General features: G+C 52.3%; 3 protein-coding genes and 1 non-coding gene across 12 annotated transcripts in view; 3 read left to right on the forward strand and 1 right to left on the reverse strand.

Moving 5' to 3' along the window:
• Nucleotides 1-10235, forward strand: part of BSX (brain specific homeobox) — a 36458-nt gene extending 26223 nt beyond the window's left edge. The window contains exons 2-3 of the mRNA XM_078870159.1: nucleotides 6808-6998; nucleotides 8982-10235. Coding sequence (XP_078726285.1) covers nucleotides 6808-6998; nucleotides 8982-9305 — 515 coding nt within the window. The 3' untranslated portion in view covers nucleotides 9306-10235. The remainder of the gene's footprint in view (nucleotides 1-6807; nucleotides 6999-8981) is intronic.
• A 12249-nt stretch (nucleotides 10236-22484) lies between these two features.
• On the forward strand, nucleotides 22485-39105 carry JHY (junctional cadherin complex regulator). 7 transcript variants are annotated; one of them, XM_078870160.1, is made up of 8 exons: nucleotides 22485-22607; nucleotides 26729-26842; nucleotides 27502-29112; nucleotides 30556-30683; nucleotides 32371-33025; nucleotides 34410-34496; nucleotides 38355-38495; nucleotides 38905-39105. In XM_078870160.1, exons 2-8 carry the CDS (start codon nucleotides 26831-26833, stop codon nucleotides 39103-39105), a joined length of 2835 nt encoding a protein of 944 aa, XP_078726286.1. In that variant the 5' UTR covers nucleotides 22485-22607; nucleotides 26729-26830. The 7 variants fall into 7 exon arrangements, with proteins under 7 accessions (XP_078726286.1, XP_078726291.1, XP_078726288.1 ...); XM_078870165.1 differs by having other exon boundaries at nucleotides 26762-26842; XM_078870162.1 differs by having other exon boundaries at nucleotides 22485-22578.
• VPS26C (VPS26 endosomal protein sorting factor C) lies at nucleotides 37701-60628 on the reverse strand. 3 transcript variants are annotated; one of them, XM_078870169.1, is made up of 9 exons: nucleotides 60480-60627; nucleotides 57333-57412; nucleotides 56901-57044; nucleotides 55567-55719; nucleotides 53039-53119; nucleotides 52523-52597; nucleotides 51544-51694; nucleotides 51228-51380; nucleotides 39136-42348 (listed from the first exon to the last, which is right to left on the reverse strand). In XM_078870169.1, the coding sequence occupies exons 2-9, from the start codon at nucleotides 57387-57389 to the stop codon at nucleotides 42260-42262; spliced, it is 903 nt and encodes a 300-aa protein (XP_078726295.1). In that variant the 5' UTR covers nucleotides 57390-57412; nucleotides 60480-60627; the 3' UTR covers nucleotides 39136-42259. The 3 variants fall into 3 exon arrangements, with proteins under 3 accessions (XP_078726296.1, XP_078726295.1, XP_078726294.1); XM_078870168.1 differs by having other exon boundaries at nucleotides 56901-57047; XM_078870170.1 differs by lacking the exon at nucleotides 56901-57044 and having other exon boundaries at nucleotides 37701-42348; nucleotides 60480-60628.
• On the forward strand, nucleotides 53996-54077 carry TRNAS-GCU (transfer RNA serine (anticodon GCU)). The gene has a single exon. It is a non-coding gene; the product is annotated as a tRNA-Ser (tRNA).
• Nucleotides 60629-65877: the final 5249 nt, after the last annotated feature.

A 65877-nucleotide genomic window follows, 5' to 3' on the forward strand; every position in this document is an offset into this window, starting at 1 on the left:
TGCACAGTGTGAGCAGTGTGCACAGTGTGTGCAGTGTGTGCAGTGTGGGCAGTGTGTGTGTGCAGTGTGTGTGCAGTGTGCACAGAGTGTGTAGTGTGTGCAGTGTGTGCAGTGTGTGTAGTGTGCACAGTGTGTGCAGTGTGTGTAGTTGGTGCAGTGTGTGTAGTGAGTGCAGTGTGTGCAGTGTGCACAGTGTGTGTTTGCAGTGTGCACAGTGTGCACAGTGTGGACAGTGTGTGCACAGTGTGTGCAGTGTGTGCAGTGTGTGCACAGTATGTGCAGTGTGCACAGTGTGTGCAGTGTGTGCAGTGTGTGCAGTGTGTGTGTGCAGTGTGTGTGCAGTGTGCACAGAGTGTGTAGTGTGTGCAGTGTGTGCAGTGTGTGTAGTATGCGCAGTGTGTGCAGTGTGTGTAGTGTTTGCAGTGTGTGTAGTGTGTGCAGTGTGTGCAGTGTGCACAGTGTGTGTGAAGTGTGCACAGTGTGCACAGTGTGTACACTGTGCACAGTGTGTGCACAGTGTGTGCAGTGTGTGCAGTGTGCAGTGTGTGCACAGTATGTACAGTGTGCACCGTGTGTGCAGTGTGTGCAGTGTGTGCAGTGTGTGTGTGCAGTGTGTGTGCAGTGTGCACAGAGTGTGTAGTGTGTGCAGTGTGTGCAGTGTGTGTAGTGTGCACAGTGTGTGCAGTGTGTGTAGTGTGTGCAGTGTGTGTAGTTTGTGTAGTGTGTGCAGTGTGTGCAGTGTGCACAGTGTGTGTGTGCAGTGTGCACAGTGTGCACAGTGTGTACAATGTGCACAGTGTGTGCACAGTGCGTGCAGTGTGTGCAGTGTGCACAGTGTGTGTAGTGTGTGCAGTGTGTGCAGTGTGTGTAGTGTGCACAGTGTGTGCAGTGTGCACAGTGTGCGCAGTGTGTGCAGTGGGCGCAGTGTGTGCAGTGGGTGCGGTGTGCAGTGTGTGCACAGTGCGCAGTAGGTGCAGTGTGCGCAGTGTGCACAGTGTGCACAGTGTGCAGTGTGTGCAGAAGTGCAGTGTGTGCACAGTGTGTGCACAGTGTGTGCAGTGTGTGCACAGTGTGTGTGTGCAGTGTGCGCAGTGTGTGCATTGTGCGCAGTGTGCGCAGTGTGCACAGTGTGTGTAGTGTGCGCAGTGTGTGCAGTGTGTGCAGTGTGCACAGTGTGCACAGTGTGTGTAGTGTGCGCAGTGTGCGCCGTGTGCACAGTGTGTGTAGTGTGTGCAGTGTGTGCACAGTGTGTGCAGTGTGTGCAGTGTGCGCAGTGTGCACAGTGTGCACAGTGTGTGTGGTGTGCAGTGTGTGCAGTGTGCAGTGTGTGCACAGTGTGTGCACAGTGTGTGCAGTGTGTGCACAGTGTGTGCAGTGTGTGCAGTGTGTGCACAGTGTGTTCAGTGAGCACAGTGTGTGCACAGTGTGTGCAGTGTGCACAGTGTGTGCAGTGTGCAATGTGCACAGTGTGTGCAAGTGAGTGCAGTGTGCACAAGGACGAGCAATTCTCAAGAAGAGGAGTTGTCAATCTTCGCTGGCGGCCTCGTGCACTCTGAGCCAGCCGTGCACCAGCGTGCTCCCAGCAGCAGGCGCACGCCACGCGTCGGTGTCCGCCTAAAAACCGCAGCAGCAGCGCGGGGCATCGCCGCCGTCCTCGAGTGGTGCCCAGCACCGCGGCTGCCCGCGCCGTCACACACCCCCCCCCCCGCCACCCGTCCGCTGCAGCGCCGCAACCCTCAGGGAAGTCGCGCGAATGTGGGAGGAAACAACCAAAGTCGCCCCCTTCCCATTCACCGGGAGCTCAGTAGCGTCCCTCGCCATCGCTCGAAGTTACTCCAAGCCCTTCTGGACGCATGCGCGCGACCTTCGACCATGCGAGTTCAACCCCCGATGAAGGTCGGAGAGCTGCATGGAGTTCAACAGAACTCGCAGCCACCGCCTCGTTGTGACTCAACGCAGAAGATCCCGGGGTTTCACCTCCCACGAAGCTCACGGTCCACCCCCAACCGCATCCACTGCTGCACAAACCATGGCCGTAGATGCGGATTCCTGATGCACAAATGGAAAATGGAAAAAAAAACTCTCCAGTAGAAGCAGCAGTGCGCGACTGTGGTGGCCATCCAGAACAGACAGTGCCGCGTGTAACGACGCAATGCACAAATACGAAGGAGACATCACAGCGATGATGTTACTCCAACTCAGCGACTCCTGATGCGGTGATCTGCTGGCTCGACTGCCTGCACGTGAGATCGTGGTGGCGTGGCTCTGCATCGACACCAGCAGCCGCACGGAAGAAGAAAACCGTGCTACCGTTTTGCCATGTTTACCTAGTTACCATGTTTACCACGTTACCACGGTTACCATGTTTAACGTATTTACCGTGTTACCACGTTACTATGTTTACCTAGTTACCGTGTTTACCACGTTACCACGGTTACCATGTTACCATATATTACCGTGTTTAGCAAGTTACCTTGTTTACCATGTTACCATGAATTACCATGTTTACCTAGTTACCATATTTACCACGTTACCATGTTTACCGTCTTACCACGTTGCCATGGTTACCATGTTTATCACGTTACCATGTTTTACGGTGTTAACCACGTTACCATGTTCACCATGTTACCGTGTTTACCGTGTTACCATGTTTACCGTGTTGCCATGTTTACCGGACCCGGTGACCATTTGAGGCTGAGTCGACCTAGGGAAGGCCCGGGACCGGTTCTTGTATTCGTCGCCGGTGGTGGTCTCCGTGAGTGGGAGTCGAACCCGGGCTGCCGGGTCCGTGGTGCAGCGCGGTGCTGAACCGCCACACTCCGCACGGCAGCTGTACATGGAGCTGATTCCACTGCTCTCATTACGCGCGGAGTGCTCGCCGCAAATGAACCCCCATCACGCAGCACAAACCTCCATCACGCAGCACAAACCACCATCACGCAGCACAAACCCTCATCACGCAGCACAAACCCCCATCACGCAGCACAAACCCCCATCACGCAGCACAAACCACCATCACGCAGCACAAACCCCCATCACGCAGCACAAACCCCCATAACGCAGCACAAACCCCCATCACGCAGCACAAACCCCCATCACGCAGCACAAACCCCCATCACGCAGCACAAACCCCCATCACGCAGTACAAACCCCCATCACGCAGCACAAACCCCCATCACGCAGCACAAACCACCATCACGCGAACTCCATTCATCCTCACAGCAGCAGCCTTTTGGCGAAACATCGAACAGAGTCGGCGGTCACCGCATCGCGCGCTTTCAGATGCGCTTCTGCGGCCGTCTGGAACGCTCCCCCTTCCGATGTTGGGAAGCCACTGGAGCTGTGCACTTTTAAATAATCGTCGAGATTGAAAACTCACTTCTTTAGAATGTATATTTGTGTTTAGTTAGTTGTCCTTCCCCCGGACCTCATATTAGCACGGTTGGCTACGTACGGTGCAAAAGAGGCTCAGCATACACACATACAGTACATACCTGCTTGGAACAACTATCACCCTGCGCTCTAACACCCCCACGCTCTAACACTCACGCGCACTTGTGCCATATTGTGTTTGATGCATGTACATTGTGTGTGTGTGCTGCATGCGTGATGTGTGTGTGATGCATGTACGTTGTGTGTGTACAATGCATGCGTGATGTGTGTGTGATGCTTCATGTTGTGTGTACGATGCGTGTGTTTAGCTGACACTGTAGTATACCCGCGGCTCTGCCCGCGGTTACCGCTGGGCTCCTTGGTTGCACTCTTAGCTTCAAGTTCATTCCCCGGGGTAACAGCGGCAGCAGAAATCGCACACCATGAAGCACGCGCGTGTTCGTGAACGCGCGTTGTTCGCGAGGACGTGCGAACGAGTCCCAACGCTGACCGTGTCAACCATTATCCGCTACTGCTCAGAGGAATTAGCGCCGCTCTCCTCCGGGTCCTCCCCGCGCTGCGCCAGGCCCATTATAACGGCACGCGGTGGCTTGGTGTCACCAGGGCTCTCTCTCTCACGCGCACACGAAACACAAAATCCCCTCCCCGTGTAGCCCACGCCATGATGTTAGGGCAAAAGCTGTTAGCGCAGCACTTGAAGCGGTGGGTGGCGCGCACCACGCCCGGCCCCCTTTGTCTCCCTAGTGGCGATGATTACGCACCGCACCAGATACTCATTTGAGGCTGAGTCGACCTAGGGGAGGGCCAGATAATCGTCACTGGTGTTGGCCGTGAGCGGAAATTGAACTCGGGTTTGTAGCGCAATAGCTGCTACACTTACCGCTCCCTCCATGCACCTCCTTTGTCTGCCACTCTGGTACCAGCCTCGCCCGGCCGCCATCGTCCCATCTAGCCATGACGTCTCCTCCTGCCCGAGCGCACTTTCCCGAACGACGCCTGTGATTTGCGTTTCCACGCTAATCCACGCGTTCCTCTTGTAAGCGGCTCAGCTATTCATAGCACGTGACTCTCCGCGCTTCTTAGCGCACTCTCCAACCATGGACCGTATGACCGGCCACGTCTCTGATCCTTCTCTTCCATTAGCTGGTCGTAGAGCCATGGCAAGGAGTCGGTTAAGTCGCGGGCACACTCCGTGCTCTGGGATTTAAGAGGGCGCCTCTCAATCGCCACCGTTACAACACCCGCTGCGGAATGTTTCTAGCGTGTATATGTGCAAACCATTAGACGAATTCTTTCACTCAGCGCGCGTGTTACCTCATTAGCGTTGCACGGGCCAAGAATGCGCTCGATCTCGTCCGAACTGGGAAGCTAAGCAGTTTGAGCCTGCCTAGCGCTCTCCAGATTATTGCCATGGCTTAGCTCAAGCAGCCCGCTCCGATCGCTTCTCTTCTCCTGAGATGTTAACTACCTCGCCTGGTATACACGGGGTCGTGGGTTCGAGCCGGACCCTGACGCCTGCTGCTGTATATTTGTAGTGTGAATGTCTCTCTCTCTCTCTTTCCCCGTGGTCGCGTGGATCGTTTTGTCTGCGGGTCCTCCGGTTTTTTTCGCTCCACATTGAGAATCAACTTCACGCGTTTCGGGTATTTGGCTGCCAGAATTTTACAAAAGATGATAAGCCACTTCGTTGAGCCATTATTTGTGACCATGTCGTTTCTGAAAAAGAGCGATACAGCTCTAAACAAAAACTAAACACATGTTTTTATTTTAAGAGCTAAGCCCTACGACGCTGCGTAGCTCTTTGCCAGAAGCGACCTGGTTATCACAAATGATGGCATATCACGTGGAGATTTATAGCAGCAGCCAAACACTCCAAACGCGTGACGTTCATTCTAAATGTGGAGGGGGAAAACAGGAGGACCCGGAGAAAAATCCACGCGACCACGGAGAGAGAGAGAAAAAAAGATACCGTAAACTCCAAGTATACAGCGGGACTTACCTGGTCAAATAAAACAAAATGCAGCCTGGGCACTGGACTCGAGTCGCGCTCGGCCCCCTCCCCCGTTCGTGCGTCTGTCACCGCCGGCTGCGACTCGTTGCGCAGCCGTCGTGAGCGGGGAGCGTCGGAGCGGTTCACACGACGCCGCACTGCTAACCCGGCGACCCGAGTTCGATTCCCGCTTAAAGGCCAACACCAGAGGCGATGATCTGAACCGGTTCTGTGCCTCCCCCTAGGTCGGCGCAGCCTCAAATGAGTACCTGGTGCAGTGTGTAAACATCGCCACTGGGAAGACAAATGCGGCCGGGCGTGGTGCTGGCCACCCACCCCCTCGGTGTGCCATGCCGGCCTTCATCGGTGCTTGCTAACAAAACGTGCCCCAACAGTCTTCTAAGGCTACAAGGGGGGTCTTTGTGTTTTCTCACAGCGCGATATTTACACGGGGACATCTAATCATCCATGTGCGTATCATCTTCTTCCTGTAGTTGGACTTCACGTGCAAATAGAGAAGTTGCTTCAAACTCGTACGGCTGCAGATTGTTCAACACGAACAATCCTGGCACACGAGTCCCAGTGGCGTAGCGAGCGTGGGGGCAGGGAAGGCAGGGGGTGCCTTCCCCATCCCCCCCCGTGGCCAAAGCTACGAATTTGGGCCCCCATGACCACCACCATGAGATTTGTTTTCAAACTGCTGTGGCAGAAAAGCAACAACTTATTTAAGACGCCGTCTAAATTATATTGTTTTTACGAATGCTTTCACATAGAACTCTGTTTCTGGGATAGTTATTCCATTAGATACGCGTCAATTATATTGCAAAAGAGGTAACGACGGAACTGGAGTGGCTGCATTTTGCGAAGTCGGAGCGCCCCTACAGCGTTACATGTTCGAGACCTCAATGTGTGACCGTGCGAGACAAATCAAATATTGGGGCCGCACCTAACCAATCTCCGCATCCCCTGAGCTGATAGTGCAGCCACTGAGCCACTGCACGAGTCACCTAAGTGTGGCGGACTCTTCTTCTGCGGAAGGATCTCATTTAGAAGGCAGTGATTCTCCTTTCCGCGTCGCCTCGACCAAGAGTCCGTGACTCGGTCGGGTGGAGCGAGCGGCTCGCAGACGGAAGGGTTGCGAGTTCCAACCCGAGATGGGGCTTCACTAAGCACATCATCTCTCCGGAGTCGATACAAAAAAAAGAAGTGCCGCTTTGTCGATAAATCTAACGAATATGCTCGCCCCCGTCGTAAGAATGTGGAAGTTCCATCACTGGCTCCGGGCTGTAAACGAGCGATGTGCGCTGACTCACTGCTCGCTTGAGCCGGGCGGCGCCAAGCTACGAGTGCGTAGCTTGGCGCCGCGGACGATGCCGCCGCAGCCGCCGACGCCGCTGACGCCGCGTGCTTTGACCCTGGCGCAGGGCTCCCGCTGCCGGGGCTGTTCGCGCACCCGGGGGAGCTGCCAGGGCGGCAGTGCCGGCGCCGGAAAGCCCGCACCGTCTTCTCCGACTCGCAGCTCTCGGGCCTGGAGAAGCGATTCGAGGTGCAGCGCTACCTCTCCACGCCCGAGCGCGTCGAGCTCGCGGCCGCCCTCAGCCTCTCCGAGACCCAGGTGGGCGCCGCCGCCGCCGCTCCCCGCTCACCATCGCGATTCATCACCGTCGTCATCATCGCCACCGTCATCATCATCGTCACCGTCATCATCATCACCGTCAAGATAATCGTCACCATCATCTTCATCATCACCGTCATCACCATCAACGTCACCATCATCATCGCCGTTATAATCTTCATCGCCACCGTCATCGCTACCGTCATCATCATCATCATCGTCACCATCATCATTATCACCGTCATAATTAGCGTCATCGTTATCAACGTCATCATCACCACCATCATCATCATCACCTTCATCATCACCGTCATTATTACCGTCATCATCATTATCATCACCGTCATCACCATCAGCAGCAGCCGTGGTCAATCCACTGCTGGATGAAGGCGTCCCCCCAAGCCGGAGACGTCTCTCACACCGCGGGGTGCAATGCTGTGTAATACATTTTTGTCCGTGCTCCGATCCGCGTGTAATGCGATTCCAAGCGATACCCAGCCAGGGGAGGCAGAGCCTCACCTGGCAAACTCCAATGAAAATAGCTGTTACGAAAAGTAAAAAAAAAGTTTTACAAATATCATTTTTACACTGATCTGTGTTATAAATGTCATTTATGTACGATTCCAATAATTTTTATAGTAAAAATCGCCAAATTTGCGGAGCTCCGCTGCAGATACAGGAAAATACGAGAGGTGAGGCAGCGACGAGCTCAGCCTCCCCTCTGATTGCGCAACCCCTCAGTAACTGGATGGAGCGCGGGCAATAAGCGCGTGCCTGTTATTATCTCAGTATGTCACCAATGTAGTGTTTTTAGACCCCTTCATTTCATGTCCTCGCCTTCCATACTCCAGGTAACCTATTTCACGTATGTGTATACAGATATTTAGGCTCGCTGGTCCCGTCATGAAACTGCAATGAAAAAGCACCAGGGGAGGCAGCTATCACATCTGCTTCACCGAGGGGGTGTGTCTAACACGCCCGCTCCGTGAGGCCACGCCCCCCGTGAGGCCACGCCCCACTCCGTGTGGGAATCTGGCTCTGACACGAGCCAGTGCCTCCCCAGCCATTGACCTCACCGCACGTCGCTGTACCCAGCAAAGCGTCTCCCTCTCCCACAGCCAGGGGGTCGCCACCCTGCGGCTCCGGAGCCGCATATGGCTCTTTAAGGACTGACTCGTGACGTTATTCACGTGCATTGCGGCTCTTGGAATATTGAAATACATTCGAAAAGAAGTTACTCTTCTTGCTTTTGTGATTGCCTACCCCTGCCCATAGCGATTTGTCTCACACTTTGGTTTTTGTTCAAATTTATTTGTTCGTTAATGAGCCACTTCCAGCGATCCAGGATGGAACAATCCACCTGCGCACGAGCTGGATTGTATCGCTCCGTCTCCTCTGCCCGACGACATCCACACGACCCAAACAGCAGGCGTGCCGCGGAGCTGCGATTATACAACGCGTGTTGCACAATTCATCTGTGTGTAGGTCGGCCCCACAGCAGGAAGGACCTGAGTTCCATTCCCGATTCGGGTGCCTCTCTGCATTGATGTATTGTCTCCCCCTGTTCTGCATGGGTTTCCTCTGGGTTCTCCAGTTTCCTCCCATAGCAAAAAAAAACCATTGGCAAAATATCAACGAAGTGGCTTATCATTACGTTGAAATGTAAAGCAGCCAAATACTAAATGCGTGATTTTGATTCTAAATGTGGAGGGAAAAACTGGAGGAAGACCCGGAGAAAAATCCACGACACCACTGGGAGAGAGAAAGAGAGAACACGAAAATTCCCAAAATACAGCAGGCGTCAGGGTCGGGATTGAACTGACAACCTCCTGCATACCAGGCGAGGTAGTTAACATCTCGCCACGGGGAGTGAGACATTCACACTCCAAATTATTAACAGGCGTCAGCGTCGGGCTGTAACCCACGACTTCGTGTATGCCAGGCGAGACTGGGTGGAATGCTGTAACCGTCGTTCTCCGGCAGGTGAAGACCTGGTTCCAAAATCGGCGCATGAAGCACAAGAAGCAGATGAGGAAAGGCTCCGACGAGAAGGGCAGCAAGGAGGAGGAGGCGGCGGCCGAAGGCAGCAGCCCCGAGCCGAGCGGCAGAGACGGCGCTGCCCCAGGCAGGGCCGAGGACGACGGCTCGCGGCTCGCGTCGGGAGCCGCGCAGAGCGAGAGGGGACCTCGGAAAGAACAGGGGGCGGAGGATGATGATGACGAGGAGGAGGATGAGGAGATCGAGATCGTCGAAGATGGAGAGTTCTATTCGCTACAGCATCATCCGCCCGTCCAGGGCAGTCACTAGCGCTGCTGACCGCTTGACTGCCCCGTGCAGGGGAGCCCCGCAGCCGCGTGTATCTGCCCCGTTCCACACAGCCACGGGCAAGCGGTTCGTTGTAGCAGAGATTGTCTTGACACTTCGGCTTTCGCGACCAATATCATCCATAATAGAGGTTTACAATCTAAGGTTGTAAAAGTTGTTGCTTGGCTCTCCAACACACCGGTGTGCTGTACTAATAACGAATTGGCACGTTCTCTTTTCTTGACAAACCTTACTAATTGGCTGTGTCGGGTGGTGGCGGGTTTAACGACACATTTATATATTTACGTGACCTAACCCAAAAAAAACTGTATTATAGAGATTGTTTTGCTTCAGTTCTAATATATTTTAACGTTATAGTTCTGCTTTGTATAACCATTGTAGTATATGGAGGCATTGTTAGTATTTATATTCTATGTGCGCGCGTGTGTGTGTGTTGTACGTTAAAGGGAGCGGTGGCACAGCGATTAGCGCACTGCGCCTACGAACCTGGCGACTCGAGTTCGATTCCCGCTCACAGCCAGCATCACTGGCGATTATTTGAACGAATCCTGGGTCTCCCCTAGGTCGACTCGGCCTCAAATAAGTACCTGGTCCGGTGTGTAAAAGTCAGCACTGGGAAAATAAAGGCGGCCGTGCGTGTTACTGACCACCCACCCCCTCGTGCGCCGTGCCGGCCTTCATAGGTGCTCGCTAACAACACTTGCTCCAACAGTCTCTTAAGGCTACACGGAGGACCTTTGTCTTTATACATGGATCGATCTACCCGCTCCGTGTGTGGGGCGCTCGGTGGCACTTGCAGCTGAGTTTCTTGAGCGCTTGGAATGGTGGCTGGGAGAGCTTCGTGAGTCTGTGAGCATTCCTTCCACCCACACGACACCATCATCACCAGTCATCAGCAGTCATCATTATTAACCTGTGAGTTTCATCGTGGTAACAATAGTTATGATAATTAAGCGTATTTGCTATTTTGCCGCTGTTGTTATTCTAGCGCACGGCGATCATCACGCAGCAAGGGCGCTGCTGTGTCTCACAAACACAGCCTGTGGCAGTTCCACAGTAGGGGGCGATGTTTATGCTGTGTGGTCTTGTCTAGGGCACCCCCAGTGACAGCTGTCCCTGCGTGGCACAATGCTATCATCATGCAGCATGGGTCCTGCTGTGTCTCACAGACACAGACTGCCGTAGTTTGACAAAAGGGGGCGATGTAGTTCCTGTGTGTAATCCCAATTGAGTAATTTGCGGTGTACTTTTTTTTTGACCGGCACACAACGACCTGCTGGTTTTGAATGACGTGAGGGGGAAGGGGGGGTGTAAAACGTCTATTGTGAAGCAGACGCCGCGTATTGGTATCTTTAACACGCCCGCAGTATTAACCAGGGCGCCCTGCTAGATTCAAGCCACGAAACCTCGGCAAACAAGCGGTGAACGCGCAGCAGCCGTGGGCCGAGCCTCCGCTCAGATATCCATTCCCGCCGTCACGTGGCAGGGGGGCCCGGGTGGCCAGTGGGTGGTCACGTGGCACACCAGTTGCCCCCCACCACCACCCACCTCGTCACGGCGAAGAGGAGTCCTCTCTTCCTCCCCTGGTGCGCTTGTTCGGGTTGGACCACCACGTGTCGTTCGATCAGTTCCTGAAGAAGGTCGCAGACACTTGGAGCGCAACGTCGGACAGCGTGCGGAAAAAAAGACACGGCAGCACAGCCTGGAATTCCCGTGAGTGAGAGATCGAGAGAGAGAGCGAGAGAGAGCAAGAGAGAGAGCGAGCAAGAGAGCGAGAGAGAGCAAGAGAAAGCGAGCGAGCTGTGCGGCATAACCGCGATAACCGACCGAGTCCACTCCCCTGCACTGTGGCGCCAGCAACTTCGGCCGCGATGACCTCTTGACCTTTGCGCTGCCACCACTGCGGATTCTGCGCTCCTCCTGACTCCCATCTCAGGCACGGAGCCGGCTGTTGTTGCGCTGCCACATAACGGACCGGCTCCCATGATCGACGTCGCGCGACTTTGTTGTTGGACTGGGACTCACGCGGACTCACGCGATGTTGTGGGCGTCTGGACACCCACGGTGGACTGCGCCCAGCCATGCCACGTGGCCGGGCCGAGTCGGAGGTCACCACCTCCACGGGGATTCCAGCGTACCACGTCCTATCAGATGTCGGAAACTAAGCAGACTTGAATCTGGATAGTGATTGGATGGGCGACCGCCACAATGCGTGCCAGGGTGTCAAAGGCTGCCTGCGGGCTACGTGCGGGGGCTGCGGGGGGCCGTGCAGTTAAATCCACGGCTGTGTTCTGTACTTTTACGCTCTCGAATATGCTGCCCGCCTTCACCAACTCGCACTGACCGGCGCGGGGAAGTATGGTCGAATAACCACCATGACCGCACGGTGTGGGCCAGGCCCCTCATCCAGCAGTGGATGTGGCTAAGCGGCAGTGACGGGAAATTATTATCGAGGATGATTCTTCAAAATTAGTTTTTTCTAACCCACACACACACACAGTGACCCCCCCCCCCCCCCACACACACACAGTGACCCCCCCCCCCCCACACACAGTGACCCCCCCCCACAGACAGTGACCCCCCCCCCACCCACAGTGACCACCCCCACAGTGACCACCCCCCCCACAGTGACCACCCCCACAGTGACCACCCCTCCCCACAGTGACCCCCCCCCCCACACACAGTGACCCCCCCCCCCACAGACAGTGACCCCCCCACCCACAGTGACCACCCCCACAGTGACCACCCCTCCCCACAGTGACCACCCCCCCCACAGTGACCACCCCCCCCAGTGACCACCCCCCCCCACAGTGACCACCCCCACAGTGACCACCCCCCCCAGTGACCACCCCCCCCCCCCACAGTGACCACCCCCACAGTGACCACCCCCCCCCCACAGTGACCCCCCCCCAAAGTGACCCCCCCCCCCACAGTGACCACCCCCACAGTGACCACCCCCACAGTGACCACCCCCCCCCCACAGTGACCACCCCCACAGTGACCACCCCCCCCCCCACAGTGACCCCCCCCCACAGTGACCACCCCCACAGTGACCACCCCCACAGTGACCCCCCCCCCCACAGTGACCAGCCCCACAGTGACCACCCCCACAGTGACCACCCCCCCCCCCACAGTGACTTCCCCCCTCCACAGTGACCACCCCCCACAGTGACCACCCCCACAGTGACCACCCCCACAGTGACCACCCCCACAGTGACCACCCCCCACAGTGACTCCCCCCCCACAGTGACCCCCCCCCACAGTGACCACCCCCACAGTGACCACCCCCACAGTGACCACCCCCCCCCACAGTGACCACCCCCACAGTGACCACCCCCCCCCCCACAGTGACCCCCCCCCCCCATAGTGACCCCCCCGCAGTGACCACCCCCACAGTGACCACCCCCACAGTGACCACCCCCCCCCACAGTGACCACCCCCCCCCCACAGTGACCCCCCCCCCCCACAGTGACCACCCCCACAGTGACCCCCCCCCCACAGTGACCACCCCCACAGTGACCACCCCCACAGTGACCACCCCCACAGTGACCACCCCCCCCCCCACAGTGACCACCCCCACAGTGACCACCCCCCCCCCCACAGTGACCCCCCCCCCACAGTGACCCCCCCCCCCACAGTGACCACCCCCACAGTGACCACCCCCACAGTGGGCAGCTGTCCCCCGTGAGCGTCAAAACCAGGCCTGAGTCTGCTAGGAGGGGGACGTGGGGCTGCTGCTCCGTGTTCATCCCCGATTGAGTCATTCGCGCGGTACGTGTCGAGTTGCGGCACGGACGCAGCAAAGGCCTGCACCATTCTAATGACGTCACTGGATCTTTACCGTCCATCGTGCAGCCTACGGCGCGTATTCTACCGTCAATACCCCCGCGGTAGTGACCAGGGCGGCCGCCGGGATATAATTACGTTGACCGTTGAAAACAAAACAAAAATCTCTGCCACTGCCGAGTGAACCGCGTTCTACCCGCGTGGCGTGGCTCCGCCTGGCGTGGCTCCGCTTGGTGAGGCTCCGCCTGGCGTATGTTTGTTCAACTTCTTTCGCACCTTACGTAGCCAACCGTGCTAATCAGAGGTGCGGGAGGACAACAAACTAAACACTAAAAGCAGTTCTAAAGAAATGAGTTTTCAATCGAGATTATTAAAAGTGCAAAGTTCCCAGTGGTGCTGCTCTCTATCCACCCACGTGGTCGTCGTGCGTGGTGACGGGCTGCTGACGTCACAGTCCGCGTGTCCGTGTTTATGCAATGGTACGAACACAACCGCGTCGCTCCACCGCTCTCCGCTGCACTTTCGGGTCTCACCGCGTGTTGTTATTGTTCGACGTTCCGCTCCACGCAGGACTCAAACCCAGAAGAAGCTCCTGGCTCGTAGAACGAAACGTCGTGGACACCATCGACGAACAGCACGCGGTGCGATGCGAAAACACGGCGGAGAACAATTTTTTTAAAGTGCTGTCGGTGATCTCGCGCTCTGGCTGACTTCCCATATGATCGCGTTCTTGACGTTCTCCGCTACTGACGACGCAATGTCCCCCATGCACGCTCGACACACGGCCGTGTCCGGCACTCGCCATGCCTTCTCATGAGCGCCAAGACGCCGGCCGCCACGATGTCTCCACGCGAGGAGGACGACTCAATAAATCCGCGAGCTGGCTGCGAGTCAACGACGCCTCTGACGATGTCTCTGGCGATGTCTGTGTATTTCAAGGGTCACGAGTGGCGGTGAGTGCCAGATGAGCCTCAGCGTTTAACGAGAGCACTCGCCCTGCCCGTAGGGCGGGCTTGCCCTGGGTTACGGATGGAGCTCGTGGCATTCATTTAAACAAAGACAAAGATCCTCCGTGTAGCCTTAACAGACTGTTGAGGCAAGTGCTGTTAGCGAGCACATATGAAGGCCGGCACGGCACACGAGGGGGTGGGTGGCCAGCACCACGCCCGGCCGCCTTTGTCTCCCCAATCTTTGTCTGTGTGTCTCTGTGTCTGTCTCTATGTGTGTCTGTGTGTGTCTGTGTGTGTCTCTGTGTGTGTCTCTGTGTGTCTGTGTGTGTGTGATCCCAATGGATTGATGAGTAGGTGGTTTTGCCAATTTGGCAAAATTGGACCATGGCGCCGGGGTATTCAACCTTACTGTGCAGCGAACGGCCCCTGTTTGTGGTTCTTACACCCGCGATGATTAACCAGGGCGGCCTCTCCGAGTTCGAACCACGCATCTCTGCATCGAGCAGAGGGAACGCGCTGCCGCTGGGCCACATGACTCGACACAGACAGCGACGCGTCACGCGCGACCGCAGTAGCCCCACGTGACTCATCACCAACATCGCCTTCAGATTCAGAATCTTTATTTAGACTGGAGGAGGAATTTCATGAGCTGTCAAAAATTGTTCTCGGACTCGACGTGGCTATCAAAATCATAATATTGATTTATACTGGAGCAATCCGAAGAGTTATAAAGCTATTTTTTTTACAGATGTCCAGTAAGGAGCAGGTCGGAACGTTCCAACAACAAAAAATAAAAAATAAAACACGATAGGAGTGCAAAGTATAGGAAAGGTAAACAAATCACTTAAAATATACAAATAAAACTAAGGTCCACTGAGCTATTAGCCTATTTTTCAGAAGCGACATGGCCACAAATGATAGCTCAACAAAGTGACTTATCACGTGAAAATTAATAGCAAATTTATCTACGTAACCTAAATGCATAAATGTGGAGGAATAAACCGGAGGACCCGGAGAGAGACGTGCAAACTCCAAATATACAGGGTCGGGATCGAATCCCTTAGGTGAATACCAGGCGAGAAAGACGATTACCTCTCCTTTTAAACCCAGATTGAACACTCATTTCCTTAGAGCTGCTCTTTTGTCTTTCATTTGTTGTCCTTCCCCCGCCCCTCCGATTCGCGCGGTTGGCTACGTACGGTGCGAATGAAGTTGAACATACTGTACATACAATAGAGAAATGGACACCGCGGCTCCGATGCACTGCATCTGGAGGCGCATCGCGATGCGAATCTCCACAGCGGCAACTATCGACGGCTGTCTCCACCGGGCGCTCGACGTAACTGGGAGTGTTTGGACCGTCGCTGGGACGACCGCGAAAGCGCTCGAAGGGAAACGCGAGGGGCGATTGGGAGCGCGTCCTGGATCCGGGGGGGCGGGTGGGGGAGAAAAGGATGGGGGGCGGGAGGAGATGAGCTCTGTTGTTTGCGTGGAGATTTTGGGAAATGACCCCGAGATTGTGTTCACCGCCCAGTGCAACACAGGGCCCTGGACGTCAAACGTGGGATGTCCCCGAAGGACGTTTCAAAGAAGCCACCACCCGATGTTGAATTCAGGCGGGAAAAGTCTCAAGGCATCGGCGCGGAGGCGGAGGAAGACGAGGAGGGGGAGGAGGAGGAGGAGGTGGGGGAGGAGGAGGAGGGGGAAAGGAGGGGTGGGGGAGGAGGGAAGGGGAGCTGTATCGGTCAGAATCTGATCGGTACAATTGCCACGTGTAAACGATATCTTTTTTAAACGCGGCAATCTCGTTGGGTGGTAGAGGGTTCACGACAGGCATAAAACTACCAAGTGGAAGAACCCAAAGGCAAATTGAACCCTACTCTGTAATATAACCAAATAATAACGTGTAATCCTTTGTCAATCCACTGCTGCATGGCCTCCCAGCGCTGTGGTGTTGTCTGACCATGCTTCACCGCGCCGGTCAGTGCGGGTTGGACTCGTTAGTCAGTCCTCCGCATTCCTAGCGCAGCGCGCTAACTGCAGCGCCACCGTTCCCCCCGACTTTACAAAAAGATGCACAGTCGTAAAATGCTCGGAGAGTCGAGGTTATTTCGCAGTGAAATTTAATCTGGCGACGCGGCGGTGCCATAGGAGACGCGAGGGCCGCCCGCCTGTGTGTCGTATCGCAGTCCCAGGGCAAAAGCAGCGTCCACGCACCCAGCCAATCTCTCTCCCGGCAATTAAACGCGTCTCGTTAATGTCGTCATTTACGGGCAATTTCCACGGCGCAAAAAAAACCTGATAAACATGGCGTAATTGGCGAATTACAGTGCAGTTATTGCGTTAATGCTGTTCACGCAGAGTAATGACGGACGGGGTGTTTGGCGGCACACACACAGACACACGCACGCACGCGCGCGCGCGGGTGATTGAGTGAATGGCCGTGTCTGCCCGGGCATCAATAGCGAGCGGGGCTGGCCGCTCGTGTCGCAGATGGCCACAAAACCGCGCCGCCTCCTCTGATGGGGCTCAATTGCTTCCCCTTTCGCACAAAGCGCCGGCAGAAACAAAGCGAAGGGAAATTATGTTTATATGAGAAAAACACTGCAGCGGCGCTTTGAAGCTCACCCTTTCACTGGCGACATCATTGAATGCGGCTGATTATACACATTATAGACATTATGCCCGTGTGCTCCAACGAGAGATGAAATGCATAAAGGCCCTGTTGCTTTGATGGGGGGGGTTCTCTCTCTCCCGTCTTTTTTCTATGTCAGCAGTGTATGCGACAATGCGGACAGAGATACAAACACTCGTCGTCGTCGTTGCTGCCTTAATGGTGAGGACCTGCCCACGGAGGCTTGTGCACGTACGTTTGACATGGACACAATTCAGGCGAGGCTAATAAGATGTATCCTTGTTCAATTGTTTTAATTCACAAAAAAAACATAAATATGCCTAATGCGATCCTGCGACCTGGGCGGGGGCGGGTGGGCTCAGAAAGCCGCTTTTTATTTCATCATCATCACCACCATCAGCATCATCACCATCCGCCCTGCTTCACGCCGCTATACTCTCGCTGACCGTCGCCTAACGTTTTAATTTGCACACTTGTTGTCATTTATTCAAGAAATTGCAGGAAGCGGCGAAGGGATAAATAGTCAGGGCATTTACAATTCGGGTGGAGTGCGGACTGTGTCGAGTGCGGCGCGCACGTGCCGGACGTGATCGCGGGGCGCGCCGCTGCGGGCAGTCCGCACCCCTCCCGCCAGGGGTGCAACACGCGGCGCGACCCCAGGCGCCTCCCTGCAGCGTCGACTCAACCGAGTTCATCCGCGACGCATGGCGCCACCACGGAACGAGGCATCATCGATTAGTTAACGCGAACCTTTTTTTTTTACAAAAAAAAATTCTCCCTGAACTTTGTCAATCCGCTGCCGGATGAAGGTCTCAATAACGCCGTGCGTTTAATCACAAATCACTCGCCACTCACTGATGGTGGCCGTGGCCGAGTATATAACTCAGGTTGTCGTGTTCATAGCACAGAGCGCTTAACCACCGCGCCCCAGACAAACACCATTCCCCGTTGCGCCGCCGAGGTCGTCCGTCGGGGTTAGTGTTCTCCTTGAGCGGTTCTCCACGTAGCGGCCGTTCCGCGCACGTGCGCTCATTGACGGTTCAGGCGATGGCCCTTTTCCATGGAATTATCATCGAGAGGAGAGAAAGACGGAGTGCATGGTCGTCTTCAATATCAGCCGCAAACACGCACGTTCGTGTAAGCACTCGCACACCGTGAATACGTGCGGCTGTTGTACACTGGAATGGAGCCTGTGGCCTAATCAGAGCTCTCAAATCTCAGATGCTAAGCTGGGTTGCACCTGGATAGCGCTTGGATGGCGCTTGGATGTGTGACAACCGTGCATGAGACATGTGTTGTGGGCTGCTGCTGGTGTGGTGCCGGTGAGGCTACGTTGTCAGCAGAGGGCAGTGCAGATTGTTTTTGTTTCTCTCCCTCCCCATGTCTCCGAGCTCTCCCCGTGTCTGCCCGTTTCTCAGTGTTCTTCCCGTGTCTTTCAGTGTCTCCGTACTATCTGCGTGCCTTCGCGTTCTCTCCGTGTCCCCCCGTGTCTCCGCACTCTCCCCGTGTCTCCGCGCCCCCTCCACGCGTGGGTGACTTTTCGAGCCTGTGTCGGGCAAAAGCACGGCACGCGGCCACCGCGAGTCTGAGTCGACAAGAAGCGATTTCTCGCCGAAAACCCTTCCGTCAATACATCCGATTGGCAATTGTGCAATACAAAGGACGAGATCGGGGTTTTAATATCGGTGCTCATCAGCACGCCCTAATTGGCTGCGCGATTATTGACTCGGCGCGTGAAGAAGAGGCCGCCGCCATCCACCGTGCCGAGGCAGCGCGAATACCTCCACCCGGCTCGCCACTCGGCCCACGCGGACTCCCTCGCGTGTTTCTCTCCGCGTCAACAACTCGAACGTGTTAAGAACATCGATTTCGCGAGCCCGTCGCTTCTGCGATCGCGATGCTGCTCTTCACCGTCATCCGATAATCTCACCCTGATCCGGAAGAACGCGGACACTTAGAATAAACACCTCATTCGAGATCCAAACATTATCGCACCACCTCCTGGCTTTGGCATTCCTCCTCGTAGACCATCAGCCGCATCAGAACATCACCAGGCCGATGCGCAGCCATCTCCTTCATGAATGTAAAGATCAAGACAAGGTCCAGCAGTGCGATTGTGGCCATGCAAGCCACACTATGGACCGCACAGTAAACCCACTGTGGTTAACGCTCCTTCAACGGAGGAAAATCAAAACGACACGAACTCTCTCTCTCTCTCTCTGCTGAAGACCTCTTGTCTTCAGCATTCAGCTCATTAACATATTGCTGCTGCTGCTGTCATCGTGCGCAAGAACAGAAGAGTCAAGCGGAGCACGGGCTTGCCGAGAGCAGCGCGGGAGTCATGGCTATCCGGACCGCCCCCGACTCGCCACGGCCCAGGGACGCCCACAACAACTGTGCATGGAGAGAACTCCCGGTATTCGCGAGTCCGCGTGAATCCCAACATAACAAAGGCGACGTCGATGCTGGAGCCATTCATTACACAGCAGCATAATCACAGCAGGCTCCGTACCGAGTCAGCAGCCAGGAGATGCGCAGACTTCAAAATGAGTTTAAAATAAGTCATCTACTCTACATATATCTGGCCCTTCACATCGAAAATTGAACATTATTTTTGCACATCCCATCAGCCACGCGGCCATCAACGCAAGAAAACTCTGGACGGGTTCCATCAGCAGTCAGGCTCGCTTGGATCAATGCTGCAGGTAAACTTCCAGACGTTGATTATAGGCGAGGCCCCTTTCTATTAGATATGGGTACTAGTTGTACGCAAACCTCTATAACTCATGACTGGCAGACTGTAATCAATCTTGGGCACGACTCGGCTCTCGGAGCTCTGGAGTTCTGGCTCAATCTAGCCGGATGAAAGCCACGCGCTTATCTTGAGCCGACTCTGAGCAGCCGCGCTCAGGATTTCCATGAGCCGAGCCATGGCCGAGCCGCTCACTCGCGCGTCTTTGGAAGAAGCGGCCGAGGTGTGGCTCCAGCCTGAGCCGAGCCGCGCCGTGGGAATGCGGCCCCCCCGAGTGGTTGCACGGCGGGAGGCGCGGGGCCGGAGAGCGTCCGGCGCCACCTGGCGGGAGAGCGGCCGCATCGCCGCCTCCGCGTGGTCGTCCCAGCAAAAGGTCTCGGGCCAGACTGCTTGCGGCTCACACAGTGAGCAACGAGACACCCGGCGCTCAACTTCTGTCTAGTGCTCTGCGCCAGTGACGGAAAATCTACATTGCTATGACAGGCATGAGTCTATCCGTAGGACAACCACCGCTGACCTCCCCGATTAGCGCAGTTGGCTACGTACGGCTCAACTTCTGTCTAGTGCTCTGCGCCAGTGACGGAAAATCTACATTGCTATGACAGGCATGAGTCTATCCGTAGGACAACCACCGCTGACCTCCCCGATTAGCGCAGTTGGCTACGTACGGTGCGAACAAGGTTCAACATATATAAACAGATCACGGGCTGAGCCAACCCACTCAACAAGGAGTTGAACTCGCAACTTTCCGATTGCGATTTGCTCGCTCGACCGCTGAGCTCCCTGGCCGGGTTAATGAACACAAACTCATCGTCATCATCACGATCCGTGGGGCAGACAGCACGTAGGTATCCACTGCACATCGTGTAAGTTGTTTCCACTTTCTTCTGTCTTGTGCCAATATGCTCAAGCAGTGCTACATTTTTCTGGCACCAATCTCGAATGGCGTCAAACGCAACACATTCGTCAATAGCCCTGCCCTGGAGAGAAGGGTTTGTGTAATAGGCGACGCTTCGGGCAACGGCCCTGTTACCACGAGTTACAGAAAAGATGGTTTTATGTGAGCCGCCGCATCCAGCGTTCGCTCTCAATGTCTCGCTCGGGCCAACTGCCAAACGCAGTGAACCTCCACGGCTTCGGGACCCGAGGCTCGCTGCGAGGCCGGGGCGTTGAGATGCGCATGGGAAGGGGCCAAGACGCGACCCAATTCTGCGTCTTCATGGCTCCGACATCCCTCACCCGTCTCCTCCCACAACAACAACAACAGCCAATTCTGCGTCTTCATGACTCCGACATCCCTCACCCGTCTCCTCCCACAACAACAACAACAGCCGCCGTTCGCAACTAAGTGGCGGTGACGTCACCACGGCGCTTGTGCCAGGCCAGGTACACTTTTAGGCCGCGTGAAGTGTCGAAGGCTCGCTGACAAGAGGTCACGGGATAGACCCAGGTGCCACGGGTTGACTGAGGTGACTGGCTGATGCACCAGCAGTGCCCTCTACTGTGCCGACTCGCTGTGTTTTATCCGCCCGTGCTCCGCTTGTTGATGTGAGCGTCGCTCCTCTACCCTCCGTTGTCGCTGGAAGGCGACTGCCTCCAACTGCCCAGTAGCAGCAGCGTCCTTCACGAGCCTCCTCCAAAGGCCGATCTTGACACCGCTGGCACCAGCACACCGGTGGAACCATCCACCGCATCAGAACATCAACAACGGGCCGATGCGCAAATCCCATCTCCGTAATGAATCGTAAATTAAAGAAACCCCAAACCATAGGAGTGCGATTGTGGCCATGCCACCAAAATTACTGACCACATAGTAAACCACTGTAGTCTGTGCTCCTTTAACGGAGGAGAAACAGCAAGACGAACTTTAACTCCTTAAGCCCTGTCGTCGTGACCAGCAGACCCTGGGCATTGTAGTCTAGCTCGTGAACGTATTGCTGCTGCCAACGTGGGCCACATCACGGTGACGAGATGTTAACTACCTCCCCTGGTACACAGGAGGTCGTGGGATATATCCCGACCCTGACTGCTGTATATTTGGAGCCTGTTTGTTCTCCCCGTGGTCGCGTGAATTTTCTCCAGGTTTACCCTCCACATTTAGAATCAACATCACGCGTCTAGAGTATTTGGCTGCTCTAAAAAAAATCCGCATGATAAGCCACTCCGTTGAGCCAGGCAGCTTCGGAAAAAGAGCTACACAGAGCTCAGTGGGCCTCACCTGGTAAAATAAAAACGTGATATGGACCTCGACAGAGACGCGGAATGTCGCATTGGCAGCAAAGCGCGGTGAGCGGCGGTCGTGGTGGGGGGAGGCGCTCGGAGAGGACGCGTTCAGCTACAACCATCTCTAAACTCGCAACTAGATTTATTCTAACCAGTAAGGCCCACTGAGCGATATAGCTCTTCTTCAGAAGCGACCTGGCCACAATTTACAAATGATAGCTCAACGATGTGGCTCGTCATGTGGACATTTATAGCACCAACATAATCTCAATGCGGAGGAAAAAACCAGAAGACCCGGAGGAAAATCCACACGGCCACTGGGGGAGCGACGCTGCAAACTCCAAATATACCGAAGACGTCAGGGTCGGGGTCGAACCCACGACCTCTTGTATACCAGGCAAGGGATTGAACATCTCGCCACGGCAGCGACCCATTGCACTTGGAGGAAGATGAGCTCCTTGATTATAGAACACACGCAGAGTCATGACATTCCAACTCAAAGCGGGTGTATTGTATATGTACAATACATATAATAGGCGACGTTTCGTGCAATGGCCCTATTTCATTGACACGTGATGTTCGTGGTGCGTGGCGTTATGTATCCATCAGCGAGCGGGGACGTCACGTACCCGGCTGTTAGCGGTGACGTCACCGCGCCAGCTGTAAGAGTGACGTCAGGCGACCAGTTGCGAGTGAGGACGTCGCCGCACTAGATGCAAACGTGACGTCATACTCCCAGCTGTGAGTGATGTCACCACGCCAATGAACAGCAACGTCATAGTACCGGGTGCGAGGTATGACGTCACGCGCTCGGTTACCATGACGACTCCGCGTCCCCCGGTCGCGTCCGCCCAGCGTTAAGGAGCGGCGACCGAGAAGACGTCGGAGACGTGGGAGACGTGAGGAGACGTGAGGAGACGTGGGAGACATGAGGAGACGTGAGGGACGTGGGAGACGTGAGGAGACGTGGGAGACGTGAGGGACGTGAGGAGACGTGAGGAGACGTGGGAGACGTGAGGGACGTGGGAGACGTGAGGGACGTGAGGAGACGTGAGGAGACGTGGGAGACGTGAGGGACGTGGGAGACGTGAGGGACGTGAGGAGACGTGGGAGACGTGAGGAGAAGTGAGAGACGTGGGAGACGTGAGGAGACGTGGGAGACGTGAGGGACGTGAGGAGACGTGGGAGACGTGAGGGACGTGGGAGACGTGAGGGACGTGAGGAGACGTGAGGAGACGTGGGAGACGTGAGGAGACGTGGGAGACGTGAGGGACGTGAGGAGACGTGAGGAGACGTGGGAGACGTGAGGAGACGTGGGAGACGTGAGGAGACGTGAGGGACGTGAGGAGACGTGAGGAGACGTGAGGAGACATGAGGAGACGTGGGAGACGTAAGGAGACGTGGGAGACGTGAGGAGACGTGAGGAGAAGTGGGAGACGTGGGGGACGTGGGAGACGTGGGGGATGTGAGGGGACGTGAGGAGACGTGGGGGACGTGAGACGTGGGAGACGTGGGGGACGTGGGAGACGTGAGGGACGTGGGGGACGTGAGGAGACGTGAGGAGAAGTGGGAGACGTGGGGGACGTGGGAGACGTGAGGAGACGTGAGGAGACGTGAGGAGACGTGGGGGACGTGGGAGACGTGAGGAGACGTGAGGAGACGTGGGGGACGTGGGAGACGTGGGGGACGTGATGAGACGTGAGGAGACGTGGGGGACGTGGGGGACGTGAGGAGACGTGAGGAGACGTGAGGAGACGTGGGGGACGTGGGGGACGTGAGGAGACGTGGGGGACGTGAGGAGACGTGGGGGACGTGAGGAGACGTGGGGGACGTGGGAGACGTGGGGGACGTGACGAGACGTGGGGGACGTGGGGGACGTGGGAGACGTGGGGGACGTGAGGAGACGTGGGGGACGTGAGGAGACGTGGGGGACGTGAGGAGACGTGGGGGTCGTGAGGAGACGTGGGGGACGTGAGGAGACGTGGGAGACGTGGGGGACGTGGGAGACGTGGGGGACGTGAGGAGACGTGGGGGACGTGGGGGATGTGAGGGGACGTGGGGGACGTGGGAGACGTGGGGGACGTGGGGGACGTGGGAGACGTGGGGGACGTGAGGAGACGTGAGGAGACGTGGGGGACGTGGAAGACGTGGGAGACGTGAGGAGACGTGAGGAGACGTGGGGGACGTGGGAGACGTGGGGGACGTTAGGGAACGTGGGGGACGTGGGAGATGTGGGGGACGTGAGGAGACGTTGGGGACGTGATGAGACGTGGGGGACGTGGGAGACGTGGGAGACGTGGGGGGTGTGAGGGGACGTGGGGGACGTGAGGAGACGTGGGGGACGTGGGGGACGTGAGGAGACGTGGGGGACGTGAGGAGACGTGGGGGACGTGAGGAGACGTGGGGGACGTGGGGGACGTGGGAGACGTGGGGGATGTGAGGGGACGTGGGGGACGTGAGGAGACGTGGGGGACGTTGGGGACGTGGGAGACGTGGGGGACGTGAGGAGACGTGGGGGACATGGGGGACGTGAGGAGACGTGGGAGACGTGAGGGACGTGAGGAGACGTGAGGAGACTTGAGGGACGTGGGAGACGTGGGAGACGTGAGGGACGTGAGGAGACGTGAGGAGACGTGGGAGACGTGAGGGACGTGGGAGACGTGAGGGACGTGAGGAGACGTGGGAGACGTGAGGAGAAGTGAGAGACGTGGGAGACGTGAGGAGACGTGGGAGACGTGAGGGACGTGAGGAGACGTGAGGAGACGTGGGAGACGTGAGGGACGTGGGAGACGTGAGGGACGTGAGGAGACGTGAGGAGAAGTGAGAGACGTGGGAGACGTGAGGGACGTGAGGAGACGTGAGGAGACGTGGGAGACGTGAGGAGACGTGGGAGACGTGAGGAGACGTGAGGGACGTGAGGAGACGTGAGGAGACATGAGGAGACGTGGGAGACGTAAGGAGACGTGGGAGACGTGAGGAGACGTGAGGAGAAGTGGGAGACGTGGGGGACGTGGGAGACGTGGGGGATGTGAGAGGACGTGAGGAGACGTGGGGGACGTGAGACGTGGGAGACGTGGGGGACGTGGGAGACGTGAGGGACGTGGGAGACGTGGGGGACGTGAGGAGACGTGAGGAGACGTGGGGGACGTGGGAGACGTGAGGAGACGTGAGGAGACGTGAGGAGACGTGGGGGACGTGGGAGACGTGAGGAGACGTGAGGAGACGTGGGGGACGTGGGAGAAGTGGGGGACGTGATGAGACGTGAGGAGACGTGGGGGACGTGGGGGACGTGAGGAGACGTCGGGGACGTGGGGGACGTGAGGAGACGTGGGGGACGTGAGGAGACGTGGGGGACGTGAGGAGACGTGGGAGACGTGGGGGAGGTGACGAGACGTGGGGGACGTGGGGGACGTGGGAGAGGTGGGGGACGTGAGGAGACGTGGGGGACGTGAGGAGACGTGGGGGACGTGAGGAGACGTGGGGGTCGTGAGGAGACGTGGGGGACGTGAGGAGACGTGGGAGACGTGGGGGACGTGGGAGACGTGGGGGACGTGAGGAGACGTGGGGGACGTGGGAGACGTGGGGGATGTGAGGGGACGTGGGGGACGTGGGAGACGTGGGGGACGTGAGGAGACGTGGGGGACGTGAGGAGACGTGGGGGACGTGAGGAGACGTGGGGGACGTGGGGGACGTGACGAGACGTGGGGGACGTGGGGGACGTGAGGAGACGTGGGGGACGTGAGGAGACGTGGGAGACGTGAGGAGACGTGGGGGTCGTGAGGAGACGTGGGGGACGTGAGGAGACGTGGGAGACGTGCGGGACGTGGGAGACGTGGGGGACGTGAGGAGACGTGGGGGACGTGGGAGACGTGGGGGATGTGAGGGGACGTGGGGGACGTGGGAGACGTGGGGGACGTGAGGAGACGTGGGGGACGTGGGAGACGTGGGGGACGTGAGGAGACGTGAGGAGACGTGGGGGACGTGGAAGACGTGGGGGACGTGAGGAGACGTGAGGAGACGTGGGGGACGTGAGGGGACGTGGGGGACGTGGGAGATGTGGGGGACGTGAGGAGACGTTGGGGACGTGATGAGACGTGGGGGACGTGGGAGACGTGGGAGACGTGGGGGATGTGAGGGGACGTGGGGGACGTGAGGAGACGTGGGGGACGTGGGGGACGTGAGGAGACGTGGGGGACGTGAGGAGACGTGGGGGACGTGAGGAGACGTGAGGAGACGTGGGGGACGTGAGGAGACGTGAGGAGACGTGGGGGACGTGAGGAGACGTGGGGGACGTGGGGGACGTGGGAGACGTGAGGAGACGTGGGAGACGTGGGAGACGTGGGGGACGTGAGGAGACGTGAGAGACGTGGGAGACGTGGGGGACGTGAGGAGACGTGAGGAGACGTGAGAGTGGTGTGAGAGGGAGTGCGAGCGGAGTCGGTGAGTGAATGGGAGAGAGGAGAGAGTGGAGTGAGTGAGTGAATGGGAGAGAGGAGAGAGTGAGTGAATGGGAGAGAGAAGAGAGTGAGTGAATGGGAGAGAGGAGAGAGAGAGTGAGTGGAGTGAGTGAGTGATTGGGAGAGAGGAGAGAGTGAGTGAGTGGAGTGAGTGAATGGGAGAGAGGAGAGAGTGAGTGAGAGGAGTGAGTGAGTGATTGGGAGAGAGGAGAGAGTAAGTGGAGTGAGTGAGCGAGTGACGGGCGAGGGTGAGGAGTGGCAGGTGAGTGTGAGTAGAGCGGTGAGGAGGAGGTGTGGGGTGGAGTGAGACGCTCCCTCCAGTCTATCATCAACGTATTCGACCAGGATATTTATCAGTTAAACATGTCGGCTTTTGCGACCAATATTATTCATAAGGGTTTTTGGGTTAGATCGCGTAAGTATAAATGTGTCGTAACCCTCCACAACATTTATCATTTACTCTCCAACACACCGGTGGGCTGAAGTAGTAACTAATTGGCGCGTTGTTTTCGTGACAAACCTCACTGGCTGTGTCGGGTGGTGGAGGGTTACGACACATTTATACTTACGTGATCTAACCCAAAAACCTTTATTGTGAACAGGATATTTATCTCCACCGCCGTATCATCTGTCAGGAGATCTTCCAGGATTATCTATCGGATCCACCTGGAGGAGATCAGTGAGGCGCCCTCGAGCCGGGAGTCATGGGAGCCATGGTGAGCACTGTCTCGACGCCTCCCCGGGGAGGGCCCTCGTATGAAGAGCCGAGTGGCCACGCCGTCTGCAGTATGACGAAATCGGCGTTCAGCGCTCCCGTGGTTACCGTGGTGGCGAGATGTTAACTCCCTCGCCTGGTATGCAGGGGGTCGTGGGTTCGATCCCGACCCTGACGCCTGCTGTATATTTGGTGTTTGCGTGTCTTTCTCCCCGTGGTCGTGTGGATTTTTCTCCAGATCCTGCGGTTTTTTTACCTCCACATTTAGAATGAACATCATGCTTTTAGTGTATTTGTGGCCAGGTCACTTCTGAAAAATAGCTATACAGCTCAGTGGGCCTTACCTGGTAAAATGTAAATAGGTAGTTATTCTGCATTGTCCCAGCCTGTGTTAAATCTTATGAGGACAGAGACGTTTCTCTCGATCTGGGTTTGTCCATGAGAACTCAGTTTCAAACGTCTCCATGTCTTCTCCATGTTCACATTGTCATCGACATTCTCATCTGTTCTCCCTTTCGCACCCTTTACTGAGTTGGTGAGCCGATTTATACCAACAGTTCCTAATTAGGATACCAACAGTTCCTAATTAGGAACTGTTGGTATAAACATTGTGGAGAAGTGACAGCACTTGCCTTGTGTGTGTGTGTGGTGACTGTGCAGGATAATGAAGAGTTGAGGCTGACGACTGAGGAAGAGCTGTTGTTGAGCGCGGCATTCGACGAAGATTTGCACATTAGCCTGTCGCGGTCTTATGAGTCGGACGTGGAGAACCTTCAAGAAAGGGAATACCAAGAGGAGCTCCTCAAGAGAATTAACTTCAACCAGCGGCAGCTCAACCACAAACGCATCGCGGGCTCGAGCCAGTCTCGCGAGTCGGCGAGCAGCACTGACTCGGGCAGCATTGCCCTCCCTCCGCTACCGCACGTGGAACACATGCACGGCAACGACCCGGGGAGCGAGCGCGCAGCGTGTGGAGGGCACGGAGTTCGTGGGGGGCATGGAGCTCATGGTGGGGGGCACGGAGCTCGTGTAGACGTAAACGCGCTGCTCCAGAAGGATAGCTTGGATTACGCGTCTGACGAGGAGGAATCCACCACGGACACCGACGCAGAGGAGCAAGCCGTGGTGGGATTCGTGGACGGCGGCGCTGATGACATTTCCGAAGACGGCTTGGGATTTGAAAACGACTTCATCAGAGACGCCTCGACGCCCTTGCAGAGAAATCACGATTCTGTGCACCTGAGCGAGTCCCAAGGAGACACGTCGGAGTTCGGCTCCAGTGATGAGATTATGCCGCGCAGCGTGAATCCCGATGGGCAAAACGAACACGCAAGAAAAATGCGCGGTGCACATTTGGGACCAACTGAGAAAGTGGCCAGTTTTAGTAAAGTTAAGTTTGCGGAGTCCGAGTTAAAATATAGTTTATCCGTGGACGAGAACCAGCAGCAGCAGGTGGCTCAGAGGCTGGGCACCCCATACCACGCAGAGCACAAGCAGGAGGCACGGGTAATCGAGCGTCACGAAGGACCAGAAGATCCGAGAGATCGTCGACATCACAAGAGAGAGGTCGCAAGGAACTCGAGGAATAAGCTGCCTGAGATCGTACGTGACGGGGAACCCCGCAGGGAGAAGGAGCATTTGCTTGTGGAAGAACACACGGCAGAGGAGAGCGATGAATATTATCTCAACGGAGTGAAGCAAGATCCCTTGCCCGGTGCTCCGAGACGGAAAAGGAATCGATCCAAACCGCCGGAGCGTATGGCCGTGACAGATCAAGGGAGGCATGACAAGTCAGTGGAATTCCAGTCCAGGACAGGCATCGTAGCAAGGGATGTAGAGAGCTCTAGACGGGTCACACTTAAGCATCGTTCAAAAATACCCGTACTGATGCCTGAACATCGGGATCACAGTGAAGGAGAAGAATATGAATCCCTTCATTCTGCAATGCAAGAAGAGTACAACAATATGCTGCTACGTGCAGCAGCGCAGAAGCCACCAGGTGATGGTTTTGCAGAGCATCCTAAGCAAATCCATTCCTTACACAGAAACAATGAGGCAACTGCACAATCAGCAGTGCACGACAAAGAGCAGACAGACGATCGTGACCAGGTTACAATTAGAGATAAGACGGTGAACCCAGCACCACCTCATTTTTCGGAACAAAGGAAGGACATCTTGGAGGCGAACAAACAGAATCTTGGGAGGAGGCCTCAGAAGCAGTCCTCGTACCTGCAGATGCACCGGAGACAGTGCGGAGACCCCGCAAAGCGCGTAAGCCTCTGAGCCGCGAGCTCGTTGCATTTACGGTTTTTGTTCTCTTACTCATACTCTTAGGAGTATGAATCCTTGCAGTCACGAAAGCTTCAAATCTAGAATGTTGTTCTCTTGTTGGAATCCAGGCATCCGCCCGCAATGGAAGTCGAGTTTTTTTTTAGTTCGGTGAATGGATGGCCTCAGCGTAGAAACCAAAACCGTCATATGCCGAGTACTGTAACTTCCAGTGCTAAGATATAGAGTATAAGTACTTACATATATAACACGTAGGCTTTTGCGACAAATATCCATAATAAAGGTTTTTTGGGTTAGACCACGTAAATATACATGTTGTGGGTTTAATCTCAAACACACCGGTGTGCTGAAGTAACTTATTGGCACATTTTTTTTATGTGACAAACCTTACTAATTGGCCGTGTTGAGTGGTGGTGGGAAGAGGAGTACCTTTAAATACTCTTTGGTTCTTTAAATACACATTTGTCGTTAACCCACCACCACAACCTTTTGCAGATTGTGGTGGTGGGTTTACGACATTTATATTTACGCGTTCTAACCCAAAAACCTTTATTATGGACTTAGATATATATTTTATTAATCGTACCAGGTGGCTGAACGGCAGAGTGTGTGGTTCGCACTCGGAAGGTACAGTATATGAATCCCTGTAAGTAAAAATCCTGGGGGGACGATGTCAACCCCCAACCACTCTGTGGGAAAGTTCACAGTAATTGTCCTATGGACAGTCTTGCCCCTGCCATAGGAATGGCTCAGAGTTGTTTACAGAAGATGAGCACCAATGCCACAATGCTCATTTGAGCAGCAGGAAACCACTCTGACTTTTAAGAACTGCTTCTATATCACAGTAGTGATATTCATCGTTGCAGCGTATGTATTATTTAATTTAATCTGAGTGGGTCAGTCATTCCGGTGAATGCTTGTCCTTCGAGATGTTAACTCCCTCGCCTGGTATACAGGAGGGCGTGGGTTCAATCCCGACCCTGACGCCTGTATATTTGGAGTTTGTGTGTCTCTCCCCGTGGTCGCATGGATTTTTATCCGGGTCCCCTGGTTTTTCCCTCTACATTTTTAATCAACATGCGTTTAGAGAATTTGAACACTATACATTTTCATGTGATAAGCCACTTCGTTTGGATATCGTTTGTGGGCCTTACCTGGTAAAATAAAAGTAGTTTTAAGTATCGATTTAAAGCTTTCGTGACTGCAGGGATTCATCTTGGTTCTTTCGGTAAAGTCACGTAGAAGGGAAGTAATAAAAACATAAAAATAAAACATAAAAAAGTGAGAATGATTTTATTTTATTATGTTTTATTTTTATTATTTTATTACTTCCCTTCTACGTGACTTTACCGAAAGAACCAAGAAGATAGTTTTAAGTAGTTTCGTTTTCACGTTCTAATTTTTCTTTGAAATTGGACCAAACAGAAACTTCTGTGGAAAAGGCAGGAGGAGCAAAGCGCCGCCACCACCACCACCACGGCGCTTCGTAGCATCCACAGCGATACCCAGGAGGAGGCCGAGTTCCCATCTCCCGGCGCCTTCCCCGTGCACAGGTGAGGGGGCAGTCTCCGTGAGGGCACAGAGTGTGAACGCCGTGCGGCTCCTACGGCTGCGCTTGTTTGTTTATAAATTTTTCATTATTGTAAATTTCCACATGATAAGCAATTTCGTTGAGCTATCATTTGTGGCCAGGTCGCTTCTGAAAAAGAAGCTAATAGCTCAGTGGGCGTGACCTGGTAAATAAAAAAATAGTTTACTTAAATTTTTGAGTGATTTGTTTACCTTTCCTATACCCTGCGCTCCTATCGTGTTTTTGTATTGTTTGTTGTTGGAACGTTCCGACTTGCCCCTACTGGACATCTGTGAAAAATAGCTTTATAGCTCTTCGGATTGCTCCAGTATAAATAAATATTATGATTCTGATAGCCACGCCGAGTCCGAGAACAATTTTTCAGAACGATCCTGCATTGGGTTTTTCTTGTAAGATATTATCAGCCACCAATTAATGATGAGTTGTGTTTATTATACATGTGGTGAGGAAACCGGAGCACCCGGAAAAAACGCACGCCTTGTGCGAGGGGGCAACACTCTATCCTAGCACAGATGTAAACAGATGACGATTAATCCGGATGCTGTACCGCCTTCTCCTGGCGAGCCATGGCATGGCACCTCCTCGACGCGCACGGGAAGGGAGTTTCACAACGTCTATGTGTGTGGTGATCCACCAACCCTCACTGCTGCTTCCGCACAGCGCTGGATTACAGCAGCCATGTGCAGCAGCATCGCCACCACTGATGCCCCCCGCCCTGAGTGACAAGGCAGGAGAAATGAAAAACAAGGCGTGGACCAATGACTTTCAAAGACAATGCATAAATTATCAGAGTATGTTTTTTGTTTGCATTCTGACCACAAGTATTTTGGTTAATGCAGACATGATTCCTTGTAAAAGGTTTCATTTTGGTGTTTTAACGTCTTAACACCTGTTTTGTTGCCAGGAAAAAGGGGAAAATTATTCTCAAGGTGGCTAAAGTCGTGCCTTGTCTATACAGTTTGTTGAACTTATTTCACACCGTACGTAGCCAACCGTGCTAATCAGAGGTGCAGGGAAAGGACAACAAACTAAACACAAGAAGCAGTTCTAAAGAAATTAGTTTTCAATCGAGATTTCTTGGGTGACATTCAAGCAACGTCCGCGTCCTACTGCGGGTATTTTAAAAGTTAACCCCCGCTTAACAAGTGTTGCGTTACTTTTAAATTATCAAAGCACCACATATCTGTATTTGAAATGCTGTTATTTGAATACAATAATATTGTACATATCGTGTTCTGTTATAAACGTTGTGGGGAATTCCTCAAATCCAGATCAGTAAATTTTGTATTAAGTGCATTTTTATCATATTATCTGCAAATTCCATTTCCTCTTATCCGCGTGTTATTTTCGCTAAAAACACCAATGAGAGGATGAATTTGCCGATCACCTCTTGTTATCGGTGAAACATCGGATGAATTTGGCTGTGAATAACAGTACTGTTGATGAATTGCTTGAGGAATGGAGATAATATGGGATGTGGCTAGGATGGCTGCAGGAGAGAGGATCTCAGCTGTACTTGTCGTCCAATGGAAGGTTATGAGTTCAAATCCCGGTTGGCATTTGACTCAAATTATCATCTCTTCTAGGAGCACCTGTGGTTGTTGTATGTGGGAGATAACTTTGCCTTGCGATGTTGTTCTTACAAACAGGAAGCCGGAGAGTACGAACCAACATTACAACTTCTCCCAAGCGAGTATCTTCTCGCACGGCCACCCGAGCAACGCCGATGGAAGACACCAGTTTCCAGGACAGCTTCCTGCTCAGAGCCACCGCGCAGTGGCCACGCGTTCCTCGCCGGCCGACAAAATCCATGCCGGTATGAACCCCACGCTGCAGTATCACCAGTGGGGCGACGCGAGCGCCGAACTTGGGCAAATCCCCATCGGTTTGCAGCACCGTGCTCTCTACGGGCTCATGCAAGGGGTGTTTCTGGACAATGCCGGTCATGCTTATACCTACTCGCAAGTTCCTGGCTACGTACCTGGGCAACCCATGTTCCCGTTCGGAGCGCACGACGAGACGTGGCCGTCGAACCCGTCGAGGGACGTTCAGCCTCGGGGAACAGCATTAGACGCCGGAGGGGAACTGTGGACGCACGGCCCCACAGGGGGCGCGTGGCCAGGTAGAGCAAGGATCTTGCATCCTGTGCTGTACGATGCCCTCCCCGACTGGGACGTGCCCTGCCTAGCTGAGCAGCAGCAGCATGAGGATCTGGCTCTCCACGCGCGGTCGTCGCCGCTCGTAACGCGCTGCAACTCGGACGGATGTTTGGACAGACTGCAGACGCAGCTGAAAAACTATAAGGTAAGTGCGCCGTGTTACGATTGTATGGAAGTTACAATTTGGTTGATTTTTGGCTTAGGCCACGTAATGTATCCGGCAAAATTTTGTCGTGAGACCCTCCGCTGCCAAATATATAAAATTGTCACGTACACAAGCGTTTAGTGCCCCTATTATTGTTTCAGCTCACAACCAAATTTTGCAAATAGATACGATGTCTTGCTCAAAACTGTGTCAAGCAGAATAACCGTGTGACCTGACTGGACTTGTGTTTTTCATAAAAGTTTTGTTTTTCTACAACACTTGCATTATCAAAAACAATATACATCTCGGCAACAAAACAGGTGTTAAGATGTTAAAACACCAAACTGAAACCTTTTACAAGGAATCATATCTGCATTAACCACAATGCTTGTGGTCAGAATGCAAACAAAAAACATGCTCTGTTAATATATGCATTGTCCTTGAAACTGATTGATCCACACCAGAGACAGCTTTCTTTTGAGCCTCATCTCAAACGGTGTTAGACCAGAGGACGTGTTTTAACATCTTAACACCTGTTTTGTTGCCAAAAAAAGGGGAAAACCCTATTATCATATTTTGGTACTGGCAAAGGAGGTCCCATGAAATATACGTCTCACTAAATCCATCTATAGTCAGTGTTCAATATATTCCATAGGTTGCTGCTCAATTCGTGTATTTTTATAACCAGTACTGAGGCAGGAAGGTTAAAAAGGGGTGGGGGTGGTTAGGTAGGGGGGGTGGTTAAAGTATAAACTTTGTTACCAGGTAATACGTACTGAGCTGTAATGCTCTTTTTCAGAAACGACCTGGCCACAAATGATAGCTCAACTAAGTGGTTTATCATGTGAAAATGAATAGCAGCTAAATACTCTTAAACGCATGTTTCTAAATGTGGAGGGAGAGACATGCAAACTCCAAATTTACAGGTGTCAGGGGCGGGATCGAACCCAGACCTCCTGCATACCAAGCGAGGTAGTTAACATATCACCACCGCGGCAGTTAGGTATGGGGGGTGGTTAGGTATGGGGGGGTGTTGAGTATGGGGGGTGGGGGTGGTTGAGTATGGCTAGGGGATAAGCTGCGTGAGGAGGGCATCGGGCTAGGAGCTAATTGTCTCTGCGGTCCAGCCATCATACACTTCCAACGTGCCGGTCAAGCCACCAGACGCAATCTCTAATGTGGAGTTCCCACTGCAATAGATTCTCAACGTCACTGGGAGATAAATGAGCTGTTTATTGAGACTGTCTCAGGTCGTCCAACAGTGCCTAATATAGCAATGTAATGGGGTATAAAGACTATCAGCTTGTATTATATCAAAATGTTCGTGACAGGAATGGAATAAAATGCTATGTCCATGACTCACACATCTGATGTTTGCTTTCAGGAATATACACTTCAGGATTATAAAAACCTCAAGCAAGACATTAAACTGGGAGGCCTTGGGCCAGATTGCACCTCTGTTAAAAAAAAGGTTTGTTTATCAAATAATTTATTTTGCACTTCCATATCATCACCGTCCATCTAACATTAGTATAGAGTCTCTAGACCCACATCCAGCAAGCTGACCAAGCGGCCAAACAGCCTAATGTAGAACCACAGAGCTTGGGCAATAGTTGATAGCTCCGGTTCTGTGCGCATTACAATGTCCATGATTGACGCCACTATATATAATTAAACATATTAATTGCATGTAACTTTACAGTGAATGCGAAATGAATATCACTGTGTACACACTATTTTGGAGATGTAAAAGGGATTTGTATTAAGTTCTGATAATTTCCACTGACTGTTCTAATCACTGAGATGATTGATATTTTCTCCGCTGATTGTTATGCTTTTATGTTCAATCCAACGGTTTAATGTCCTTACAATTATATTTTATCAGATTAAGGTGGGCTGTCTGGGGGCTGTCGGGGGGTCCGACACAGTTGCCATGGTGGCACGATGTTAACTACCTCGCCTGGTATACAGGAGATTGTGGGTTCGATCCCAACCATGATGCCTGCTGTAAATTTGGAGTTTGCGTGTTCTCCCCGTGGTCACGTTGATTTTTCTCCGGGTCCTCTGGTTTTTTTCCTCCACATTTAGAATCAACATGCGTTTAGAGTAATTGGCTATCAATTTGCACGTGATAATCCACTCCGTTGAGCTATCATTTGTGGGTAGGTCGCTTCTAAAAAATAGCTATACAGCTTAGTGGGCCTTACCTGGTAAAATAAGAAAAAAAGTTAATATATGCTCCGATAAATATGTAGTGAGTTAAACTGAGACGCAGACTTACTCTTGGAGGCAACACATTTATTTACCACCAACACACGGGGTAACTGCCCCTTAACAGGATAACTACACTAATTACAACGTAACTGCTACAACAGACCAGGTCCAACAGCTCGGCTCCAGGTCCATGTGTGTGAGACTTGTAGAACGTAGGACATAGACGAAGGTTTCTTCAGGATGAACAACAGAGCCTGTCCCTCTGGGGGACCCGGCTTATATTCTCTGCAGCGTGGCCGGCTCCGCCCTTGGCCACGACCACCTTCCAGAATCCTCGAGCAGGATCTGGACCCCAACACGTGACCTACCCCGAGCCCCACTTGGGGCCCCTTTGTAGACTTAACCGGTCACGTGTCCTCTGGGGTCAACTAGAGTGTCACGGCCTTTAGTAATCCCATTTCCATGGCCGGCACTCCCACACCCTATCCTGTAGGGGCCGGCACTGCAAGCCAAGTGTGGTGACATCCAGCGCTATCGATCAGCGCTCACCGAGCCCCTCTAGGGCCAGTACTGCACCCACATCCTAGTGGTGTCCGCGATGTGAATACACCGCACGCCATGCCTCTCTAGGGCCGGCATTATTACAAATACAAGGCTTGATAGTTAAAAAATATATCACAATGTACATTTTTATCCAGGAAAGCCTTCAGGGGCCACATGCCCAGCCACGTCTCGGCTCTGGCTTGGCTGTGAACTCAGCTCGGTAATAATCGGCGTGTGAATTTCCATTTAAAGCTTTCGTGACTGCAGGGATTCATCTTCTTGGTTCTTTCGGTAAAGTCACGTAGAAGGGAAATAATAAAATAATAAAAATAAAACATAATAAAATACAATTCTCACGACATTTCGGCCACAACGCAAGCAGCCGTCCTCACATCTGGCCACATGGCCGGCCTGCTCTAGACCAATTCCTCGACCACATCAATTCCATACACCCAGCCATCAGATTCACCATGGAAGTCGAAAAAGGTGGCAAGCTACCTTTTTTGGATGTCCTAATTAAAAGGAGACCTGATGGCTCAATGAGCCACTCTGTCTACAGGAAAGCTACCCATACGGATGCTTACCTAAAACCGGATTCCCACCACCATCCATCCCAGAAGAATTCCCTCATCAAGACTCTACACCATGAAGCCCAATGCATCTCCGACCAGGAACACATTGCCAGTGAACTCAAGCACGTACGCCAAGCTCTTAAGGCTAATGGTTACTCCAACTACACAATCCACAAAGCCATCACTCCAACCATCAAGAAGGATCCGGTTGAGGAGCCATTCAAAACCATCACCTTACCCTACATTGCGGGGGTCACAAAAAAGATCTCCAAAATCCTGAATAAACACAAGATCCAGGTCCGATTCAACACAGTACATAAAATCCGTGATCTGGTCCCATCTGTAAAAGATGTGGTTCCAGACATACAGTACCCTGGCATCTACAAACTAAGTTCCCTCTGTGGTAGCAGTTACATTGGAGAAACCAAACGACATGTCTCAGACCGCATCCGTGAACATAAAGCAGACGTGAAACACGCTAGGACAAACACCTCAGCCGTGGCAGATCACTGTTACAATTCAGTGGGCTCACATGCCATTGACTTCTCCAAGACAGAGGTTCTCTGCAAGCCATCTGGCTACCATGAGAGATTCGTTCATGAGGCGATCCAAATATACAAACACAGAGACAATTTCAACCGAGAAGATGGATTCTGGCTCAGCAATCATTGGAAGGACGTAATAAACCATTTCGGATCTTAACTGATTGTGTTCACGTTTACGGTGACTTTCAGACTGCAGTCCACTCACTGGCATTGACTATATATCTTTTGTATTCTCCGCAGGGAATAGAGTCTTTGCTCCGCTGCAAGTCCCCTACCACCACTCTCCCATTGACATATTTCGTTGCTTCCTCTTAGTACCTTTCACGCGACGGTCAATGGTATAGTGTTTAGCAGATTGTATAATAATAAATAGTATAAAAGTGTAATGTTTAATATAATGTATAAGGTAATTATACATCGTAATTGTATAGTGAATATACAGCAGTGTGGTATACAGTAGGGTGGGTAGAATAATACATAGTGTAATATTACAATGTATAGTCTAAGGTATAGGGTGGTATATAGTAATGCAGTATATAATTTAATGTTGGGTTTGTCTATGGCAGTATATAGTACGGGGTAGATCCGTGTGATGCAAGGAAAAAGTTTAGCTGGAGGCATATATTTTTGGGACATAGAATTGTAATGTATGACTTACTGTTAGTAGCTCACCTTATTGGAGAGTATATTTAGTATATTGATATGGATGTAGTTTATATTTTAGTTTTTTATGTGGTGGTTTGCTGCTGCAGCCCCTTACTATTAAAATTCCTTCCCTTTATTACTGCTAACCCTACCTCCTCCCTTTTTTGCTGCTAATCCTACATAATGCAGGGGCATAATGACTTTGAGACCCCCCCCCACCTCCTACGCATTCCACAAGTAGTGACTAATCCCATATCTGCATTTTCCATAAATATGCTAAATTCCTCTGTTGATATGCAAATTCCTTTGTCAAGGCGCTCTTCCTCCCCTAACCCAGCTTAAATATACGCTGCCAAGCTTGGTGGTGTTCATTTAGACGCTGTCTTTCCGATAGACCTGTTCTTCACCTGACGGCTGCTTGCGTTGTGACCGAAACGTCGTGAGAATTGTATTTGATTGTTTTATTTTTATTATTTAATTATTTTCCTTCTACGTGACTTTACCGAAAGAACCAAGAAGATGAATCGGCGTGTGGTTAGACGCTCGTGCGCGTCACTATTTATTTGGCTGTGTCAGATGGAGGGTTTTGCGACAGAAATTTGACTGGATCATTGCACGGCCTAACCCTGACATTTTTTTGGAATCGGAATATCGGCTGTGAAACCACCTCTACGTGCTACTCTACAATCGCTCAATTTGGTCGCGAGATTTGAAAAAGCAGCGACTTTAGGTATGTGCGTACAAATCCATCAACAAGCCTCGCGTGCACTACACACACAACCAATGCATTTATTGTGTATTTTGTTGCAGTTGGAGAAAATCAGGAAACAACAGAATTATGCAAAACTTGTACAGGAGCAGAACCGCTCGCTGCTCGGGAGGCGAGGAACAAGGGCCCCAGTGCACCCCACCTCGGCGCCGGAGGGCGACAGCAAGTCCCGCAGAGAGCAGGTGACACCACGTCCTCCACTCTCGCGGCACACGCCCCTAGGGGCGCCGCGGTGGCGAGATGTTAACTACCTCACCTGGTATGCAGGTCGTGGGTTCGATTCCAACCCTCACACCTGAATATTTTGAGTTTGTATGTTCTCTCTGCGGTCGAGTGGATTTTTCTCTGGGTCCTCCGGTTTTCCTTCCACATTTAGAATCAACATGCGTTTAGAGTCTTTGCTGCTATAAATGTCCACGTGATAAGCCACTTCGTTGAGCTATCATTTGTGATCGCCAGGTCACTTCTGGAAAAGAGCTACGTAGCTCAGTGGGCCTTACCTGGGCAGATAAAAAAGGCATGTTTTAATGAGCCACGCTGCACAGTGCGATGCACGTGGTGACACCCGATTCCCCGTGCGTTGTGTCGCAGGCGCTGGAGTACGCGCGCAACGTGCCCCGGCCCCGCTACAGAGAGGCACGCGGGGAAGCGTCTGCTCCCCACGGGGAGCGGCGCGACTCCCCCACCAGTTCGACGGCACTCGACCCCATGCAGGCGCTGTTGGATGACCTGAGACAACGCCACGAGCAGGACAAGCAAGCCGTTGCGGCCTTCAGACTGCACGCGCCCTGACGACGCCCTGATGCCTGGATGGGCGCCCCAACTCACGCACTGCCATGTGGTCTAAATCGTCGTAATTCGTGGTGGTGGCGACACTCGTGCCTCACAGCAACAAGGGTTCGAATATTTCAAGAGCCGCAATGCATGTGAATACGAGACGGTCCTTAATAAATAGCGTGACAAAGCAGTCCTTAAAGAGTCGCACGTGGCTCCAGAGCCACAGGTTGCCGACCCCTGGCCTGGGAGCTGCCAAACGACAAAGCCGACCGAGATCAATGTGTGTGGTGTTCTCCATTTATTGCTATACATCCGTCATCTCGGGGCGGCAGGGTGGTGGCACCGTGACACTCGTGCCTCAGCAAAAATGGGCTTGAATTCAATTTCTGACTCTGGCGCCTGTCTGCGTGGAGTTTTATTGTTTTGAACGTTGTGCATGGGTTACTTCCCAGAGCTAAAACAATATCCCAATGCAAATAAATGCCTATAAATTACTCAGTTGGGATTACACAGCAGTTATATTGCCCTCTGCTGCAAAAATGTTGGTCAGACCCTTCTGAAAGAGTCCAAGACTCAGCAAGGCTCTAGTGGATAAGCAAGCAAATTCAACAAAAGCCACCACCACTTCTTACAATCCTGAAATCTACAAATCCATCTCGGACGCATTCCATTCCTTGACTGCTACTCTGGTGTTCTTTACTAATGTCCATCGTCCCTTCAAGCAATATTTCCAGCCTAAGCCCTCTTACTTTTCTTAGCAGTTTCGATGGTGCCACTAACCTATGTATGTTCTCGAATCCGTGTGTTCTTGTCTCTATATAATTTCAAGCGTGCATCTCTCCACGCTTCTTTGCGCCCTTTTCAGTTTACTTTTGGTCGCCTACACTTCCACGCCTGAATGTTCAAAATGTTCAACCCAGGTCTACTCTTAGATAATCTAAAAGTAACTTACTTGCATTACACACTTCCTCAAGTGGGTATTTTAACATGATTACACATTTTTAAACGTGTTATATTCTTACACGTAGGGATGTGGGGTACGTGGGAGTGAAAAGGCATGAGGATTGCACGACCCAAGGGCCACAGCTGTGAGGTTGAGCCGGAGAGGGGCGATGCGTTGATCAAAGCAGTACCGGTCCCTCACCCCTCCCAACACCCCTTCCCCCACCCCAGTCTCCTTTGTTCCATTCTGAGTCTATTAGGCTTAGGGCACGAGTGACTTAAATTATCCACTTCAGGTTTTTTAACTTTTGAACAGTTTCCTAAATTTTAATTTATAATCAAGTTACTAAATACTGTGCTTTTAAAACGTCCAGGTGGCTCATCGTCCCGCTGTATACCGACCGCAGCCACCGCTGTTGATGGTACAGATGGTGCCGTGGTGCCATGGTACCGCAACAAATCAATAGCCGCATGAGGGTGGGCACGCATGGGGGGTGAACACAAAACTGCCGAGTCAAGGCAAGACCTTCAGACATCACGAGGGTGGAGAGTGGCACTGCCAGTGTAAATATGAAATCCATTTCCCCATTATTGTAGAACGCGTGGGGTTTGCGGAGGCTTGGAAACATTGCAGGGTTGATGCTGAGAGCCGTCGCTGCAAGACGTCCAGGCCTGATGACCGATGTCCAAGGGTCTAAAATCACCACGAGAAGGCGTTCGCATTGACTCAACTGTGGGTTTATGTGAATGCAATAGAACACAATTTATAATAATTTCTCATTTCATTCTCAGTGACGTATAAGTGGTCACAGGAATCATCACTAGATCTGCGAGGTCAGTACTTGCAGGTCACAGGATTTTGTGTGAATTTCAGTATATATCCGTGATGGCATTTCCCACAGCAATACCGGTAAGTTTGGTTTTATCCAATAAATGATGCGATGGCTCAGCATTGGTTTGGACAGATTTCAATGATTGTGGGATGAACAAGCATTCGGGTTACACCGACGATGACTCATCAAACTGAACACGTCGAGGGAGTGAGAAGGGATGACTCTCCATGACATCACAGCGATACACTCCGCTACTCCTGATGCGGTTACTTGGCTTGACCACCTGAATGTGTAATTGTAGTTGTTGCTCTGCATCTACATCAGCCATACGAAAGAATACTCTCTTGGTCTGCCCGCAATGTTAACAGGACAAGAAACTCGGGGTCGACTTGAGCATGTTCATGACCTGAGCTCTGCTGCTCGCACTTAGGTCCCTGAGCGCCTGGGATCGCGTTGTGAAATGTGCAGGCGACATCAGATTGAGACCTTTGTGAGAACCTTCCTCATACAGACGGGAGCCGTCTGCACTGAGCGTGTTCTGTTGAAACATCTGTAGTTGAAACATTTGTAGTTGTGTGACAAGTGAATTAGAATGTGGCTGTCGACAGAACACCATCATAATGTGAATGTTCACACAAAAAGACTTGAGGCCCATATTCTCTGTCTCAGCTCAGCCGGCTCTGAGCAAGATCATAGATCAGGATTTCCATGGGCCGAGCCGCTCATTGCAAATTTGGAAGCAACTGAGTGGCTCAAGCCTAAGCCGAGCCACATGAGGCTGTTAAAGACTCGTCTCTGCACAAAGTTGAAGGTGACAGGTTAAGGAATTTAAGAAATATGGAAAAGAGCAAGGGTCGCCGATACTGCTGTGAGAGCAAAGGGAATAACAGTGGAATTGGGCAGGACACATCATGAGACAACTGACGAGTGATGAGAGAAACGAATGGAGATGGAGAGAATGGAGAAGCGGAAGAAGAGAGCGGGAGAGATGGCCGAGTGTCCACGAGTTCACTAGAAAGCGCCCGCACGCATGTGTTAAGGCCGGTGTACGTAGCAAGGGCAGTCGCATTCGTCATCACGTTGCGAATGCACACGAGTGGAATGTGATTCGGTCTCACAAGCATCCTGACTTGTCGATGAGTGGCGGCTCCCTCGGTGTTGAGCGAAGCCCTGGCCTAACAGGACGCCTGCTTTACTGGGAGCGCCGTTCTCTTGGCAAGCTTGGGCTACGATCCTGGCGGCAGAGTTTGAGGGCTACGCTGCGCCGATGACTCCTCGTGAGAATGAAGCGGCGCTAATATGAGTGATTGCAAGGGAGTGGCGGCTGATGTCCAGCGTGGAGGGGTGAGAGTGAGCAATCTGTTGAGGAGCAGGAGGCGGAGGAGTGGGGCTCATCACACCAAGTGCCGAGACAGCTTGAGCGGGAAGTTCTCTGTGATGAGGTGGTCATCTTGCAGGATGATGACGATGTTCACTTCAAACTCTGTGAACAGACGTACAGACAAAGACAAAGATGCCCCACATAGCCTTAGAAGACTGTAGGAGCAAGTGCTGTTAGCGAGCGCCTATGAAAGCCAGCAAGCCACACGAGGGGGAGTGGCCAACACCACGCCTGGCCGCCTTTGTCTTCCAAGTAGCGATGTTTACACACCGCAGAAGGTACTTATTTGAGGCTGAGTCGACCTAGGGGAGGCCTAGGACTGGTTCAGATAATCGTCACTGGTGTTGGCCGTGAGCAGGAATCGAACTCGGGTCGCCGGGTTTGCTACACTAGCGCTCCCCATAGGCGTACAGACGCACACACACGTAGCTATCTGAAGCATCAAATTACCCACGAGTGGGTTATTGCATCGCAGGACCATGAGAGACGGCGAGGGCTTGAGGCCTTCATCCAGCAGTGGATTAACCATGGCTAGTGATGATGCATAAAGTATAGAAAGTAAAACCAACGTTTTTTTGTTTCATGCGATTTTAGTCAAAAGTACTCCCCCCCCCCCCCGCAAATTTTTACATTTTGTTCATGCAATTTATTCAGAAGATTTTGATCACAGTGGCCAAATGGGATTCCACCAGCTGAGCACAGGTTCAAAGCGTTAAGCAGCCAGCAATAAAGAGCACTTTCAGAGTTGTAATAGATAACAGTTAATATTCTTTGGGTCTTTCGGTAAAGCCACGTAGATAGAAAAAATTATCAAAATAATAACAATACCACGACGTTTTGATCGCAACACAAGCAATCGTCTTCAGGTGAAAAAAGGGGGAAATCTGCCGAGGCAGGCTGTTAATAAAGGTTTAGAGATGGCGGGGTAGCTAATGTTGATGTAGGAGAGAGGTCTCCGTAACCTGCAGTAGGTCTACACCAATCAAAGAGCTGTTTACAAATGGCTATTTGTTCTCTCTGCCTGTGTCCTCTCCTTGAAATTTCACACTTAAAATTCTAACTTAGCAAATTTTGAAACACGTAATAAACCAGGCTATGCGTTAATTGTGTGTTAACCGACTTTCTGTGTTGTATTACATCACATTTCGATAATTTACTAGGTTATTTAATTTTCGTGTGCTTGTCTCCTAATTTTCAGGCTTGCCTCCCGTGCCGCGTTTGTCCTAATTTTCAGGTTTGCCTCCCGTGCCGCGTCTATCATCTCACTTACAATAGGAGTACGATCGCGTGCACCCATTGATCTCCCCGCCCTCTCCCTCCCCCCGTCCCCTCCCCCTCCTCTCTATATTTAAGGGACCGTCACAGAAACGACCATCTCTTTGTGCCGATTTGTGTCCTCTCTCTGTGTGCCGTTGTTATGTCTGTCTGCTTGTATGTCTGTCTATAGTTTTCTAGTTAGATTTTTGTTGCTCACACAGCCGATTTGTGTCCTCTCTCTGTGTGCCGTTGTGATGTCTGTCTGCTTGTATGTCTGTCTATAGTTTTCTAGTTAGATATTTGTTGCTCACACTTAAAATTCTAACTTAGCAAATTTTTGAAACACGTAGTCAACCAGGCCATGCGTTAATTGTGTGTTAACCGACTCTCTGTGTTGTATTACATCACATTTCAATATTTTACTAGGTTATTTAATTTTCGTGTGCCTGTATACTCCTCTCTATGTGTGCCGTTGTGATGTCTGTCTGCTTGTATGTCGGTCTATAGTTTTCTAGTTAGATTTTTGTTGCTATTTCTTTTATGCCTGATGATGATTGCTTGTGTTGCAATCGAAACGTCGTAATGTGTTGTTTTATTTTGATTTATTATTTTATTTTTAGACGTGACTTAACCGAAAAGAACCAAAGAATGTTTACAAATGGTTTAGAGATGGGCGGGGCAGCTAATGCCAATGTGGGGGAGGTACTACAGAGCTGTGGGGGGTGGCCATTGTATTGAGAGATTAGCATGTCAATGTAAGAAATTTGAAGTTCGGCGAGAGCTTGGACAGCGCAGTGGCCACATGGAGGTGGAAAAGAATGGCAAGCCGCCATTTACTAACACAGCTAACGGTGGCTGTGTTAGTGAATGTGTAAGGGATCTGCGAGCACCCCTCACGCACACGTACCACGCAGACATGAAATCTCCGCACTCAGTATAACACGCACCAATCACACGCAGAGAAATACACTAGACGGGGGTCAAGGGTTAGAGGGCACTGACGTCACCCGGACCAGGCGTGCGAGGCGAGGATGTGTATTGGGAACGAGGGTGGAAATGGAGGGTTTAAAAGGGGCTGTGAGACGCGTGTTCGGGGTTGGTTTTGGAACGAGTGTGGCTGTGGGTTGAAGAATAAACCAGTGCGTAAACCAGTCTCTGACCCCTCTTCAAATGTAACTCAGAGAGTCGAAAATAACTGCTAGGTAGGATAGGAACATCACAGCCAGTTATGACCTAAACTGGTTAATCACGTCCTTCCAACGATTGCTCAGTTTGTACCCATCTTCTCGGTTGAAATTGTGTCTGTGTTTATATATCTGGATGGCTTCATGAACGAATCTTTGATAGCCAGTGGGTTTGCAGAGTACCTTCATCTTAAAATAATGATCAGCTGAGGTATTGGTCCTACCGTGTTTCAGATCTACCTTATGTTCACGGACCCGGTCCCCAATGTAACTGCTGCCGCAGAAACAGCTTTGTTTGTAGACACCGGGGTATTGCATGTTGGGGATCGCATCCTTCACAAAAGGGTTCAAATCACGAATTTCATGCACTGTGTTGAATCATACCTGGATCTTGTTTGCTCATGATTTTGGAAATATTTTTGGTGACCCCTGTTATGTATGGCAAGGTGATGGTTTTGATTGGGTCCTCAGATGGTTCTCTCCCCACGGTTGGGTTGATAGCTTTACGGATTGTGTAGTCCGAATATACATTATTCTTGAGGGCTTGGTGTACGTGCTCCAGTTCACTGGCTAGGTGATGATGGTCAGAAATACAATGAGCTCTGTGGTGTAGAGTTTTGATGAGGGAATTATTCTTGGATGGATGGTGGTGGGAGTCAGGTTTTAGGTAGGCATCCGTATGGGTGGCTTTCCTGTAGACAGCGTCCCATTGAGCCATCAGGTCTCTTTTCGATTAAAACATCCAAGAATGGTAACTTGCCATCCTTTTACACCTCCATGGTGAATTTGATAGCTGGGTGCATGGAATTGATGCGGTTGAAGAATTGGTCCAGAGCTGGTAGGCCACATGGCCAGATGACGAACGTGTCATCTACGTATCTCTTCCACAAGGAAGGACATAGGGTGGATGCCTGGATAGCATCTGTCTCAAATTTCTCCATGAAAACATTGGCTACAACTGGAGATAAGGGCGAACCCATTGGGGTACCTTCAACTTGTTTGTAGAATGTTCCATTCCAGGTGAAGTAAGTGTTGGCGAGGCAGTGTCTAACCAGGGCTGGTACATCAGCATTCAATCCTTGTTGGACCAAATCTTTAATGATTGCAATGGTGTCAGGCATAGGAACTTTGGTAAACAAAGATACCACATCGAAACTGGCAAGCAAATCACCTGTAGATAGTGAAATGTCCTTAATGGAAGATATCAAGTGAGCTGAGTAAAGCTGAGGTGGTCTTACCAGTGAATGGTTGCAAGGTCTCAGACAGAAATGTTCCCCTTCTCTTTTCACCTCAAGATGATTGCATGTGTTGCGATCAAAATGTCGTGATATTGTTATTATTTTGATTATTTTTTCTACGTACAGTAAAACATTGGATTGCAAGTAACTTGGTCTGTGAGTGTTTTGCAAGACGAGCAAAATTTGTACTTACATATTAATTCGATAAACGAGCGAGGTCTTGCAATACGAGTACTGTAGTACGTACAGTATATGCTTTGTCTGCCGAGTGTCACGTGATCACCACTGAGCTGATGGTTCTTCTCTTTCCCTCGCTGCGGGATTGTGGGTAATCGTCTCCCATGCTTGGTCTCAGTCGGCGTGCCTCACTCGTATAGTCAACATTCGTGCGAGCGTATACTGTTTACTATAGTGTTGTGACCACGTGTGTGTGCGTAAAGCATTTTTTTATTTTGTGTCCAAGTGTAGTGACTGTTCTTTAGTAACTGTACTGCAAGTGAAAGTCCTCCTACACAATAACCATCCTCTCCTCTCTCATCTCCCTCACACCAGCCACGATTAAATGTAATTAATACATTTGATTACTTTATATTAAATTTAAATAATAAAAATAAAAAAAGGTATTTTGTATTAATCATTTTATATGAATACAGTATTTTTGGGTTGTGGAACGAATCATCTGGGTTTCCATTATTTCTTATGGGGAAATTCGCTTTGATATACGAGTGCTTTGGATTATGAACACGTTTCCGTAACGAATTATGCTCGCAATCCATGGTTTTACTGTACGTGGCTTTACCGAAAGACCCAAAGAATATGAATTCCTGCAGTCATAAAAGCTTTAAATCAAGATATAACAGTTGATGTGTATATTAAATTGAGCAAGGTTATTATAAGACCTTGGGAAAGAGAGACGATAGGGAATTCCAACATGGAGCAGTGCGAGGGAATAAGCAGTAAGAGAAGCATGGTGACCTGCAGTGTGGCGGTGGTGGAACATGGTGTGCCACGGTGGCGAGATGTTAACTACCTCGCCTGGTATACAGGAGGTCATGGGTTAGATCCTCACCTTGACGCCTGTATATTTGGAGTTTGCATGTTCTCCCCTTGGTCGTGTTGATTTTTCTCCAGGTCCTCCGGTTTTTCCCTCCACATTTAGAATCAACATTACGTATTTGGCTGCTATAAATTTACACATTATAGGCCAATCTTGATTTGAAGCTTTTGTGTCTGCAGGAATCTATACTCTTTGGTAGAAAAATGAAAATATATATATATATATCACGACATTTCGATCGCAACACAAGCGGTCGTCCTCGGGCGGAATTTTTTTTATAATAATCCAGCAGTGGAACTGCTGAACCAGGAAGAACACAGCGAGAGAGCTGTTACAACAAGAGGTTATATATGTTGACCAAGGGCAAGCAGCCGGGTGCGATCTGAAAAGGAATTCCATCCCCGCCCGCAAGCACGTAAGTTGTGTTAATGGGGGAGATTAGGTAGAGAGAGATTAGCGAGAGATTAACATGAAATTAGCTTCCGTCGCCGCATAAGAGTATCGTCCCCGCATATGCGCATAGCAGCAGTGTTAATGGGAGATTAGCACTATGTTGATGGGAGAGATTAGGCAGAGAGATTAGGGAGATTAGCAAGTTAATGTCATGTCTATGTGTAACACATTTCACTGTCGACAGATGATTTGCTTGTCAGTTTCGATGTAGTCTCTCTGTTCACCAAGGTACCTGTACCTGACATCATAGCAATCATAGAAGACTTGGTTCAACAGGGACTGAATCCTGATGTACCAACTTTGGCCATACCTATACTTGCTTAATCTGGAATGTTACATTCCACAAACAAAATGAAGGTACCCGTATGGGTTCTCCCTAATCACCAGTGGTAGCGAATGTTTTCATGGAGAAATTTGAAACAGATGCCATCCTGACATCCACCCTACGTCCTTCCCTGTGGAAGAGATATGTAGATGACACTTTCGTCATCTGGCCACATGGCCAGCCAGCACTGAACCAATTTTTCAACCACATCAATTCCATACACCCATCCATCAAATTCACCATGAAAGTGGAACATGATGGCAAGCTACCATTCCTGGATGTTTTGCTCGAGAAGAGGCCTGATGGCTCGTTGGGACATTCCGTCTACAGAAAAGCCACCCACACGGATTCTTATCTAAAGCCCGATTCCCACCACCATCCGGCCCAGAAGAATTCCCGCGCCACCTAGCCAGTGAACTGGAACATGTACAGCAAGCCTTCAAGATGAATGGATACTCAGACTGCACAATCCGCAAAGCTGCAACCCCAACAACCATCTGAGGACCCAATCAAAACCATCACCTTGCCATACATAGCAGGTGTTACCAAAGGGATTTCTAAAATCTTAAACAAACATAAGATCCAGGTCCGATTCAATACAGTACACAAAATCCGTGATTTGATCCCATCTGTGAAGGATGTCATTCCTGACATACAATACCCTGGTGTCTACAAACATTGGGGAAACGAAACGACATGTCTCGGACCGTGTTCACGAACACAAGGCAGATTTGAAACACGGCAGAACCAATACCTCTGCCGTGGCTGATCATTGTTATAACGCAATAGGCTCGCACGATATTGTTTTTTCCGAGACCAATGTACTCTGCAAACCTTTAACCGAGAAGATGGTATAAGCTGAGCAATCATTGGAAGGACGTTATTAAACAAGCCAAGTCGTAACTTGCTGTGGTGCTTCCATCCTTCCTGCCGTTTTGCTGTTATCTCCAACCCTCTGAGTTGCATTGCCCTGTTAGGTGCCTCTGCATTAACGGGCTGGGGTCTCACCAACATGGTCACCTCTGTTCCCTTAGCCTCGATGTATCGATGGTTCTGGCTGTGTGATGTGGTTTGTGTCTCACTGGCGTGACCACCGTTGCGGTGGTTCTCTCGCGCTTGTCTCTCACAGCGCAGTTGGCAGCGCCGCAGCTTGTGTTACACATAGACATGACATTAACTTGCTAATCTCCCTGCCTAATCTCTCCCATCAACATAGTGCTAATCTCCCATTAACACTGCTGCTGTGCGCATATGCGGGGACGATACTCTTATGCGGCGACGGAAGCTAATTTCATGTTAATCTCTCTCGCTAATCTCTCTCCCTAATCTCCCCCATTAACACAACTGACATGCTTGTGTGCGGGGATGGAATTCCTTTCCAGCTCGGACCCCGCCTGCTTGCCCTTGGCCAACATATATAATGTCTTGTTGTAACAGCTCTCTCGCTGTGTTCTTCCTGGTTCAGCAGTTCCACTGCAGGATTATTTAATTATTTATCCCGCCTGAGGGCAACCGCTTGTGTTGTGATCGAAACGACGTGATACATTATTTTTAATTTTGTTTTTCTACCTACGTGACTTTACTAAAAGAACCAAAGAGTACATTATAGGCCATTTCGTTGAGCTATCATTTGTGGCCAGGTCGTTTCTGAAAAAGAGCTGTATATAGCTCAGTGGTCCTTACCTGGTAAAATAAAAACTATTTAGTTTACTCGCCTTTTGCCCGTCCAAGGACGGGTGTATTGCAGTAAATCTGAAACTTGCAAGCGAAAAGCAGACCGCGACGTGATATTCATGAATATTAATGAGGGGGGAGGGTGCTCCATGTGGAGTAACGTCACCTACTCATGATTATTAATGAGGGGGAGGTCCATGTGTAGGACGTAACCTGTTCATGATTCATCTTCTTGATTCTTTCGGTAAAGTCACGTGGAATTGAAATAATATTTTATTTTATTATTTCAATTCTACGTGACTTTACCGAAAGAACCAAGAAGATGAATCCCTGCAGTCACGAAAGCTTTAAATCGAAACTGTTCATGATTATTAATGAGGGGGGCTGGTCGACGTGGAGTGACATCACTGCACACAGACATTCTTGGCTCATTATAGTAGATAATAATGGTGGGGGTGTCCATTTGGAGGATGTCACCTACTCATGAATATTAATGAGGGGGGCTGGTCGATGTGGAATGACGTCACGAGGATTAAGGACAGACATTCCTGGGTGATTATAGTCGGTACAGTGGTACCTTGGTATACGTCGTTAATTCGTTCCAGAAGGTAGGACTTATACCGAAAATGACGTATACCAAACTAATTTTTTCCCATAAGAAATAAAGGGAAAGGAAATAATCCGTTCCAGAGTATAAGAAATGATATTTTATATGGCATATTATACATTAATGGGGTTGTATAAAATAATTTAGACACTACTTATTACTAAAATGCATACATTAATTACAATAAATCCATAAATAAAAATAAATTGAAATAAAAATAAAATTTAACATCACTTTACCTTGCCGAGAGGAGTTGAATGAATTCGCAAAAAATGTACGTTCAAATAACAAAAAACACGTGAAAATTCACAGAGAGTTATAGCAAGGGTTGTGCACTGAACGAGATCTACAGGCAGACTGAGGAGCGGCGCTTTGTTTCAGTCGTGAACGGGGTATACGCGGGTATGCGGTGACTCATCCCGACCCATACAAGTTCTAGCAAGCGCGTCGTATCCCAAGCAAGACGTCGTATCCCAAGACATTTTTTCTCTCCTCAAAACACGACGTATACCAAATTCGACGTATTCCAAAGCGGTCGTATACCGAGGTATGACTGTATGTGATAGTGTGGACTCAAATTAACCGTCTTTCTGCCGTAGCAGTCACGGCGTCCACCACTAGGTGGCCACACTGCATACAGGAGGACGTCCAACGGAGAGGAGGACTGCATGCGCCAGATTTGAGGCATTGTGTCACCGTGGCTGAAATAACCAACCACTCATGACATTCCACCACAGTGGACAAGGCACATGGGAGTTGGGTCGCTGACCAGCGCAGGAGGCGGCCTGGTGGTGACATGCTTGCTTCGCAGTAACAAGTTCCTGGGTTTGATTGGGGTGGGTTGTCTCTCTGCGTGGAGTTTGTATATTCTCTCCCCCTGTTCTGCACGGGTTTCCTCCGGCTTCCACAGATTAATTCCACCGTAGCTACCTCTGATTAACATGGTTGGCTATTTACGGTGCGAAAAAAATTCAACGTATATACAACTAAAATAAAAAGCCTACGATGTAACTGGTATTGGTCAAACATCCCAAAGCTGAAAAATTACATCAGAATTACAGCAACAACGGCCCCTACTGAGAAAAACTTGTCAGGAACCTCCTGAGAGTCTTGAGACTCGTTGAGGCTTTCCTGGGTAAAGAAGTGGTGTAGTAGTGATAATAGTAGTAGTCGTAGTAGCTCTCACCGATTTTAAAGTTGGTGGTCTGCAGCGTGGGGCAGGTGAAGAGGCGTGGGAAGACCATGTGGATGGGGATGGCGACTCCCCGGCACACGTCTCCCTCGGCGATCTGCAGGTTCTGGATCTCGGTGGCGTCGCGCGCGTAGCCCTCGGCACAGCCTGTGGGGGGAGCGGGGGCGCCGCGACAGCACGACGCAACAGCACGCCCCTCTCTCAACTCCCTCACGCGCTCGCACGTCGCGCGGCACGCGACGCAAAAAACACAAGACAGGGTGAGGTGTGATCGCGGGAGACGCGCGGCCGTCAGAACGGGCAGCCTCACCGCAGGTCTCCACGCGCACCAGCTGCACATCGATGCTCTTGAGGGGGAGGTCGCAGTGCTCCACCAGCAGTTCCCCACACAGCGGCCGCGTCACCTCGCAGTTGGTGGTGTTCAGGCAGCCCTTGATCAGGAAGTTGGGCAGGGAACTCTTCTGCGAGGCGATATGTTGCACCTCATTGGGGACGATAACAACTTTACGCTGCGGTACAGATGCCGCTGATGCGGTGAAACGGTTAGCAGCGCGCTGCACTCCAACGGTTCGATTTTGTCTCCAGGTGAGTTTCTGAAATTCGCACGCCTCTGTCCACCCACCCAGCAGTCTAAATGGAGGTGGTGGGACAGCGTGAGCAGTGGGACTGGACTCTTCACGAGGAGCGCTGGAAAGCGTCCGTCATGCAATCAACTGCAGTCATGAGGGTGACTCTAGATCAGGGGTCGGCAACCAAAATAACAATAGGAACCATTTTTTTCGAATTCGGTAAAAAAATCCAATATTTCAAGAGCCGCCAATGCATGTCAATACGAGACGGTGGTCCTTAATAAGCCACAGGTGGCTCCGGAGCCGCAGGTTGCTCTCGATGGAGTGTGAGGAGGGTGGGTGGGTGGTTAAATGGAGCTGCAAGATGGAGGAGGAATCCACACTATCTGGTTCTTTCGGTAAAGTCACGTAGATAGAAAAAATAATGAAAGAAAACGCGACGTTTCGATCGCAACACAAGCGTCCGTCTTCAGGTGAAAAAAAAATATCTGCTGTTGTGGCTTTATATCAAGCTTTATAAAGCCACAACAGCAGATCATTTCTTCTCACCTGAAGACGGACGCGTGTGTTGCGACCGAAACATCGTGCTTTCTTTTATTATTTTTTCTACCTACGTGACTTTACCGAAAGAGCCAGAGAATATGAATTCCCGCAGTCACGAAAGCTTCAAATCAAGATGGAGGAGGAACTTCATCGCCGCCATTAGAGCGTCGCTCTCACCACTTTGAGCTTCTGCAGGGATGCGGGGGTGATGGCGAACTTGACGATCGTGTCCAGCGTGGGCTCCGGCTGAGCCTACGATGCACAACAGAAATACAAGGGCCGGAAGCATACAGCAGTAGGAACGCCTGTGCCTCAAAGCAACAAGTGCCTGGGTTAAATTCCCAACTCGGGCACGGTTCTATGTGGAGCATGTTCTCTCCCCCTGCTCTGCATGGGTTTCCTCCACGTTCCACAGATTCATCCCATAGCTGCCGCCGATTAGCACTGCTGGCGATGTACAGGGCGAAAGAAGTTCAACATACATCCAGCTAAAAAAATCCTGCAATGTACCTGGTATTGGCCAAACATCCCAATGCTGAAAATATACCTGCAAATGACTCGTTTGGGATAAGACGCAGCAGCATCAGGCGCTCCTGCGAAAAATTGGTAGGACGGTCCTAAAAAAGAGTCTTAAGACTCAGTGAGGCTTTCCAGAGTAAGATAAGCATAAATAAATATCCAATCGCTTCTGACCGGAGTGTGAACGATGAACTCGCAGGTTTTGTGAACGTCCTTGTTGAGCAGCGATCGCTTCATCTCACAGCGCAAAGTGTACTGCAGAGAGATGCACAAAGACAAGCACAGAGACAAAGATCCCCCATATCGCATTAACAGACTGCTGGGGAAATTGCTGTTAGCGAGCACCTATGAATACTGGAACAATACACCCGGGGTGGGTAGCCAACACAAAGCTGTACCGCCAATGTCTCCCTAATGGAAAGGTTTACACACCACACCAGGTAATCATTTTAGGCTGAGTCGACTCAGGGAAGGCCCATGACCGGTTCAGATAATTGTCACTGATGTTGGCTGTGAGCGGAAATAGAACTCGGGTGGCCAGGTTTGTCGCGTAATGCGCTAACCGCTGCACTACCGCTCCCCATAGATACGCATAGACACACGCAGAGAAAGGCACAGAGACACGCACACCGCCGGAAACGGGTGTGCCGTGTTCCCGAGCGGTCAGTGGCATTACGTAACCATTGCCCGCGACGGCTTTGTCCGTGTCCGAGCCGAGCAGTTGCACAACAAAGATGTGCCTGGCCCACGTCCCTTGTCCGGTTAGTCCAGGGGGGGTTGGCAACCTGTGGCTCCGGAGCTGCATGCGGTTCTTTAAGGACTGCAGTGCTGCTCTTGAAATATTGAGGTTTTTAAATCCTTTATATTAAGTTCACTTGCTTGCTTAGGACCGTGCAAACCTTTCGGTCGTTTTTTAACCCACTTCCCGTGATCCAATCGAGCTGACATTTTCCACACACACTCGTTGTGCGTGACAATGAATGTTCGTGAAAATTTTATTCCAAAATTTTACACTTTTTAGGAAAAAATAATGGTATGACTGTGTGTGGGGGGGGGGTCTGTTTGTATGTATGTGCGTGCAAGTCTTCATCCTGGTTCTGGTTGTATGTGCTTGCGTGTGTGAGTGTGTGAGACGAGGTGGCCGAGTGGTTAAGGCGATGGACTGCTAATCCATTGTGCTCTGCACGCGTGGGTTCGAATCCCACCTTCGTCGCGATTTTTTTTTTTAATCCTTTATATTAAGTTCACTTGCTTGCGCGCTTACGACCATGCAAATCTTTCGGTCGTTTTTAAATCCTTTATATTAAGTTCACTTGCTTGCTTGCTTGCGCGCTTACGACCGTGCAAATCTTTCGGTCGTTTTTTAACCCACTTCCCGTGATCCAATCGAGCTGACATTTTGCACAGACTCATTGTGCGTGACAATTTATTTTCGTGAAAAAATGTTTCCAAAATTTTACACTTTTTAGGAAAAAATATTATATTTAATTACCAATTGCTTAATGCTGCCATGCAATCATCTGACCCATAGGTGGCAGCCATCTCAAGCCAGAGGACGAGAGGACTCTAGCCGCCACGCATATAAAGGATTTATAGTGAAAAACTTTGTTTTTACGGGTTATACTTGTTTTATTACCAAATTAGAAATAAAGGCTCTGCTTGTTATTTTGGTTGACCTTCGGAGATCAGTTTACCATGGGCAATGGTAGGCAACCTGAAGCTCATTTAGGATTGTTTCGTGACAATATTTATTAAGGACCATCTTGTATTCACATGCATTGCGGCCCTTGAAATGTTGAGGTTTTTTTTACCGAATTCACAAAAAATGGCTCTTCTTGTTATTTTGGTTGCTGACCCCTGGGTTAGCTCCACCCTCCACCCACGTCATCGGGATCGTAACGACCGATCGTAACTCGCGAACGTGTCCTGTGATTAAATATGTCAACGACAAATCGCCGGCTGGATCGACGCTTGGAAGTCGAAGTCCATCTCATCTCCAAAGCAACCAGTTGCAGACACGTCACCAAACAAGCATGTTCTGTTGCAATGCAACCGAGCTGTGTGAGCGATCGCTCAGGTGTGGGCCCGGCATCACGGACGTACGGACGCACGCAAGCAGCAAACCCCTACAGCGGGTGTGCGTGCACGTGTAGTGACATAAGAGGGGAGGGGCTGCTGGGGGCTCTGGGACCCTAGGCAACCCAGACGCTTAAGCCCCTTGGCGCCAGGCGCTAGGTTCCCAGGCAACCCAGACGCTTAAGCCCCTTGGCGCCAGGCGCTAGGTTCCCAGGCAACCCAGACGCTTAAGCCCCTTGGCGCCACCAACGGGGGGGGCTGTGTGTGCTCTATGGGATATCTGGGGGCACACACAACCCCACCCCTCGTTGGGGACGAGGCATAAAAGGGCAGCTCCCTGGACGATCGAGGCCAGTTGTAGCTCAAGACCCAAGACCCAAGACCAGCCATCTCAGGACCCTGGGACGATGTGAGGGCCAGTGGTGGGACTCTGGAACTCCCGGCTCTACGTCCTTGTGAGGGCGAGTTCCAGAGCGTAGCCAGAGTAGTGTATCTAGGCTGTGTACCTAGGCTGTGTACCTAGGCTGTAACAGAGTATCAGGACTGTTGGAGTGTTGGATTGTAATAAAGAAGTTACCTCTACAAGTGTCTCCGGAACCCATTACACACGTACGAGCGCTGCGTACCTGGATGTTGACGTAGACTCCGTGGTAGGTCTCGAACAGGACCTTGCTGCTGCCGCTGGCTTTCAGAGGGAACTGGAAGGGGATCTCCGTGCGCCCCGATGGCAGTTTCCCTGGCTTCACTACCTCCATGGAACTGCTGACGAGCTGCACGGGCTGTGAAGAAACATCGACGGCAACGAATCCCGTGAACAGACGCGGGGGCGGTGTCGGACGTGCGACGGCGCAGCCTGACCGGTTTGAGCGGAGCGCTGTGATGTGACGCTATCAACTCTAAACTAAACTTTAAACTTTACCAGGCAAGGCCCACTGAGCTATATGATTCTTATTCAGAAGTGACCTGGCCACAAATGAAAGCTCAATGAAGTGGCTTATCACGCGCAAATTTATAGCAGCCAAATACTCTAAACACGTGATGTTGATTCTAAATGTGGAGGGAATAACCAAAGGACCCGGACAAAAATCGACGCAACCATGGGGAGCACATGCAAGCTCCAAATATGCAGGTGTAGGGTCGGGATCGAACCCAGGACCTCCTGCATACCAGGCGAGGGAGATAACATCTCGCCACCACAGTGCCCCTAGGAAGGCAGCAGCGTGTTAGATGGGCCGCTGCTGGAACCCGTGGCAGCCAAGCGAGGGAACGAGGCTGACCGTGGAGGTGGAGCGAGAGATGGAATTAGTCGGTGTGCGGGTGCCGGATGGATTATTGCATCGCGGAATCTTGAGAGGGAGCGGTGGTGTAGTGGTGAGCGTGCTGCGCTATGAACCCAGCGACCCGAGTTTAATTCCTGCTCACGGCCATAACCAGTGACAATTATCTGAACCAGTCCTGGGCCTCCCCTAGGTCAACTCAGCCACCCACCTCCTCGTGTACCGTGCCGGCCTTCATAGGTGCTCGCTAACAGCACTTGCCCCTACAGTCTGTGAAGGCGTTGTCTTTTGTGACACTGCGGGATCGTGAGAGATGGTGGCAGCTTGGGAGGCCTTCACCTCATAGTGGATTGACCATGGCCGATGATGATGATGATGATGACTTGACAATGATGACGATGATGGTGACGACAGTGAGGACGATGATGATGATGATGAATAATGGATTTGAAGGCAGAGCCGTGGGTTGGGAGCGCGGCGGTGGTAGTGGTGGCGGAGGCAGCGACAGCGGTGGTGGCCCTGGTGGTGGCGATGTTGGTGGTGGCGTTGTCGTTGGCGCTGGTGGTGGTGGCAGTGGTGGTGGTGGCGGCGTCGAAGTTGGCAGCAGAGGTGGCGGTAGTGGTCGTGGTGATAGTGGTGACGGTAGTGGTGGCACCGGTGACAGCGGTGGTGGCAACGTGCACCTTGGCGGAGTTGTAGAACGCCTCGAAGACGCCCACGCTCTTGGAGCTGAGCTGCAGCGTGACCGTGCCCTCGAGCGCGAGGGAGATGCCCTGGTGCTGGACGGTGTCTCTGCCCTGGATTACCACGAGCCCCGACACCATCTCCTGCTCCGCGTGCACGCGCACACTCTCCGTTTGACTAGCTATCACACTGCTGTGACGCGGCTCTTAGAGGACGTCTACCGTGGAGATGGAGCGATGGAATGAGTTCGCGTGCAGGTGCTGCGTGGATTACTACACCACGGGATCGTGAAGGACAGCTTTCAGAGGTCTTCATCCAGCAGTGAATATATCATTGCCGATTATAAAAAGATGATCAGATGGCAACCATGATGATGTTTACGATGAAATGAGATGACGATGTGAAGAGGTGAAGAAGTGAGAGCGCCTCACCCCATCGTAGTAGACCTTGTTTGCACGCTTCAGTTTGATGTCCACGGCCACCGCCATCGCCCACACTCAGCTCCACAGCTCTGAGAAACACATGGGCAATCCACAAATACACTGTAAACCTGTCTGATGGAAATCAATTCCACAAGAAACATAGTGCCTTGACATTTAGGGAGGGATGTACTTCAGGGAAAACCTAATTCCACCTCATTTCAAAGCTACGACCATCATCTCTCCGGGGTCGATAAAAAATATCACTTTATGTGGGGTGAAGTCAGCAGTGGCTATAAAATGCATAGGCTTGTGGAATGTGGAATTTCGACCACTGGATCATCACTTTTAACAAGATGGGCACCAATGCCTCAATCCTTGAGGAAATTGGTGGCTGGGTGGGTTGGTGGCTGGGTGGGTGGGTTAATGGGTGACACGGGCGGTGGTGGCACACGCCTGTAATCGAGCACTGTGGAGGCGAGGGTTGGTGGATGGCACAAATTCTGTGAATATCCCTTCCAATAGGCGTCGAGGTTCCATACCCTGGCTCGCCATGAGATGGCGGTACGGCAAGTGGACTAATCGCCTTCTCAAAGCGTTGCCCCCCTCACGCGCGTGTATGATAAACATAACTCGTCAATACGGCAATTGCCTGAAAATATCTCAACATAAAAACCCAACGCAGGAGTCTCTGCGAGCCAGCGCATCTCTCCTGGACGAACAGAAGACGTGTCCCCTCCTCACCCTCACTCACAGCAGCACTCACAGCACCTCACCCCCTCACTCACCCACCTCACCCTCTCATTCACCCTGTCACTCACCCTCTCTCACCCTCTCACTCACCCTCACCCGGTCACTCACCCGGTCACTCACCCGGTCACTCACCCGGTCACTCACCCTCTCACTCACCCACCTCACCCCCTCACCCACCCACCCTCAGTCCCTCACCCTCTCACTCACCCTGTCACTCACCCTCTCTCACTCACCCTCACCCTGTCACTCACCCGGTCACTCACCCTCACACTCACTCACAGCAGCACTCACCCACCTCACCCCCTCACTCACCCACCCTCAGTCCCTCACCCTCTCACTCACCCTGTCACTCACCCTCTCTCACTCACCCTCTCACTCACCCTCACCCTGTCACTCACCCGGTCACTCACCCGGTCACTCACCCGGTCACTCACCCTCACTCACAGCAGCACTCACCCCACCTCACCCTCACTCACCCACCCTCAGTCCCTCACCCACGCTCACTCACCCCACCTCACCCTCTCTAACTCACGCCGTCACCCTTTCGCTGTCATTCAAGCACAGTCCCTCTCACGCTCTCCGCCTTTCACACCCCTGCCCTCAGCCTCACATCCTCACCCCCTCACCCTCACTCACCCTCTCACTCACCCTCTCTCACCCTCAATCACCCTCTCTCACCCCCTTTCTCACTCAACCTCACTCACCCTCACCCCCTCTCACTCACCCCCCTCTCTCAACCTCACTCACCCCCCTCACCCTCACTTACCCTCTAACCCTCCCACTCACCCTCACCCTCTCACTCACTCACCCTCACCCTCACCCCCTCTCACTCACCCACTCACCCACTCACCCTGTCACTCACCCTCACCCACTCACCTTCTCACTCACCCTATCACACACCCTCTCACTCTCACCCTCACTCTCACTCACCCTGTCACTTACCCTCTCTCTCACTCACTCACCCTCTCACTCATCCTCACTCACCCTCACCCCCTCACTCACCCACCCTCAAACACCCTCACTCATCACCCTCACTCATCACACCCACTCGCCCTCTCACTCACTCACACTCACCCTCACCCACTCACCCTCTCACTCACTCACCCTGTCACTCACCAACTCACTCACACTCACCCTGTCACTCACACTCTCACTCACCCTCACCCTCTCACTCACCCTCTCTCACCCTCTCACTCACTCACACTCACCCTCACTCACTCACCCTGTCACTCACCCTGACTCACACTCACCCTCTCACTCACCCTCACTCACCCACTCACACTCACCCTCACTCACTCACCCTGTCACTCACCCTGACTCACACTCACCCTGACTCACACTCACCCTCTCACTCACCCACTCACCCTCTCACTCACCCACTCACCCTCTCACTCACTCACCCTGTCACTCACCTTCCCACTCACCCTGTCACTCACCCTGACTCACACTCACCCACTCACTCACCCTCTCACTCACACTCACCCTCTCACCCACCCTCTCACTCACCTTCTCACTCACCCTCACTCACCCACTCACCCTCTCACTCACCCACTCACCCTCTCACTCACCCTCTCACTCACCCTCTCACCCTCTCACTCACCCTCTCACTCACCCTCTCACTAACCCGCTCACCCACTCACCCTCTCACTCACCCACACTCACCACTCACCCTCACCCTCACCCACACTCACCATGTCTCTCTCTCACCCAAACTCACCCTCACTCACTCACCCACTCACCCACACTCACCCTGTCTCTCACCCTCACTCACCCACCCACACTCACCCTGTCTCTCTCTCTCACCCACACTCACCCTCACTCACTCACCCACTCACCCACACTCACCCTGTCTCTCTCTCTCACCCACACTCACCCTCACTCACTCACCCTGTCACTCACCCTGACTCACACTCACCCTGACTCACACTCACCCTCTCACTCACCCACTCACCCTCTCACTCACTCACCCTGTCACTCACCTTCCCACTCACCCTGTCACTCACCCTGACTCACACTCACCCACTCACTCACCCTCTCACTCACACTCACCCTCTCACCCACCCTCTCACTCACCTTCTCACTCACCCTCACTCACCCACTCACCCTCTCACTCACCCACTCACCCTCTCACTCACCCACTCACTCACCCTCTCACTCACCCTCTCACCCTCTCACTCACCCTCTCACTAACCCGCTCACCCACTCACCCTCTCACTCACCCACACTCACCACTCACCCTCACCCACACTCACCATGTCTCTCTCTCACCCAAACTCACCCTCACTCACTCACCCACTCACCCACACTCACCCTGTCTCTCACCCTCACTCACCCACCCACACTCACCCTGTCTCTCTCTCTCACCCACACTCACCCTCACTCACTCACCCACTCACCCACACTCACCCTGTTTCTCTCTCTCTCTCTCCCCGTCTCTCTCTTTGGGTCGCTCGAGAGGAGAGGGAAGCGGCGCCTCGACCACGTGACGGAGCCCGGGTGCGCGTTCGGAAACTCCATTCACGCGCCCTCCACCGTAATCTCTGGACTATGAGACGCATTTAGATTTTTTAAACAAATATTCGCGCGTGAACGGCCAAACTTGTATAACCTTGTTGGGCGCCTTATCTCATACAATAGTTGTGTGCCTAACCTGATTCGTGTTGCTTCATTGACAGCTGCCACGAGTGTGACGCCGTGCGTCTCACCGCTCCATTGTTCGCTCTATTGTGGTGAATACGGTGAATCCCCGGGGTGCGTACAGAAACACCACTCGCATGGAAAACCATTCACTCCAGCGGCGCAGGCTGCGGCACGGGTACCGTGCAGGGGGAAAAAAACAAAAGGGTCAGCAGCCTCCTGTCGGGTAATAATGCGTCTCTACATCAGAGACACACACACTCACACAGATACCCACACAGAGAGACCCACACACTCACACAGAGACACACACACAGAGACACACACAGAGATCCACAGACTCACACAGAGACCCACACAGAGATCCACACAGAGATCCACAGACTCACACAGAGACCCACACAGAGAGACCCACACTCACACAGAGAGACCCACACACTCACACAGAGACACACAGACTCACACAGAGACACACAGACTCACACAGAGACTCACACAGAAACCCACACAGAGACCCACACTCACACAGAGAGACCCACACTCACACACAGAGACCCACAGACTCACACAGAGACCCACACTCACACACAGAGACCCACACACTCACACAGAGACCCACACAGAGAGACCCACACTCACATAGAGAGACCCACACACTCACACAGAGAGACCCACACACTCAGACAGAGACCCACACACCCACACATAGAGACCCACACACTCACACAGAGAGACCCACACACTCACACAGAGACCCACACACTCACACAGAGACCCACACACTCACACATAGACCCACAGACTCACACAGAGACCCACACACTCACACAGAGACCCGCAAACTCACACAGAGAGACCCACACACTCACACAGAGACCCACACACTCACACAGAGACCCACACACTCACACAGAGACCCACACACTCACACAGAGGTCCACAGACTCACACAGAGACCCACACACTCACACAGAGACCCACAAACTCACACAGAGAGACCCACACACTCATACAGAGACCCACAGACTCACACATAGACCCACAAACTCACCAGAGACCCACAGACTCACACAGAGGCCAACATACTCACACAGAGACCCACAGAGGCCCACATACTCACACAGAGACCCACAGAGACCCACAGACTCACACAGAGACACACATACACACACAGAGACCCACAGACTCACACAGAGGTCCACAGACTCACACAGAGGTCCACATACTCACACAGAGACCCACATACGCACACAGAGACCCATATACCCACACAGAGACCCATAGACTCACGCAGAGACCCACATACTCCCACAGAAACCCAGACTCACACAGGGACCCGCAGGCTCACACACAGATCTACAGACGAGCACAAAGACACACGGACTCGCACAAATACGAACTCACACAGACTGGAAAATGGAACACCCCGGTCACTACAAACAGAGATGAAAACTCTGGTTTGTGAACGTCTGACAACGTCTCCTCGAATAATAAAGCCCTTGCAACCACAGCGATAGCTGCGTGTCTCCGTATCCTGTCCAGGTCTAACTTCTAAACGATCCACTGACTCCTGTATTACAATCTATATATATAAAATCGCAAGTCTGTCTGTCTGTGTGTGTGTCTGTGTGTCACCAGACCATACGCAGTTTCATTGGACGGCGGTTGCCCCTGGCAACGGGTAGCGACACATTCGCTGCGGGGTGGACGCCATTTTTACATCCCGTTAAAAATATGCGCACGCATTAACACGCGACTCTCAGGTAAATTCATCAAAGTTTCACGTCCTCTTCACTCCCCTCCCACCCCAATGTGTGCAATTACTATTGTAGTAAGTATTCAGGAGGCTTGACGACGGGATCGGAGGCACACTAATTTATTAACACCAACTTGTGTACAGTAGCGGGTACACACAGTACCTAAGGGGTTAACGTCCCCTTTACTCAACTAACAGGGAGACACAACATCTAACCCCGCTAACCTAAGCCCAAGTCCTCCACTATGGAGCTAAGGGAGGCTACCTATCCCAGCCCTGGTCAAGCTGGGATCCCGGCACCCTGAGTCTGGGCTCTCGGGGCCACGCCACCGGCTTGCCCTGGTCGGCCCTGACAAGGACAGCGAGCCAGGGGAGCTCCGGGGCCTATGCTAGCTGGTCTTCGGTCTTCGCTGGTTAAAGCTGATACTCCGACCTCGAGCACTCCGGCTCACCACCTTTTATAGTACTCGGCCCCCGGGAGGGGCCCGTGGGGGATGCAGGTGCGGACGTCGGTGTGAGCACCTCCTCTGTGTACGGCCCTAACCACGTCCCTTGTGTTTGTTAGCCATCCGCGCCCATACACAATTACACCTCTACATCACCCCCCCCTGTACAGCTCGCAGCCGTCCCCGGCTGCAACAAAATCAGAATAAAGGTGCATCCCTCCCCAAAACCGTGTGTGCCTCGCGTAATTTTAACAAGAACAATGACAACCATAACAACAACAGGAAACAGGTAGAAGAAGAAAGAGAAAGAAAAACAATAACCCGGCGCACCCCCCCGAATAAATACCCCATTCCGCAAAACCAACATATATACACGCTCTCCGGACGCCTCCCCCCCTCGTCCGCAAAGGCCCCCCAACGGCCGACCTCACAATAGTCTGCGCGTTTTGGCGCGCGTTCTCGCGGCGGGCCCGTCACAAGGGCCCGTCCCGGCATGCTCAGTGGTGGTTGTTGACGGTCCGGGTGCGAGAGAGTCTGGTTTCGCTGCCGAGTGACCCCCGACCTCCCCGAGGGGGGTTGGTGGTCGTGGACCCGTTACTCCAGTTGCACCTGGAGATGGAACAGTTGATGTCAGGTTAGACGAGAGCAGCGACGTCGGGGAGTCGGCGGACCCCTCACACGTTTGGCCATGCGTGTGTGTGTGCAAACCACGGGGCGGCGCAATGAATGGTTTCAACCTTGAGGGGTGCACGTACCACCGACGCCTCCCCCATTTGACGCGTACACATTGTGGCCGCAAGACCTGTACGACCTCCACGGGCCCCCGCCACGGCCGTACCAACTTTGACGAGGTCGCCAGCGGCACCTGGGGACAGTGCAACCATGCCCTGTCCCCTGGTTTCCATTTGAACACATGTACCCGCCCCAGCCGAAGCCTCTCGTTCGCCTTCTGGCGGAGTTCAGAATTATGCACGGCCGCTTCCCGCGCCTCAGATAATTTGCCGATGTTAAATTTAACGTGTTCGGACAATGTAGACTTCGCCTGAGGCGCCGAGAGCTTCAGCTGGGTCGTCACAGGGGGGTTAGCCTCGCGGCCATACATTAAAAAGAAAGGGGAAAATCCGGTGGCCGCATGGGGAGCCATCCTGTAGGCTTGTAACACACCGGCAATGCGAAGGTCCCAATCTGTCTGGGATTCCGATACCTGCTGGGACAGCATGGACGTGATGGTCCGATGCAGCCGTTCCACCATCCCGTCAGTTTGTGGGTGATACGGGGAGGTCCGAATTTTCTCCGTACCCAAGAGGTCGCACACCTCGCAGAGGAGTTTCCCCGAAAAATTCTTACCCTGGTCAGTCAGCAGCCGTTCCTGAGCACCTTTGTCGAGGACATAGCCCTGGACAAAGGCCTCCGCGATGGCTGCTGCCGACTGGTTGGCCAGGGGCCAGGCCATAGGCCATCTCGTGAAGTATTCGACCCCTGTCAACAAATACCTATTTCCCCTGGGTGTAGCGGGAAATGGCCCGAGAATATCTAGAGCAACGAGCTCGTTAACCCGGGAAACCTTTATGGACTGCAGCGGAGGGTTGGACCCCCTTGCTGGTGGCTTCCGCTGCGCGCATTGCATGCACGACCCCAGGAGATCCCCCACGTCCTTTGCCATGCCCGGCCAGAAGAAATCGAGCTGGAGCGTGGTAAAGGTCTTGTGAACCCCCAGGTGCAGGAGCCGCTCATGAGCAGCCCATACTACCTTGCCCCTTAATGCTGCAGGCACCACGAGCCGTTGGCGGCGGGATTTTCCGTTCCAGTGCATTAAAAGACCCTGGAACAACCCCCACGAGTCAATGTTCGCCACCCCCTGACCAACCCCCCCGGTGTGACGGCGCAGAGCGAGGAGGGAGGTGTCCTCCATTTGGAGGCGTCCCCACTCCGCGACCGACAACCCCAGCAACGAATCCCTCCCTTCTTGCTTGATAGGACCCGAAGCCGAAGGCGCATCGGCGGCGGCCACGAGGACCGAATCGGTGGTGACGTTCAGGGGCCTACAACGCCCCGAACCCAAGAGGCAAGCGCACTCCGAAGTGGGTGGCAACCGCGACAGGGCGTCAGCGTTCGTGTGGCGGACGCCCTTACGATATGTGGTGACAAAGTCGTAGTCCTGGAGAATCTCCAACCATCGAGACAACTGGCCCGATGGTTGTTGAACCCGCAGGGCGTACTGTAGAGCCGCATGGTCTGTACGGACGGTGAAATGCCGACCGTACAGATACGGGCGGTACTGCTGAATGAAATAAACAATTGCCAATAATTCCCGACGGGTAACGCAGTACCGTTGTTCCGCTGGAGACAGTACCCGACTACCGTAAGCCACCACATGCTCTACGCCCCCAATGAGCTGGGACAGCACGCCCCCAATGCCCGTGTTACTTGCGTCTGTATCGAGCAAGAAGGGTTGTGAGAAATCGGGGTAATTCAACGGCGGAGCCCCCACCAGGGCATTTCGGAGGGCGCGAAAAGCAGCCTCCTCCTCCGGCCCCCAATGAAACCTGACTCCCTTGGACGTCAAGGCATGCAATGGTTTCGCGATCGTAGCGAAGTCAGCCACAAACTGTCGGTAGTACGACGCGAACCCAATGAAACTCCTGACCTCTCCCACCGAGGTGGGAGTCGGCCAGGAGCTGACGCATTCCGTTTTGGCGGGATCAGTGGATATCCCCGAGCGCCCAACAATGTGACCCAAATACCGCACCGATTCGCGGAGCAAATGGCACTTCTGCGGTTTAAATTTCAAATTGGCAGCCCGCATTTTGAGAAAAACAGCATGCAACCGCTGGAGGTGTTCCTCGAAGGATTTGCTAAAGACGATGACATCGTCTAAGTAAATTAAACACGAATCCCATTGCAAGCCTGCCAAGACCAGTTCCATTAACCGCTGAAAAGTTGCCGGCACAGAATGTAAGCCCAT

This window comes from Lampetra fluviatilis, chromosome 29, assembly GCF_964198595.1.
Source record: "Lampetra fluviatilis chromosome 29, kcLamFluv1.1, whole genome shotgun sequence".
Taxonomy (NCBI): domain Eukaryota; kingdom Metazoa; phylum Chordata; class Hyperoartia; order Petromyzontiformes; family Petromyzontidae; genus Lampetra; species Lampetra fluviatilis.

Excerpts from the sequence above, each read along its gene's own strand:
- JHY (XM_078870160.1), top strand. Across the intron at positions 30,684-32,370 it reads GGCGCCTTCCCCGTGCACAG|GAAGCCGGAGAGTACGAACC; the intron begins GTGAGGGGGCAG and ends TCTTACAAACAG. Across the intron at positions 34,497-38,354 it reads GCACCTCTGTTAAAAAAAAG|TTGGAGAAAATCAGGAAACA; the intron begins GTTTGTTTATCA and ends ATTTTGTTGCAG.
- VPS26C (XM_078870168.1), bottom strand. The coding sequence starts at position 57,389 with ATGGCGGTGGCCGTGGACATCAAACTGAAGCGTGCAAACAAGGTCTAC. Across the intron at positions 55,720-56,900 it reads CGTTCTACAACTCCGCCAAG|CCCGTGCAGCTCGTCAGCAG; the intron begins GTGCACGTTGCC and ends GTTTCTTCACAG. Across the intron at positions 42,349-51,227 it reads GACCACCAACTTTAAAATCG|AGTTTGAAGTGAACATCGTC; the intron begins GTGAGAGCTACT and ends GTCTGTTCACAG.